The 71118-nt window shown below is 46.0% G+C and overlaps 4 protein-coding genes and 1 long non-coding RNA gene across 8 annotated transcripts; 3 read left to right on the top strand and 2 right to left on the bottom strand.

Moving 5' to 3' along the window:
- Nucleotides 1-910: 910 nt before the first annotated feature.
- LOC130291866 (heat shock 70 kDa protein-like) lies at nt 911-3434 on the bottom strand. Its single transcript, XM_056541276.1, has one exon. The coding sequence runs from the start codon at nt 3093-3095 to the stop codon at nt 1176-1178; it is 1920 nt and encodes a 639-aa protein (XP_056397251.1). The 5' UTR covers nt 3096-3434; the 3' UTR covers nt 911-1175.
- Nucleotides 3435-10988: 7554 nt separating this feature from the next.
- Nucleotides 10989-13613, top strand: LOC130291864 (heat shock 70 kDa protein-like). The gene has a single exon (XM_056541274.1). The coding sequence runs from the start codon at nt 11414-11416 to the stop codon at nt 13355-13357; it is 1944 nt and encodes a 647-aa protein (XP_056397249.1). The 5' UTR covers nt 10989-11413; the 3' UTR covers nt 13358-13613.
- A 17695-nt stretch (nt 13614-31308) lies between these two features.
- Nucleotides 31309-34572, bottom strand: LOC130291868 (uncharacterized). Its single transcript, XR_008848054.1, has 3 exons — nt 34548-34572; nt 31710-31894; nt 31309-31506 (listed from the first exon to the last, which is right to left on the bottom strand). It is a non-coding gene; the product is annotated as an uncharacterized LOC130291868 (long non-coding RNA).
- Nucleotides 34573-34729: 157 nt separating this feature from the next.
- On the top strand, nt 34730-37380 carry LOC130291865 (heat shock 70 kDa protein). The gene is made up of 2 exons (XM_056541275.1): nt 34730-35066; nt 35181-37380. The coding sequence occupies exon 2, from the start codon at nt 35206-35208 to the stop codon at nt 37147-37149; it is 1944 nt and encodes a 647-aa protein (XP_056397250.1). The 5' UTR covers nt 34730-35066; nt 35181-35205; the 3' UTR covers nt 37150-37380.
- A 14447-nt stretch (nt 37381-51827) lies between these two features.
- On the top strand, nt 51828-69840 carry LOC130291862 (uncharacterized). 4 transcript variants are annotated; one of them, XM_056541268.1, is made up of 5 exons: nt 51828-51896; nt 64913-64979; nt 65059-65125; nt 65245-65321; nt 66383-69840. In XM_056541268.1, the coding sequence occupies exon 5, from the start codon at nt 66398-66400 to the stop codon at nt 69638-69640; it is 3243 nt and encodes a 1080-aa protein (XP_056397243.1). In that variant the 5' UTR covers nt 51828-51896; nt 64913-64979; nt 65059-65125; nt 65245-65321; nt 66383-66397; the 3' UTR covers nt 69641-69840. The 4 variants fall into 4 exon arrangements, with proteins under 4 accessions (XP_056397243.1, XP_056397245.1, XP_056397242.1 ...); XM_056541270.1 differs by having other exon boundaries at nt 51855-51983; nt 65248-65321; XM_056541267.1 differs by having other exon boundaries at nt 51855-51983.
- Nucleotides 69841-71118: the final 1278 nt, after the last annotated feature.

The following is a 71118-nucleotide window of genomic DNA, read 5'->3' as shown; positions in this document are numbered from 1 at the left end:
TGCTGTTCTTGGCCTGTTAGTTACTTTAGGCAGCCACCACTGGGGCAGCTAAGGAGCATTTGCAAAGGTGGATTCTGCACCTAATGCAGTGTTTCCCAGCCTGTGTGCCTACAGCTGTTGCAAAACCACAACTGTTGCATGCCCGGACAGCCTTTTGCTGTCCGCGCATGCTTAGAGTAGTAGTCTAATAAATGGGTAAAAGAGTAGGGTGGTCCGGCACTAACAAGACTAAGGCTGTCTGGATATGTATAATGTCGGAGTGCAGTGGTGACAACCAGAGTGAAGTTGATATCTGTGGTGCAATACCTGGGAGAGTTCACAATACACGGTATGTATAGAAGACAGGACTCTGCCTTCAACTGAGCTTTATTGAAGCGTTCCAGTAGTACCGGGAAGGTGCAGTGGTGGAGGCGGGGGACGTTACCGAGACAGACTGTTTCACGCTCTCACAGAGCTTCTTCAAGCCAGTGGCACACCGGCTTGAAGAAGCACTGTGAGCGTGAAACAGTCTGTCTCTGTCACAGCCCCCACCTCCACCACTGCACCTGCCCTATCTATTGGAATGCTTCAATAAACTCTGTTTAATTCTCAGTCCTTTCCTGTCTTATATACGTAGAGCAGTAGTCTTGCAACAGCTGGAAGATCCCCCGAAGGAAAACCCTGATCTAGAGGACACTTTTGGCATATCTGCAGATATCTCTTGAAATGTTGACTTCACTCAATACGTTATGGCATATACCCTAGTTATAGCTGGAAATACCCTTTTAAGATTTAAAAACTTCATGTCTCCTATATTTCTTACAGACACTAAGGAACTGTAACTCCCATACAGTATAATACATGCCATATGTCACCAATCAACACACACTTGCTGTAAAAATATTTAAAAAAATTTATTAAATTGAGACAATAAAAAACAGTGCAACACATTATTTATGGAAATGCTACACAAAACACATGACGTATCCACACTAACCAGCAGTATAGACTAAAACGTCATGTATTCATTGCATTGTATTCCTCAAAAAAGTCTCTAAATACTAACCATGAATATTAGACACTACTGTCAGTGCAAGAGTAAGTCCATGTCCATTGAGTTAGAATGATAGAGACTTAAATCAGTCCATAGAAAACATCTTGGCATCAAGTCTATGTCCATTCTGTTATAAAAGTTCTTAATCCACCTCCTCAATGGTGGGCCCAGAGCTGCCACCTTGTCTGGCCTGTCCACCACAGCTAGCACCGGGCATACCTCCCTGGTACAGCTTGGTGATGATGGGTTGGCACACCTTCTCCAGCTCCTTCTGCTTATGGGTATACTCTTCTTTCTCAGCCAGTTGGTTGTTCTCCAGCCAGGTGATGGTTTCCTTACACTTGTCGGAGATGATCCTCTTGTCTTCATCACTAATCTTCCCCTTCATGTTCTCGTCTTCCACCATACTCTTAATGCTGAAGGCATAGGACTCCAGGGCGTTTTTGGCAGCAACTTTCTCTCTCTGTGCATCATCATCTGCTTTGTACTTTTCGGCATCTTGCACCATCTTCTCGATCTCCTCTTTGCTCAGTCGGCCTTTGTCGTTGGTTATTGTGATCTTGTTCTGTTTGCCTGAGCTCTTGTCCACAGCAGACACATTGAGGATACCATTGGCATCTATATCAAAGGTCACCTCAATTTGGGGAACACCTCGGGGAGCAGGGGGGATTCCATTCAGGTCAAATTTGCCCAACAGATTATTGTCCTTGGTCATGGCTCTCTCACCCTCATACACCTGAATGAGTACACCTGGCTGGTTGTCGGAGTAGGTGGTGAACACTTGGGTCTGTTTGGTGGGGATGGTGGTGTTGCGTTTGATAAGAACAGTCATGACACCTCCAGCTGTCTCCAGACCCAAAGACAAAGGAGCCACATCTAGTAGAAGAAGGTCCTGCACATTCTCAGACTTGTCTCCCATGAGGATGGTGGCCTGGACTGCAGCCCCAAAGGCCACAGCTTCATCTGGATTGATGCTCTTGTTCAGTTCTCGGCCATTGAAGAAGTCCTGCAGCAGCTTCTGCACCTTGGGGATACGTGTGGAGCCCCCCACTAGGACAATTTCATGGATCTGTGACTTGTCTAGCTTGGCATCTCGCAGGGCTTTCTCCACAGGCTCCAGGGTACCACGGAAGAGGTCAGAACACAGCTCCTCAAAGCGGGCTCTAGTGATGGAGGTGTAGAAGTCAATGCCCTCATACAAGGAGTCGATCTCGATGCTTGCCTGGGTGCTGGAGGACAGGGTGCGCTTGGCTCTCTCGCAGGCCGTCCTCAGTCTCCTCAGGGCCCGCTTGTTTTGGGTAATGTCCTTCTTATGTTTGCGTTTGAATTCTTCCACAAAGTGATTAACCATTCTGTTATCAAAGTCCTCTCCACCCAGATGAGTGTCACCCGCTGTGGCCTTTACCTCAAAGATGCCATCATCGATGGTGAGGATGGAGACATCAAAGGTGCCACCTCCCAGGTCGAAGATGAGGACGTTGCGCTCCCCGCGGGATCCCTTGTCCAGGCCATATGCGATGGCGGCTGCTGTAGGCTCATTGATGATCCTCAGCACATTGAGTCCAGCGATGACCCCGGCGTCTTTGGTGGCCTGTCGCTGGGAGTCGTTGAAGTAGGCTGGCACAGTGATGACGGCATTGGTGACGGGATGGCCCAGGTAAGCCTCTGCGATCTCCTTCATCTTCAGCAGCACCATAGAGGAGATCTCCTCAGGGGAGAAAGTCTTCTGTTCTCCTTTATACTCCACCTTCACCTTGGGCTTTCCCCCATCGCTCACCACCTGGAAGGGCCAGTGCTTCATGTCACTCTGCACAACGGGGTCATCAAACTTCCTGCCAATCAGCCTCTTGGCATCAAAGACGGTGTTCTGGGGGTTGAGGGCCACCTGGTTCTTGGCGGCGTCTCCGATCAGTCTCTCGGTGTCGGTGAAGGCCACGTAGCTGGGGGTGGTGCGGTTTCCCTGGTCGTTGGCGATGATCTCCACCTTGCCGTGCTGGAAGACCCCCACACAGGAGTAGGTGGTGCCCAGGTCAATGCCAATGGCCACTCCTTTAGATGCCATCTTCTCTCAGGATAAGTGAGCTGGAAGTGATCGGGAATGAGTGAAGTGATCGGGAATGAGTGCAGTGATCGGGAAGGAGTGCAGTGATCGGCTTCTCAGTGATCGGCTTCTCAGTGATCGGCTCAGCCGTTTGGAGCTTCTCCTGAAGTTGCTCTTTGCAGCTCGTGTGTCAGATAGCGAGTGTTATCAGTGACTGCTCCTCCGCACTGCACGGTCTCTATATATCTGTGTACAGTGCAGACACCTCACCGGCCTCCTAACCAATCACAGCGCCCTCCTCACCACGCTCCCTGCATCGCCTAGCAACATCCCGAACATTCCCGAGTGTTCCCTGCAGAACCAGCCAATCACTGACGAGCATTACATTTAGAGGGCGGGAATATTCGCGAGTGTCCTAGCGAGCCGTCAGATTCCTCCAATCAGCGGCGGCGGCTGTCGGTGACGTCACGGGTGTGAGAGAAATTTCGGGACTATTCCAGGCGGAGCTGTCAGTCAGAGAACTGCTCAGCCAATTAGCGCGGGATAGGGGCGGGGCGTGTGAGAGAGTTCGGGAAGAGTCTAGAAGATGCGGCGCGAGTGTAAGTAATAGAAGGTGATGGAGATCTTCATCCTCCCGTCTCCTCCATTGTGTGTATTATCGCTGCTGGATGATGTTATGTGCACATTATGCGGTATATCCCCTACCTCCTGGGCTGGAGAGTGTATTACAGAAGCTGTGAGACTACACCTGCCAGGAGGAGTTATAGAGGGAGCTGTATTATAGCGTCTGGTTACAGCCCTCCTATAGAGTGTGAATGTATAGATCTGATTGTGACAGGAATAGATGATCCCACTATAATCAGGAGAATGGGGGAGATACCTGTATAAAGTGTATGGGGTCGGGGGCGATGGGATGTGGCAAGCAGTGGTCTACAACCTGCGGACCTCCAGATGTTGCAAAACTACAACTCCCAGCATGCCCGGACAGCCAACGGCTGTCCGGGCATGCTGGGAGTTGTAGTTTTGCAACATCTGGAGGTTCGCAGGTTGAAGACCACAATACCAGATGTCGCTTTGGATTTACCCTTTAAGGACAATTTTATTTTTACATTTTCGTTTTTTCCTCCTCGACTTCTAAAAATCATAACTCTTTCATATTTTCATCCACAGACTAGTATGAGGGCTTGTTTTTTGCGCGACCAGTTGTCCGTTGTAATGACATCACTCATTATATCATAAAATGTACGGCGCAACCAAAAAAAAATACTATTTGTGTGGAGAAATTGATAAGAAAACTGCAATTTTGCAAGTTTTGAAAGGTTTTGTTCTCACGCCGTACACTTTACGGTAAAAATAACGTGTGTTCTTTATTCTGTGGGTCAATACGATTACAATGATCCCATGATTATATACTTTTCTATTATTATACCACTTAAAAAAAAAACACTAACTTTTTAATCAAATTAGTGCGTTTAAAATCCCTCTATTTTGCTGACCTATAGCTCATTTTTCCGTATAAGTGGCGGTATGAGGGCTCATTTTTTGCGCCATGATCTGTATTTTTTTTTTATACCACATTTGCATGTATAAAACTTTTAATACATTTTTTTATAATTTTTTGTTATAATTTTTTTGTTATTTTTTAACGTTCACGCAGTACAGGATAATTATTATATTTACGCACGCGGCGATACCAAATATGTTTATTAAAAAATTGTTTTTACTCTTTTTGGGGGTAAAATGGGGGGAAAAAGGGACAATTTCAATTTTTATTGGGGGAGGGGATTTTTCAAATTTTTTTCACTTTTATTTTTTTACACTTTTTATGTCCCCATAGGGGACTATCTATAGCAATCGTTTGATTACTAATGCTGTTCAGTGCTATGTATAGGACACAGCACTGCTCAGTATTATCGGTGATCTTCTGATCTGGTCTGAACGATCTCAGACCAGAGCAGAAGGCGCTGGGAAACGACCGGAGGCAGGTGAGGGGACCTCCGGCCGCCATAAAATAAGATCGGATCCCCACGGCAGGGCTTCGGGCGATCCGATCATGCATTTTTCTGACCGCAATCCCGCAGATGTCGTTATCTGTATTGACCACGGCATCTGAGGGGTTAATGGCAGACATCCGTGCCATTGCGGATGTCGGCCATTACCAGCTGGTCCCCGGCTGTTATCAGCCGTGACCTGCCGCCCGCGACCCGAGCATCGCTCCAATGCTCGCAGTCCTGTACAGGACGTAAATGTACGTCCTGGTGCGTTAAGTACCACCGCACCAGGACGTGCATTTACGTCCTGCGTCGTTAAAGGGGTACTCCGGTGGAAAACTTTTTTTTTTTTTTTAAATCAACTGGTGCCAGAAAGTTAAATAGATTTGTAAATTACTTAATTAAAAAATCTTAATCCTTCCAGGACTTATTAGCTGCTGAATACTACAGAGGAAATTATTTTCTTTTTGGAACACAGGGCTCTCTGCTGACATCACGAGCACAGTGCTCTCTGCTGACATCTCTGCCCATTTTAGGAACTGTCCAGAGCAGCATATGTTTCCTATGGGGATTTTCTCCCACTCTGGACAGTTCTTAAAATGGACAGAGAGCACTGTGGTCGTGATGTCAGCAGAGAGCTCTGTGTTCCAAAAAGAAAATTATTTCCTCTGTAGTATTCAGCAGCTAATAAGTACTGGAAGGATTAAGATTTTTTTTTTTTTATAGAAGTAATTTACAAATCTGTTTAACTTTCTGCCACCAGGTGATTAAAAAAAAAAAAGTTTTCCACCCGAGTACTCCTTTAATGTAGTGTTTCCCAACCAGGGTGCCACCAGCTGTTGCAAAACTACAACTCCCAGCATGCCCGGACAGCCGTTGGCTGTCCGGGCATGCTGGGAGTTGTAGTTTTGCAACAGTAGTAGGTGTCCTGGTTGGGAAACACTGCTTTAATAGTTATATTGCACATAAACAGTGTGAATGACGCCTTGTTAGCAGAACCCACTGGATTATCTGAGAATAGGAAACTGATCACTTTGTGTATAACATTTTCTGCACTCTCTTGTGTACAGTCCCTGTGGGGTCCCCCCTGCTGACCTGATATCGGTGAAGTAACCATTGAACACTAATAACCGTGTGTCTGTAGGATGCCAGGTCGCGGTGATTATGTGGATGAACCATGTGACTTGCGCCATCTTGCACTTATGGGCGTCAGCCATCATCATAACACTGATCCTGGGGCAGCTTCACAGCAATGTATATGAGGGCATTGTTGTATGTGTGAAACATATTCGTCTAAAGGAGAACTCCGGCCAAAAATAACTTATCCCCTATCCCGGGCATAGGCAACCTTCGGCACTGCAGATGTTTTGGACTACATCTCCCATGATGCTTTGACAAAGAAAGCATCATGGGAGATGTAGTCCAAAACATCTGCAGTGCCGAAGGTTGCCTATGCCTGGGATAGGGGATAAGTAGCTGATTGCGAGGGGTCCAACCGCTGCCCCCCCCCCCCCCCCGCACGATCACTGGGACGGGTCCCTGGCGCTCAGTGAGGAGTGCGTTTAGTCTACCGCTAGACGGCACGCGCTCCATTCGTTTCTGTGGAATGAATGAGTGCCGGGTCCCGTCCACGGGGGGTGGATAGAGGATAAGTAATTTTTCCGCGGAGATCTCCTTTAAATGGGCTCGGTCACTTTGAATTTTTTTTACATGTCACAGAGACATGTGAAAAGTTTTGATTGGTTGGGGTGTCAGTGTTAAGACCAATCAGGAGAACGAAGTGCATGGCAGCGCGATTTACTGCCCAACTGGTAGCAATCTATGGTGCTACCGTGCACTTCTCCCCATTCGTTCTCCTGATTAGTGGGGGTATTTTGAAATGACCGGTGCACTGCTGACATACAGGTGTATACTTACACATATACCACCACTACACGGTAATGATACCCACACAGCTCATCCTCACATGATGCTATACCTCCAGGCTGGCATATAGGTGGGGTCTTTTCCACCACCTATTGTTTCTTCTTCACATTATGTTACCAGCCGACCAATCGTTCATTCTATGTTATTGTGGTGAGCCACGCGGTGTGAAGGTGAGGTGTATGGGGCAGATGGTATTAACCCCTAAATGTTCGTGACGCCAGGGCGTGGTTTTCCCGGTAACCACCTGGAGGTAGCACCGCTAGTCCTAGTTTAGGCAGGGTAATAATAGTCCAAGACCAGGTCAGGGTTAACGGTAGCTTTACTGAGGTAGACAAATGGTAACAGTCTTTACAGCTAGGCAAATATCCCAGAGAGGTGGCCAGTAACACGGAGGGGACCTCGCAGCTTGCTTGGACTTGCAGTGTTTGGACAGACTTCAACTCAGCCCACGCTGACTATAATAGACTTGACTGGAGGTAGTGACAGTAGACAGAGATGACTTGACTTACTGACATGTGGCTTCTGGTTAGGCTTGAGGCCTCCAGATGTGCTGGACACTGGCTCTGAGACGTCTGCATGAGACTTTACCTCGGCAGAGAATGAATCACAAGAGAGAGATTGTAATGGCCGCCCCTCTTATAAAGGGGGGCTGAGCCCAAAGCCGATAGGTCAAGCTGCAGGTCACCTGTTTAGCGGGTGCTCTCTGGGTAAAAAAAACACATCATGTGACTAACTCAAAGGTCTGTTATACATAATATATATTACTATGGGGGAGACACTGCAGGAGGGCCCCTAGGGCAAAGAGGGACTCAACCTGACAGGGCCTAAGTACTGTATGGGACTATATCCCGTACTGGGACATCACAGAATGCATATCAGACATTAGAGCCCGTTGCCTTAATAAGCCCCAGGTTTAGAGGTGCCACACAAGACTAAGGTGATGGTATATGGGCATGGGCATTTTCTTGGCCAATCAGAAGAAATCCCTAAGAAAGCAACGGTCCACAGCCAGAACATGGCAACCTCCCCTGCTAAGCGTCATATAATGAGGCCAATAACAGCCCGCTGACCTCCCAACATGACAGTACCCTTTAACAGTCTGTGGAGTCCACTTTATATGTTTGTATAATGTGGACAGACCCTTCTGCCAGTGTCTACCCAAACAGGGAGACCCCAGCTGTTGCTATACTACAGCTCAGTTAAAGGCTGTCAGGGCATGCTGCTCAGGAAGACAATGCATTATGCAGGTACTAACCCATTTTTAGTGTTTGTTTTTTCTTCTCATTTCAGATCTGTGTATGCAGAGGATTACATGGGGTTCCGTGGACTACGGCGATGAACTGCATTTAAAAAAAAAATAAAATGGCTAACGAGGGCTGTGGGGGAGTGTTTTTTTAAATAAAACTTTTTTGCCAATGTGTCATATTTTTTATTTTATTTACATTTTTAGGCATAGTAGGGGAAGCTGCTTTACTAGGTTGTTTGCCCCCCAAAAGAGCTAGTGCTAACCCCCAATTATTACCCCGCTACCCACCGCCACATGGTTACCGGGAAAAGCCAGTACCAACAGGCCCGAAGCGTCAAATATGGGGCTTCTGGGCCTAGGCCATAACAAGCTGGTGTTATTAAGACTGGGGAGAGCCAGGTCCTCGCTCACCCCGGTAACATCAGGCTGTTGCTGCTTGGTTGGTATCTGGCTAAGAATGAAAATACAGGGAACACAGGTTTTAAATGTATTTATTTTTGGAAAAAAAATGTGTAGTTCCCCCCAACTAAGCAGCAATAGCCTGACGTTACCAAGGTAGGCGAGGACCATTGTTACTTGTCCTCCACAGCTTAAATAATGACAGGCTGTTACCGCCTAGGCTCAGGAGCAACATTTTTGACGCTCTGGGCCTCTTGGTACCCTCTCTTCCCGGTACCCCAGTGGTGATGTGGGCTAACGCTAGGCCCTGGCTTAGTAACGGATTCCGTCTATAAGACAGCTGCCACTACGAAGCCTGAAAATTCATTTAAAAAAAATACAACATATTGGAAAAATTATTTTATTTAAAAAAACACTTGCCCACAGCCCTTATTGGCCATTTTATTAAAAGAAAAAAAATGCAGGCCATTGCCGTAGTCCACGGAATCTGCCGTAGTCCTCTGAAACGGGAAAGAAAAAAAATGGGCTAGTACATGCATAATGCATTTTCTTCTCAAACTGGGAGCCTCTAATTGTTGGAAAACTACAACTCCCAGCAAGCCCTGACCTTTGGCTGTCCTCTGGGAGTTGTAGTTTAGAAACAGCTGGAGTCTCCCTGTCTGGGAAGACACTGCTAGAAGGGTTTGTTCACATTATACCGACATACAAGGTGAACAGAGCCTCATACTTACTACTCTGGCTCCCAGCTGTAGCTCTGCCCCCAAATTACATAATCACTAGGGGGCGGAGCTACACAGACACGGCCAGGACAGGAGCCAGGGAGGTAAGTGGACGTCGTCTTATTTATACACTATATACAGACATCTATAGACGACTGTGTATAGCCACCAAAGGGGTTATAGGAGCAGGGAGTCCTGTCAGTATAGTGATCGGCTCCTGTATAGTATACACGGGTACACTATGCACCCCGGCATACTATAAGACTGGGGGAGGTAAGTCTGTATCTGGGTAGTGGTGGCTCCATATGGATGACGATAGCTGATAGAGGCCTCTGTCCTCTTCCAACTCATGGCCAGGACCTGAGCTCGCTGGTTAGAAGACAGATGTGGATCTTTTTATCAAAGGGGCACCATGTAGGTAGGAATTCAGTGGTTTACCCCCTAGGCATGAGCCGAGGGTCACTTTAAAGAGGTGCTCAGATACCAGTCACTGGGCATACGCATAGGAACAACAGATGTATTATAGTTGGTGTCTTCTAGTGGTTAATACAAGTGTTTCTTATTTCTTTGTAGAATGCAGCATCTAGTAAGTCCCAGGGAGGGGAAAGAAAAGTGGCGTGAAGAGTGGTTTCAGAACAAAACAAAAAGTTGTGTAGGACCCCTTAATCTAAAACTTATACCTTATCCTGCAGAGAGGGGATACGTTTTTCTGTCATTTTAAGTTTGAGACATCTCCTTTATATGATCACATTCCTGATGTCCATGGTCAACAGTGTAAACGCAAATAAAATCTAAACGCCACAATTGTTGCTTTATTATCACATCCTAGAGAAAAAGCAAATAAAAAGTGATCAAAAACTAAATACTATGCAAAAGTGGTGCCGGTAAAAACTACAGTTCACGGCCAAAAAAATTCAAACACTGCGCTGGTCCTTAAAAAAAAAAATAAAAAATCCCATAGAGATACATCAAGGGGTGTCCAGATAAGGTGCTGCCCCCTGTGGTGACCCCAGCAGCAGCAGCCTGGGTCTGTGGAGGGGATTGTGCAGGACCAAGCAGGGAGGGACCAGGGGGGTAAATACCTGGAGTTCGGCACCAATGAGGGGCCCAAGGGGACACAACCCTATTGAGGTTCAGTGTCAGACCCCAAACCACTATCCCTGCACTCACTGCTGTACAGTACTGACCCAATAATGACTATACTGAGGGGACATGCTGAGACTTGTAGTCCACATCCTGTCACAATCAGATCTATACATTCACACTCTATAGGAGGGCTGTAACCAGACGCTATAATACAGCTCCCTCTATAACTCCTCCTGGCAGGTGTAGTCTCACAGCTTCTGTAATACACTCTCCAGCCCAGGAGGTAGGGGATATACCGCATAATGTGCACATAACATCATCCAGCAGCGATAATACACACAATGGAGGAGACGGGAGGATGAAGATCTCCATCACCTTCTATTACTTACACTCGCGCCGCATCTTCTAGACTCTTCCCGAACTCTCTCACACGCCCCGCCCCTATCCCGCGCTAATTGGCTGAGCAGTTCTCTGACTGACAGCTCCGCCTGGAATTGTCCCGAAATTTCTCTCACACCCATGACGTCACTAACAGCCGCCGCCGCTGATTGGAGGAATCTGACGGCTCGCTAGAACACTCGCGAATATTCCCGCCCTCTAGTTGTAATGCTCGTCAGTGATTGGCTGGTTCTGCAGGGAACACTCGGGAATGTTCGGGATGTTGCTAGGCGATGCAGGGAGCGTGGTGAGGAGGGCGCTGTGATTGGTTAGGAGGCCGGTGAGGTGTCTGCACTGTACACAGATATATAGAGACCGTGCAGTGCGGAGGAGCAGTCACTGATAACACTCGCTATCTGACACACGAGCTGCAAAGAGCAACTTCAGGAGAAGCTCCACACGGCTGAGCCGATCACTGAGAAGCCGATCACTGCACTCCTTCCCGATCACTGCACTCATTCCCGATCACTGCACTCATTCCCGATCACTGCACTCATTCCCCGATCACTTCCAGCACACTCATCCTGAGAGAAGATGGCATCTAAAGGAGTGGCCATTGGCATTGACCTGGGCACCACCTACTCCTGTGTGGGGGTCTTCCAGCACGGCAAGGTGGAGATCATCGCCAACGACCAGGGAAACCGCACCACCCCCAGCTACGTGGCCTTCACCGACACCGAGAGACTGATCGGAGACGCCGCCAAGAACCAGGTGGCCCTCAACCCCCAGAACACCGTCTTTGATGCCAAGAGGCTGATTGGCAGGAAGTTTGATGACCCCGTTGTGCAGAGTGACATGAAGCACTGGCCCTTCCAGGTGGTGAGCGATGGGGGAAAGCCCAAGGTGAAGGTGGAGTATAAAGGAGAGCAGAAGACTTTCTCCCCTGAGGAGATCTCCTCTATGGTGCTGCTGAAGATGAAGGAGACCGCAGAGGCTTACCTGGGCCATCCCGTCACCAATGCCGTCATCACTGTGCCAGCCTACTTCAACGACTCCCAGCGACAGGCCACCAAAGACGCCGGGGTCATCGCTGGACTCAACGTGCTGAGGATCATCAATGAGCCTACAGCAGCCGCCATCGCATATGGCCTGGACAAGGGATCCCGCGGGGAGCGCAACGTCCTCATTTTCGACCTGGGAGGTGGCACCTTTGATGTCTCCATCCTCACCATCGATGATGGCATCTTTGAGGTAAAGGCCACAGCGGGTGACACTCATCTGGGTGGAGAGGACTTTGATAACAGAATGGTTAATCACTTTGTGGAAGAATTCAAACGCAAACATAAGAAGGACATTACCCAAAACAAGCGGGCCCTGAGGAGACTGAGGACAGCCTGTGAGAGAGCCAAGCGCACCCTGTCCTCCAGCACCCAGGCAAGCATCGAGATCGACTCCTTGTATGAGGGCATTGACTTCTACACCTCCATCACTAGAGCCCGCTTTGAGGAGCTGTGTTCTGACCTCTTCCGTGGTACCCTGGAGCCTGTGGAGAAAGCCCTGCGAGATGCCAAGCTAGACAAGTCACAGATCCATGAAATTGTCCTAGTGGGGGGCTCCACACGTATCCCCAAGGTGCAGAAGCTGCTGCAGGACTTCTTCAATGGCCGAGAACTGAACAAGAGCATCAATCCAGATGAAGCTGTGGCCTTTGGGGCTGCAGTCCAGGCCGCCATCCTCATGGGAGACAAGTCTGAGAATGTGCAGGACCTTCTTCTACTAGATGTGGCTCCTCTGTCTTTGGGTCTGGAGACAGCTGGAGGTGTCATGACTGTCCTCATCAAACGCAACACCACCATCCCCACCAAACAGACCCAAGTATTCAGCACATACTCCGACAACCAGCCAGGTGTCCTCATTCAGGTGTATGAGGGTGAGAGAGCCATGACCAAGGACAATAATCTGTTGGGCAAATTTGACCTGAATGGAATCCCCCCTGCTCCCCGAGGTGTTCCCCAAATTGAGGTGACCTTTGATATAGACGCCAATGGTATCCTCAATGTGTCTGCTGTGGACAAGAGCTCAGGCAAACAGAACAAGATCACAATAACCAACGACAAAGGCCGACTAAGCAAAGAGGAGATCGAGAAGATGGTGCAAGATGCTGAGAAGTACAAAGCAGATGATGATGCACAGAGAGAGAAAGTTGCTGCCAAAAACGCCCTGGAGTCCTATACCTTCAGCATTAAGAGTATGGTGGAAGACGAGAACATGAAGGGGAAGATTAGTGATGAAGACAAGAGGATCATCTCCGACAAGTGTAAGGAAACCATCGCCTGGCTGGAGAGCAACCAACTGGCTGAGAAAGAGGAGTATACCCATAAGCAGAAGGAGCTGGAGAAGGTGTGCCAACCCATCATCACCAAGCTGTACCAGGGAGGTATGCCAGGGGGAATGCCAGGAGGTATGCCCGGTGCTAGCTGTGGTGCACAGGCCAGACAAGGTGGCAGCTCTGGGCCCACCATTGAGGAGGTGGATTAAGAACTCTTATAAAATGGACATGGACTCAATGTTAAGGTTTTATTACAAACTGGTTTCACTTTCAATGTTCATACCTCAATGCCTGTTATGAATTGTTTACACTAAGAGACTTTCTATAGAGTAATTGTAAATTTTTAGCAGTTTATACACGAAGATGTTTATATCTATACTGCTGGTTACAGTCCTGATATGTCTCATGTTTTTGTAAAAATTTCATAAATGACCTTATTATTTTGCCTTAATAAATGTCTGTTATAACACATTTTGTAGTTGGTGTTTTATGTGTGTATTGGTAACATTTCTCATGTCATAACAATCACAGTTATATAGATCTATTATCGGGTATATGCTATTCAATGAATAGCCTATACCCAATAATAGAGCTATAAAACTGATTCCTTGATTGTATCACAGTTATTTAGTATATATGATATCTTTATAGTGTATGTGTCATTTGGTGGGAAAAAAAAAATTATTTTATGATATGATTTATTTAAAAGCAGTGCCTCTCTGCACATTCTTGGCTGGATTCACACAATTTGGCCAGCATTTTAGCCAAAAGGAGGTTTTGAACAGATACAGGGAAAAGTATACCGTATATACACGAGTATAAGCTGAGTTTTTCAGCACGATTTTTTGTGCTGAAAACACCCCCCTCAGCTTATACTCGAGTGAACTCTCCGCCCTCAGTGGTCTTCAACCTGCGGACCTCCAGATGTTTCAAAACTACAACTCCCAACATGCCCAGACAGCCATCGGCTGTCCGGGCATGCTGGGAGTTTTAGTTTTGAAACATCTGGAGGTCCGCAGGTTGAAGACCACTGCCCGGGCCTTCGTCATCATCTAGACCCCCTCCCCCCCTTTAGTTTTGTACTCACCTCCGCTCGGCGGGATGCTAGGGTGAGCTGGTCCAGGCCATCTGTGCTGCAGGGACCGTCCGGTGGGGAGGAATAGTCGTTCCGGGCTGTCCATCTTCACCCGGGGGGGGGCCTCTTCTCCGCGCTTTGGGCCCGGCCCCGGAATAATGATGTTGCCTTGACGACGACACACAGGGACGAGAAGAGGCCCCCCCAGGGTGAGTACAAAACTTAAGGGGGGGGGAGGGGGTCTGGATGATGACGAAGGCCCAGGCAGTGGTCTTCAACCTGCGGACCTCCAGATGTTTCAAAACTACAACTCCCAGCATGCCCGGACAGCCGATGGCTGGTAGGTGAGTCCTGCTAGGTGAGTTGTAGCAACATCCGGATGGCCACAGTTTACAGTGGTCTCTAAACCTTGGCCCTCCAGATGTTGCAAAACTACAACTCCCAGCATGCCCAGACAGCTGTTTGCTGTGTGGGCATGCTGGGACTTGTAGTTTTGCAATATTTAGAGGGGTTCAGGTTGTAGATAACTAAGTGGTCTCAAACTGTAGCCCTCCAGATGTTGCAAAACTACAACTCTCAGCATGCCCAGACAGCAGTTTGCTGTCTGGGCATGCTGCGAGTTGTAGTTTTGCAACATCTGGAGGGCCACAGTTTTGAGACCACTGGACAGTGATTTACAACTTGAACCCCTCTAAATCTTGCAAAACTACAACTCCCAGCATTCAGAAACAGCATAAGGCTGTCTTGGCATGCTGGGAGTTGTACTTGCGTGCCTCCAGCCATTGCATAACTACATCTCCCAGCATGCCCTTCCGCAATCAGTGCATGCTGGGAGTTGTAGTTTTGCAACAGCTGGAGGCACACTGGTTGGAAAATACTGAGTTAGGTCATAGAACCTAACTCAAGGTTTTCCAGCCAGTGTGCCTCCAGCTGTTGCAAAACTACAACTCCCAGCATGCATGGTCTGTCAGTGCATGCTGGGAGTTGTAGTTTTGACCCCCCTCCCATGTGAATGTACAGGCTACATTCACACTGGCGGCAGATTACAGTGAGTTCCCCGCTACAAATTTGAGCTGCGGGAAATTTTTCGCCGCAGCTCAAACTCCTAGCGGGAGACTCTAAGTGTAATCTGCCGCCACTGTGAATGTAACCTAAAAACACTACACTACACTAACATAAAATAAAGAGTAAAACACTACATATACACACGTACACTGCCCCCCCCACCTCCCTTCTCCAATAAAAATGAAAAACGTATTGTACGGCAGTGTTTCTAAGATGGAGCCTCCAGCTGTTGCAAAACAAAAACTCCCAGCATTTCTGGACAGCAATTGACTGTCCAAGCATGCTGGGAGTTTAGCAACAGCTGGAGGCACCCTGTTTGGGAATCACTGGCATAGAATACCCCTATGTCCACCCCTATGCAAGTCCCTAATTCAGGCCTCAAATGCGCATGGCGCTTTCACTTTGGAGCCCTGTCGTATTTCAAGGCAACATAATAGGGTCACAAATGGGGTATCTCCGTACACGGGAGAAATTGCCTAACAAATTTTGGGGGGCTTTTTCTCCTTTTACCCCTTATGAAAAGGAACAGTTGGGGTCTACACCAGCATGTTAGTGTAAAAAATAATTTTTGCACTAACATGCTGGTGTTGCCCTATACTTTTCATTTTCACAAGAGGTAAAAGGGAAAAACGCCCCCAAAATTTGTAACACAATTTCTCCCGAGTACGGAGATACCCCATATGTGGGCACAAAGTTCTCTGGGGGCGCACAACAAGGCCCAGAAGGGAGAGTACACCATGTACATTTGAGGTGATTTGCACAGGGGTGGCTGATTGTTACAGCGGTTCTGACAAACGCAAAAAAAAAAAAACACACCCACATGTGACCCCATTTTGGAAACTACACCCCTCACGGAATGTAATAAGAGGTGCAGTGAGAATTTACACCCCACAGGTGTCTGACGGATCTTTGGAACAGTGGTCCGTGAAAATGAAAAATTTTGTACAGCCCACTGTTCCAAAGATCTGTCAGACACCAGTGGGGGGTAAATGCTCACTGTACCCCTCATTACATTCTGTGAGGGGTCTAGTTTCCAAAATGGTATGCCATGTGGGGGTTATTTTGCTGTTCTGGCACCATGTTCCGCTATTAACCCTTGCAAAAATGTGAAATTTGGGGGGAAATCCACATTTTAGTGAAAATTATATTTTTTTTTTACATATGCAAAAGTCGTGAAACACCTGTGGGGTATTAAGGCTCACTTTATTCCTTGTTATGTTCCTCAAGGGGTCTAGTTTCCAAAATGGTATGCCATGTGTTTTTTTTTTTTGCTGTTCTGGCACCATAGGGGCTTCCTAAATGCAACATGCCCCCCGAGCAAAATTTGCTCTCAAAAAGCCAAATATGACTCCTTCTCTTCTGAGCATTGTAGTTCGTCCGCAGTGCACTTCAGGTCCACTTATGGGGTACCTCCATACTCAGAAGAGATGGGGTTACAAATTTTGGGGGGTATTTTCTGCTATTAACCCTTTAAAAAATGTGAAATTTGGGGGAAAACCAACATTTGAGTGAATTTTATTTTATTTTTTTTACATATGCAAAAGTCGTGAAACACCTGTGGGGTATTAAGGTTCACTTTATTCCTTGTTATGTTCCTCAAGGGGTCTAGTTTCCAAAATGGTATGCCATGTGTTTTTTATTTGCTGTTCTGGCACCATAGGGGCTTCCTAAATGCGACATGCCCCCCAAAAACCATTTCAGAAAAACGTACTCTCTAAAATCCCCTTGTCGCTCCTTCGCTTCTGAGCCCTCTACTGCGCCCGCCGAACAATTTACATAGACATATGAGTTATGTACTTACTCGAGAGAAATTGGGCTACAAATATAAGTATACATTTTCTCCTTTTACCCCTTGTAAAAATTCAAAAATTGGGTCTACAAGAACATGCGAGTGTAAAAAATGAAGATTTTGAATTTTCTCCTTCATTTTGCTGCTTTTCCTGTGAAACACCTAAAGGGTTAAAACATTTACTGAATGTCATTTTGAAAACTTTGGGGGGTGCAGTTTTTATAATGGGGTCATTTATGGGGTATTTCTAATATGAAGACCCTTCAAATCCACTTCAAACCAGAACTGGTCCCTGAAAAATTGCGAGTTTGAACATTTTGTGAAAAATTGGAAAATTGCTGCTGACCGTTGAAGCCCTCTGGTGTCTTCCAAAAGTAAAAACTCGTCAATTTTATGATGCAAACATAAAGTAGACATAGGGGCATTTACTAATCTTTTACTATGTAGTCTGGTTTTTACCCTGTTTTTTTCTACTTCATTTTTGACTATGTGCGACAAATTTACTAAATTGTTGCACGGCGTTAATAAATTTGGCACACGTAGGCAAAAGTGGGAAATTTACTTAATGTAGTAGAAAAAATAGTCTGTTCCTTTTTCCTGCTGTCTGAATAGGTTTGGCTGCTGGTTTCCTTCTGGATCTTTTGTTTTTGAGGTTTTTTTTAGCTTTTTCACCACATCTAAATAATTCAATAACTACAGTGGTCCCTCAAGTTACAATATTAATTGGTTACAGGAAAACCATTGTAAGTTGAAACCATTGTATGTTGAGACCATAACTCTATGGAAACGTGGTAATTGGTTCTAAAGGCACCAAAATGTCATCCAAAATAGGAAAAAGTGACAAAGAAAAATAAGTAGATAACTGATATAGATAAAGCAAATCCTTACATATAAAAGTAAGAAAGATCTGCTGGGAGCTGTAAATCACTGTCTATGTCAGTGTTTCCCAAGCAGGGAGCCTCCAGCTGTTGCAAAACTATAACTCCCAGCATGCCTGGACAGCCAAAGGCTGTCCGGGCATGCTGGGAGTTGTAGTTTTGCAAAAGATGGGGCCACCCTGCTTGGCAAACACTGGTCTATGTAGAGGACAGGAGCTTCTTCAGGGGTCCTGTACAGTACAGGCAATGTCCCAAACAAGTAATGGAGTCGCCCTCACCTGGTGTCCAAAAGAGCAGCTAACCCTGATACAGGTAAAGTGTACAGAACATGTAATACCAGACACCAGTCAGTGCATACACTTCAGTAATACAGGGGTTTTACCAGTGAATGCCCATTTTGATTGGTTGGTTCTTCCAGCCATTGACACGTTTTACAGATCTGGACTGTCTGTAGCATTGTATGTTGAGTCTGGTTTCAACTTACGATGGTCCAGAAAAGACCATTGTATGTTGAAACTATTGTATGTTGAGGCCATTGTAAGTTGAGGGATCACTGTAAATTGTAGTCATGGCTCAGAAGTGGTAAACGGCGTTTAGTGTGTGTGTGTGTGTTTATTACATTTTTTTAACACAGTTTTTTTCTCCCTAAATGTACTTACACTTTTTTTTTTTTTGGTTACTTCTTCTACAGATCTGTGTATCCTGTGGACTCCTTCGGATTCGGTGGACTACTTCGATGACCAGCGTTTTTCTTTGCTTGATGTTAATAAAATGGTTAACGAGGGCTTGTGGGGGAGTGTTTTTTGTAATAAATTTTTTTTAAAACCTGTTGTGTTTTATTTTTATTTTACTTTACTAGACAGGCTTAGTAGTGGAAGCTGTCTTATAGACTGAGTCCATTACTAAGCCGGGCTTAGCGTTAGCCACAAAAACAGCTAGCGCTAACCCCCAATTATTACCCCGGTACCCAACACCACAGGGGTGCCGGGAAGAGCCGGTACCAACAGGCCCGGAGCGTCAAAAATGGCGCTCCTGGGCCTAGGCGGTAACAGGCTGGCGTTATTTAGGTTGGGGAGGGCCAGTAACAATGGTCCTCGCCCACCCTGGTAACGTCAGGCTGTTACTGTTTGGTTGGTATTTGGTTGAGAATAAAAATAGGGGGACCCTATGCGTTTTTTTAAATATATTTAATTATTTATTTTTAAAAAAAAAAACGCATAGGGACCCCCCTATTTTCATTCTCAGCCAAATACCAACCAAACAGTAACAGCCTGACGTTCCCAGGGTGGGCGAGGACCATTGTTACTGGCCCTCCCCAGCCTAAATAACGCCAGCCTGTTACCGCCTAGGCCCAGGAGCGCCATTTTTGACGCTCCAGGCCTGTTGGTACTGGCTCTTCCCGGCACCCCTGTGGCGTTGGGTGCCGGGGTAATAATAGGGGGTTAGCGCTAGCTGTTTTTGTGGCTAGCGCTAAGCCCAGGTTAGTAATGGACTCTGTCTATAAGACAGCTTCCACTACTAAGCCTGTCTAGTAAAGTAAGAAAAAAACACAACAGGTTTTAAAAAATTTTTATTACAAAAAACACTCCCCCACAAGCCCTCGTTAACCATTTTATTAAAATCAAACAAAGAAAAACGCTGGTCATCGAAGTAGTCCACCGAATCCGAAGGAGTCCACAGGATAAACGGATCTGAAATGAGAAGAAAACAAAAAAAATGGGTTAGTACATTTATTATCACCTGCTCACACATCTCCCGCCCCGCATGACTACAACTGCCAGCATGCCCTTACAGTAAGGACATGCTGGGAGTTGTAGTTGTGTGGTGCAGGAGATGTGTGGGCAAGTGACAAGCTTGTCCCCTGCCCCCAGCTGCAGGACTACAACTCCCAGCATGCCTTTACAGTAAGGTGGGGCGGAGGCCGGGCACAGTGTTTCCCAACCTGGGACTTGTAGTTTTGCAACATCTGGAGGCACCCTGGTTGGGAAACACTGTTTTAGGCCAGTGTTTCCCAACCAGGGTGCCTCCAGATGTTGCAAAACTACAAGCCCCAGCATGCCTGGACAGTCAAAGGCTGTCTAGGCATGCTGGGAGTTGTAGTTTTGCAACATCTGGAGGCAACCTGGCTGGGAAACACTGGCCTAAAACAGTGTTTCCCAACCAGGGTGCCTCCAGATGTTGCAAAACTACAAGCCCCAGCATGCCTGGACAGTCAAAGGCTGTCCAGGCATGCTGGGAGTTGTAGTTTTGCAACATCTGGAGGCAACCTGGCTGGGAAACACTGGCCTAAAACAGTGTTTCCCAACCAGGGTGCCTCCAGATGTTGCAAAACTACAAGCCCCAGCATGCCTGGACAGTCAAAGGTTGTCCAGGCATGCTGGGAGTTGTAGTCTTGCAACATCTGGAGGCACCCTGGTTGGGAAACACTGGCCTAAAACAGTGTTTCCCAACCAGGGTGACTGTTTTAGGCCAGTGTTTCCCAACTGTTTTAGGCCAGTGTTTCCCAACCAGGGTGCCTCCAGCTGTTGCTAAACTACAACTCCCAGCATGCCTGGACAGCCAAAGGCTGTCCAGGCATGCTGGGAGTTGTAGTCTTGCAACAACTGGAGGCACCCTGGTTGGGAAGCCTGTGCAACTTACCGGCTTCCGTAGGATCCAGCGCTGCACGACACTGCTGCGCGACACTGCCGCGCGACAGTGCCGCGCGACGATCTCCGACAGCGATCGTCGCTGGAGCCTCGGAAGGGTAAGTGAACTTCTTCGCCGGTCCCCTTCAGCTGTTTAGTTTTGCAACAGCTGGAGGACTACAGTTTACAGACCACAAACCAGTGGTCTGCAAACTGTGGCCCTCCAGCTGTTGCAAAACTACAACTCCCAGCATGCCTGGACAGCCAATGGCTGTCCAGGCATGCTGGGAGTTGTAGTCTTGCAACATCTGGAGGCACCCTGGTTGGGAAACACTGTTTTAGGCCAGTGTTTCCCAACAAGGGTGCCTCCAGCTGTTGCAAAACTACAACTCCCAGCATGCCCGGACAGCCAAAGGGTGTCCAGGCATGCTGGGAGTTGTAGTCTTGCAACATCTGGAGGCACCCTGGTTGGGAAACACTGTTTTAGGCCAGTGTTTCCCAACAAGGGTGCCTCCAGCTGTTGCAAAACTACAACTCCCAGCATGCCCGGACAGCCAAAGGGTGTCCAGGCATGCTGGGAGTTGTAGTCTTGCAACATCTGGAGGCACCCTGGTTGGGAAACACTGTTTTAGGCCAGTGTTTCCCAACAAGGGTGCCTCCAGCTGTTGCAAAACTACAACTCCCAGCATGCCCGGACAGCCAAAGGGTGTCCAGGCATGCTGGGAGTTGTAGTCTTGCAACATTTGGAGGCACCCTGGTTGGGAAGCTTGCGCAACTTACCGGCTTCCGTAGGATCCAGCGCTGCACGACACTGCCGCGCGACACTGCCGCGCGACGATCTCCGTCAGCGATCATCGCTGGAGCCTCGGAAGGGTAAGTGAACTTCTTCGCCGGTCCCCTTCAGCTGTTTAGTTTTGCAACAGCTGGAGGACTACAGTTTACAGACCACACACCAGTGGTCTGCAAACTGTGGCCCTCCAGCTGTTGCAAAACTACAACTCCCAGCATGCCCTGACAGCCAAAGCCTATGGCTCTCAGGGCAGGAGCCCGGGCTGACATTACAGTGCAGCCGCCCGGGCTCCTCATACGGTCTCCCCGCTACCCCCCTTGTCTCCCGCCCGGGCTCCTCATACGGCCTCCCCGCTACCCCCCCCCCCTCCCCTTGTCTCCCGCCCGCGCCGCTCAGCTCCCGCTGCTACAAGACTACAACTCCCAGCGTGTCCTCACTGTAAGGCCATGCTGGGACTTGTAGTCTTGCAACAGCAGACAGATGGGAGTTGTGTGGCGCTGGCAGGTGAGAGGGGGGATGTGAATCACTGCAGTGTCCCGGTAGCGCAGTGAGGGTAGCGGGGAGAAAGTATGTCGGAGCCCGGGCGGCAGTAGCTTTTCCTGCTCCATGTTGCAGCTGGAGTAAATTTAGTCAATTTTTATGGCCGTTGCGACAGTTTATTGCGCAACTGTCTCAGTTAATAAATTCCTGACCACTGCAAGTCAAAACTGAAAACTTGCGTAAATTAAGCGGGAATTTTTTTTTTGACTTTCTAGCTCTTGCTAGGGAAAGTCGCACAATTTATAGGGTAGGCGCAATTGCGACAATTTTGCGCCAAAAATAGTCAGAAAAAAATGACTAAACCCCTTAGTAAATGCCCCCCATTGTATATGTGAATCCAAGAAAAAATTTTTGGGAATATCCATTTTCCTTACAAGCAGAGAGCTTCAAAGTTTTTTCATCTAATTTTGGGATTTTTCACCAAGAAAGGATGCAAGTTACCACAAAAATTGACCACTATGTTAAAGTAGAATATGTCACGAAAAAACAATCTCAGAATCAGAATGATAACTAAAAGCATCCCAGAGTTATTAATGTTTAAAGTGACAGTGGTCAGATTTGCAAAAAAGGGCTTCGTCCTAGAGGTGAAAATGGGCTCCGTCCTTAACCCCTTAACGACGCAGGACGTATATTTACGTCCTGCGCCTGCTCCCGCGATATGAAGCGGGATCGCGCCGCGATCCCGCATCATATCGCGTCGGTCCCGGCGCTCATCAACCCTTTAGAAGCGGTGGTCAAAGCTGACCGCCGCTGTGAAAGTGACCCGGCTGCTCAGTCGGGCTGTTCGGGACCGCCGCGGTGAAATCGCGGCGTCTTGAACAGCTGACCGGACACCGGGAGGGCCCTTACCTGCCTCCTCGGTGTCCGATCGGCGAATGACTGCTCCGTGCCTGAGATCCAGGCAGGAGCAGTCAAGCGCCGATAACACTGATCACAGGCGTGTTAATACACGCCTGTGATCTGTGTAAAAGATCAGTGTGTGCAGTGTTATAGGTCCCTATGGAATAATAATGATCAGTGTGTGCAGTGTTATAGGTCCCTATGGGACCTATAACACTGCAAAAAAGAGTTAATAAAGGTCATTTAACCCCTTCCCTAATAAAAGTTTGAATCACCCCCCTTTTCCCATAAAAAAAATAAAACAGTGTAAAAAAATAAATAAATAAACATATGTGGTATCGCCGCGTGCGTAAATGTCCGAACTATAAAAATATATCATTAATTAAACCGCACGGTCAATGGCGTACGCGCAAAAAAATTACAAAGTCCAAAAAGCGTATTTTGGTCACTTTTTATACCATTAGAAAATGAATAAAAAGTGATCAAAAAGTCTGATCAAAACAAAAATCATACCGATAAAAACTTCAGATCACGGTGCAAAAAATGAGCCCTCATACCGCCCTGTACGTGGAAAAATAAAAAAGTTATAGGGGTCAGAAGATGACATTTTTAAACTTATAAATTTTCCTGCATGTAGTTATGATTTTTTCCAGAAGTGCGACAAAATCAAACCTATATAAGTAGGGTATCATTTTAACCGTATGGACCTACAGAATAATGATAAGGTGTCATTTTTACCGAAATATGCACTGCGTAGAAACGGAAGCCCCCAAAATTTACAAAATGGCGTTTTTTCTTCGATTTTGTCGCACAATGATTTTTTTTCCGTTTCGCCGTGCATTTTTGGGTAAAATTACTAATGTCACTGCAAAGTAGAATTGGCGACGCAAAAAATAAGCCATAATATGGATTTTTAGGTGGAAAATTGAAAGGGTTATGATTTTTAAAAGGTAACGGAGGAAAAAACGAAAGTGCAAAAACGGAATCCTTAAGGGGTTAAAGGGGTACGCCGGTGAAAACCTTTTTTCTTTTAAATCAACTGGTGGCAGAAAGTTAAGCATATTTGTAAATTACTTCTATTAAAAAATCTTAATCCTTCCAGTACTTATTAACTGCTGAATGCAACAGAGGAAATTCCTTTCTTTTTGGAACACTGATGACATCATGAGCACAGTGCTCTCTGTTGACATCTCTGTCCATTTTAGCAACCATGCATAGCAGATGTATGCTAAGGGCAGCATGGTGGCTCAGTGGTTAGCACTGCTGGGGACTTGGGTTCAAATCCCACTAAGGACAACAATAAATAAAGTGTTATTATTATTATTATAATAACGTCAGCAGAGAGAACTGTGCTCGTGATGTCATCAGAGAGCATTCCAAAACGAAAATAATTTCCTCTGTAGTATTCAGCAGCTAATAAGTACTGGAAGGATTAAGATTTTTTAATAGAAGTAATTTACAAATATGCTTAACTTTCTGCCACCAGTTGATTTAACCTCTTCAGGACATAGGGCGTATGGATACGCCCTGCATCCCGAGTCCTTAAGGACCGAGGGCGTATCCATACGCCCGTGGGAATTCCGGCCCCCACCGCTAGCCGGTTGGGGACCGGAGCCGGATGCCTGCAGGCATCCCGACGTTCAGCAGGCATCCCGGCATATCGCCCAGGGGGGTCATTATGCCCCCCCATGTCCAGCGATCTGCGGCGATTCCGGGTCAATCGGGTCTCCAGTGACCCGGAATTACTGGCTGTTCGGGGCCGTCTCTGACGGCCCCGAACAGCCAGAGCTTGCAGGGGTGAGGTGGCACTGGTGCCACCTCATGATCGCCCTGATTCGTCGGCCGGATTACCGGCCGACCAATCAGGGCGCCTGCTACGGGTGTCACTCCCGCACCCGCTCCGCCCCTCTTCCGGATGACGTGAGCGGGTGCGGGACGTGCACCCCGGGTGCTGGGGACCCCGATCCCCGGCGTCAATGTTGGGATCGGGGCCCCAGGGGCGGCGGCGGGACTGACCTCATGCGGCTGGATCTTTGGAGGTGAGTGACAGCCTCCTGCTGTTGCTTAGCAACAGCTCCCAGCATGCAAAAAGGGCATGCTGGGAGCTGTAGTTATGCAACAGCAGGAGGCAGACCACCACAACTCCCAGCATGCCCTTATGGGCATGCTGGGACTTATGGTTTTGCAACAGCTGGAGGCACATTTTTTCTATGGAAAAGTGTACCTTCAGCTGTTGTATAACTACAACTCCCAGCTTGCACAAACAGCTAAAGTGCATGCTGGGAGTTGCAGTGGTGCATCTGCTGGTATCATAACTACAACTCCCAGCATGCCCGTTGGCTGTCGGTGACTGCTGAGAGTTGTAGTTTTGCAACAGCTGAAGGCACACTGGTTGTGAAACTCAGAGTTTTTTTTTACCTAACTCAGTGTTTCCCGTCCGGTGTGCCTCCAGCTGTTGCAAACTACAACTCTCAGCAGTCACCGTACACCATGCACCGTACATGCTGGGAGTTGTAGTTTTGCAACAGCTGGAGGCACACTGGTTGTGAAACACTGAGTTAGGTCACAAACTCAGTGATACATAACCAGTGTGCCTACAGTTGTTGCAAAACTACAACTCTCAGCAGTCACCGACAGCCAACGGGCATGCTGGGAGTTGTAGTTATGCAACAGCTGGATGTCCCCCCCCCCCAATGTGAACGTACAGGGTACACTCACATGGGCGGAGGATTACAGTAAGTATCTGGCTGCAAGTTTGAGCTGCCGCAAACTTTCTGCTGCAGCTCAAACTGCCAGCGAGAAACTACTGTGAACCCCCGCCCGTGCGACTGTACCCTAAAAACACTACACTACACTACCACAAAAAATAAAATAAAAAGTTAAAAACACTACATATACACATACCCCTATACAACCCCCCTCCACTCCCCAATAAAAATGAAAAACGTCTGGTACGCCACTGTTTCCAGAACAGAGCCTCCAGCTGTTACAAAACAACTCCCAGTATTGTCGGACAGCCGTTGACTGTCCAGGCATGCTGGGAGTTTTGCAACAGCTGGAGGCACCCTGTTTGGGAATCACTGGCGTAGAATACCCCTATGTCCACCCCTATGCAAGTCCCTAATTTAGGCCTCAAATGCGCATGGCGCTCTCACTTTGGAGCCCTGTCGTATTTCAAGGCAACAGTTTAGGATCACATATGGGGTATCGCCGTACTCGGGAGAAATTGTGTTACAAATTTTGGGGGGTATTTTCTGCTTTTACCCTTTTTAAAAATGTAAAATTTTTGGGAAAACAAGCATTTTAGGTAAAACAAATTTTTATTTTTTTACATATGCAAAAGCCGATCTTTGTCTTGTGTCCTTGGGTATGTTGAAGACCTTGGTCTTGATCAAAACACTCAAATAGCGGTAAGTCGGCTACTTTTCAACGCTAGGTTGTTGATTGCAAAAAATTGGAAAGAGGCTAGGCCGCCGACTCTTGCAGAGTATAAAACTAAAATGGAAAGAGTTATATTATGGGATAAGGCAATATATAATAAGAGAGGAAGTAGTGATCTATTTTCTCAAATCTGGTCAGGATTGCTGGAAGAGTAGTACAGTACGAGGGGAAGGAGGGAGAGGATAAGGTATGATAATTATATAAAAGGAAACATTTTATATATGTATATATATATATATATATATATGTATCATTTTTTTTTTTTTTTTCTGGCTTCGGTGGGTGGGGGGGGGGGAGGGGGGTTGGTACAACGGGGATATACAATGACCATAATTGTGATTGTTGCATATTATGTATTTCTGTTGAGTGAAAATAAATAAAAAAAATCAATTATTAAAAAACATATGCAAAAGTCGTGAAACACCTGTGGGGTATAAAGGTTCACTTAACCCCTTGTTACATTCCCCGAGGGGTCTAGTTTCCAAAATGGTATGCCATGTGGTTTTTTTTTTGCTGTCCTGGCACCATAAGGGCTTCCTAAGTGCGGCATGCCCCCAGAGAAAAATTTGCTTTCAAAAAGCCAAATGTGACTCCTTCTCTTCTGAGACCTGTAGTGCACCAGCAGAGCACTTTTCACCCCCATATGGGGTGTTTTCTGAATCAGGAGAAATTGGGCTTCAAATTTTTAGGGCTATTTTCTGCTATTACCCTTTTTAAAAATAATTTTTTTTTTGGGAAAACAAGCATTTTAGGTAAAAATATATATATATTTTTTTACATTTGCAAAAGTCGTGAAACACCTGTGGGGTATTAAGGTTCACTTTATCCCATGTTACATTCCCCGAGGGGTCTAGTTTCCAAAATGGTATGCCATCTGTTTTTTTTTTGCTGTTCTGGCACCATAAGGGCTTCCTAAATGCAACATGCCCCCCAAAAACCATTTCAGAAAAACGTACTCTCCAAAATCCCCTTGTCGCTCCTTCGCTTCTGAGCCCTCTACTGCGCCCGCCGAACACTTTACATAGACATATGAGGTATGTGCTTACTCGAGAGAAATTGGGTTTTAAATACAAGTAAAAATTTTGTCCTTTTACCCCTTGTAAAAATTCAAAAATTGGGTCTACAAGAACATGCGAGTGTAAAAAATGAAGATTGTGAATTTTCTCCTTCACTTTGCTGCTATTCGTGTGAAACACCTAAAGGGTTAAAACACTTACTGAATGTCATTTTGAATACTTTGGGGGGTGCAGTTTTTATAATGGGGTCATTTATGGGGTATTTCTAATATGAAGACCCTTCAAATTCACTTCAAACCTGAACTGGTCCCTGAAAAATACTGAGTTTGAAAATTTTGTGAAAAATCGGAAAATTGCTGCTGACCGTTGAAGCCCTCTGGTGTCTTTCAAAAGTAAAAACTTGTCAATTTTATGATGCAAACATAAAGTAGACATATTGTATATGTGAACCAAAAAAAAATGTATTCGTAATATACATTTTCCTTTCAAGCAGAAAGCTTCAAAGTTAGAAAAATGCAAAATTTTCAAATTTTTCATCAAATTTACGGATTTTTCACCAAGAAAGGATGCAAGTATCGACAAAAATTTACCACTATGTTAAAGTAGAATATGTCACGAAAAAACAATCTCGGAATCAGAATGATAACTAAAAGCATTCCAGAGTTATTAATGTTTAAAGTGACAGTGGTCAGATGTGCAAAAAACGCTCCGGTCCTTAAGGCCAAAATGGGCTCCGTCCTGAAGGGGTTAAAAGAAAAAAGGTTTTCACCGGAGTACCCCTTGAACTGGGGAAAAGAGTTGGGACAGCACCTGAAGGGTTAAAAGGGAGAACGAGGGGGGAGAAATAGGGGACAGCAACTAAAGGGTTTACAGGGGAGAAAGAGAGGGGACAGCACCTGATGGGTTAAGCTATGAGCTGGATCCTCACTGCAGGGGGGAAGAAGCAGTTCACAGACCTCGCTGCCCTCCCTGCACCAGGACACTGCAGGGAGGATGGAGAATGAAGCTTCTGGCAGGTGTCAGATGTGAAGGTTTCTTAAGACAGGAGGTGGCGCTCACTGAAGATACTGGTGCCGGCTTCCATACTGCACTCCAGGCCGCAGATGCTGCAGGCCAGCAGCGTCTCTTGGTTGATAGGTCATGCCCCTAATTACTGACGACTCAATAATGGAAATTATTGACAACGATTTCCATTATTGATTTTAATAGGTAATGGATTAATTATTGCAGCCCTAGTGTGATCTATTAATTTCATTCCTATTATGTTTTTACCGTATTTACATATACCATACGTGCATGCAGGCAGACAACTGCAAATTTCTGGAGTTTCTGTGGTCTGATTTTGGCCGTGATTCGTGTACAGGTGCAGTATTTTTGTCTTTTGTTCTTATCTAAATCTTTGATGTTGTACTGAAATGGTAAAAACTGCAAACCACAAAAATTCACTGTAAATCGCACACAATTTGTGTTGCAACCACTACATGTTCAGGCAGCTTTAATTTGATTGTTCCATGGAGATACCTCAGTCCATATATCCTATTAGGGTACAAAAAAAGAAGGTTGCAGCAGCACTCTTGGTTAAAAAAATTGAGGCTCTTAGTGCACTTTTTGACCAAAACGTGTCCCCCATACTCCTCGTGGAGGCGGCCTCACTTCGGATAGGACCCTAACACACTTATTCTACTCACCTCTGCTGGGCATATGGCCTCTGACTGGGTGACATGCAGGATCCACATCAATTTAAGAAACCTCCTGTGAAAAGGGTGGGGTACACGGCTAAAGAGGGTGCCGCTCCCCCTAAGTTGCATAGTAACAAAACAAAAAAAGAAAAATAGCCAGCACAACTACCTAATACATGGGTGCACGTTGCTGTGGCAAATATAAAGCTTACAAAAAAAGAAGGTTGCAGCAGCACTCTTGGTAAAAAAAAAATGGAGGCTCTTAGTTTGGTTTTTGCTATGCAAGTTAGGGGGGTAGAACCCCCTCTAGCTGTGCACCCTCCCCTGTTTACAGGAGGTTTTTTAAATTGATAGTGGATCCTGTATGTCACCCAGTCAAAGGCCATATGTCCAACAGAGGTGAGCGGATTAAGCATGTTAGGGTTCCATCCGAAGTGAGGCCACCTCCGCCTGGTGGATGGGGGACACGTTTTGATCAAAAAGTGCGCTAAGAGCCTCAATTTTTTTGACCAAGAGTGCTGCTGTAACCTTCTTTTTTGTAAACTTCCTATTAGGGTATATGGACAGCATCTGAATTGTTGATAACTATATCTCCCCTGCACCCAATGACTCCTGCTTCCCTCAGCTATTTGCAGGGAGAGGGTTCCGGGCTGATAACCTTGGCAGCCATATTTGATGTCTTCTATCCAGCTAGCTCAGGTCCTGGCAATGAGCTGATATTGAGTTTTACTTTAAAGAGGACAAGTTGTCTTTTCAAAAACTGTCAGCTGTCATCCTCCATGTGCAGCCACCACTCCACTGATATGGGAGCATTTTATTTTCTCCACCACTGTTCACTAGTTGTCGGTGTCTTAATGGTTCAGCCGTCTAATATGCTAATGAGGCTCAGGATCAGAACTTTCCAAACTTTTCATGTCGGAGACATACTCTTTGCTGTACCGCCAATTGCACGTATCGTGTCATGCATCCTACGAAGCACAACATAATACCAGCATTAGCATTACAAACGTGGCTGATACCCCCCTGTGTGTAATTTCGTCAGTCCTCTTGCACAACCCCTGTGCCCCTTAATTCTCCCTTTAACATAACAGTATGAGTAACTCTTTATTTTTTCAGGGTGTAATAGCTCACAACACGTTTTGGGGTTGCTTCATACCATTCATCAGGAATTGATACACAAATAGTTTATACAAAGAAAAAAAGTTACAGATAAACGTGTCACTGGGAGGTGTCACTAATAACATATTGCAGGAGAGTCAACAATAATATAGCAAAATATACAAACATAACAATAAAATATCATCATACACTATAAAAGGTTTCATACAAAAAGTTAAATCGCTAATGAATGAAAAAATAATTAAAGATCCTAGGCGAAAAAAACTATAATTAAATCCAAATGCTATAAATCATGTTGAAAATTGTTATAGCAAGAATAATTACAGCAGCACTTCCTTATAGTGGTTTATTCCAACTTTATATAAAAATTACCAATGTTTCAGCTGCCTAATTGTAGCCTTTCTCAGTGACCATTCAGTGGTATCTCTATCTATCTAAAGAAATATCAATCCATTAATGTTTACAAATTTTGTGTATAAAGTATATGTGTATCAATTTCAGTATAAATATCATGTGCACATCCCCAAAATTGGTTATTAACGTGCAGGTATGTATCATATAAAAAAAGTACGCTGGAGGTGGGGCAGACGACGTGGACGCAGTGTGCAGAAACTACAATGTGAAAGTCCCATCTCTATCAGGGTACATATACTATGCACCCCTAAAAGAATCACACAGCGTGCATGAGGCACTATTTTGGCCACTGAGGGAGACTAGCAAATTGGGGCAGGTGTTAATAAAACACCCTAAGTGGTAGTGCCACAAAGTCTCCAAACAAGCTATGAAACCATAATTTGAGAACCCACAATCAAACCCTGTCCAGAGGAAAAGTAGCTGAGCTGCCCATAACAACCAATCAGATCGCTTCTTATATTTTTCAGAGGCCTTTTTCAAAAATGAAAGAAGCAATCTGGTTGCTATGGGAAACTCAGCAACTTTTCATCTGGACAGGTTTTGATAAATCTCCCTTATAATGTATATAATTCATGACAATCAGAACAGTAACCAACAGTTTAGGGCTAGACTTGTATCCACAGACAAAAGCTCCTTGAAGATGAACAAACATATATACATATGTCCAAGAAGAAAAAAAGATGCACTCACCACGTCTCGTAGAAGATCATTTCTGTTTATTGCAGTGTAGAAACGGCAAGACCCTTGCAGCCAGTGATAGGAGTAGGTGCAGGATGCTGCAGCGTCCTGCACCTACTCCTACCACTGGCTGCGAGGGTCTTGCCATTTCTACACTGCAATAAACAGAAATTATATTCTACGAGATGTGGTGAGTGCATCTTTTTTCTTCTTGGACATATTCACACTGCGTTATGTGCACTCAGGATAGCACCACCTGGAGTCCAGTAATGAATCGTGCCAGAGGACTGGCCCGAGTACGGTACAAGAGGGGGTTTTGTTACTCTACACCAGCAGTGCGGAGCACAACTATATCTTCCCTCAATCTAAACATATATACATGTTGAGGTTCAGTCCAAGCTCCGTCTCTGAAAGTAAAAGGAGATAAAAAAAAAATAAGAGATTAGAATCTCAAAAACAAGTAAATCACACATAAAGGGACAAGAACATTTCAACTAGATACTCAAGTTGTGTAAAATTGTATATATGTATAAAGAACACGTCAAATGTTTTTTTTTTAAAGACCTTTTCTGTATATAATATCACATATATGTGTAACATAATGGTGTACCTGATGAAGTGGTTGTTATGACCCTGAAATATGTTGTAAGCGATAGCACCCTGAATGAGATGGCTGATCAGGTAATCACACCAGCGGTTGGGGCCGTGTGTCGCTCCACAGAAAAGGCAGGACTGAAGTGCTCTCCACGAGGTTTCCATACTGGAACTCGACCAACGTCTGATCCCAAACAATTGCTAAAGACAATACAGTTCCAGTCCATAACAGTCTAGGTTTCTCGTTCGTGTCACCACCACAAACAAAGCGACAGTGGTTGGTTGTTAATGGCAAACAAATTTGTGTTTTAGGCAGACACAGGGGTCTGTCTAGATGGTGCACAAGGAAATTGTGGGAGCTTGTGTGTGAATCAAACAATCGTCCCTACTGATGGTCAATCTGGGACGTCAGCAGCCTGTTCGCTGTGTGTATGTGCCTCCATGTAACCACTGATCCCAACAACAGTCTAATTTTGTGCCTCCTCTTAAACTCTGTCAACTGGGCAAAACGTCATCGAGTTAGGGTGAATTCACACCATTTTTGCAATACAGTTCCCATATACTTTTTCAATGTGAAAACCGAATGGAACCATATTGAAAACCGTAAGCCAAACGATGCATCCGTTTTGCGTCTTGTACGGTTTTCTATGTTTTTTCCCCCATACCCAAAACCATAGCCTACCACGGTTTTTGGTCCGGGTGAAAAACCGTATTAAACCGTATACTTTTTTTTAACATAAGAGTCAATGGGAACTGTACAGAACCGTATGTGCGTACGGTTCCATCCGGTTTGCACCATACAGTGTTTGACTTTGCACAGTTTTTTTTCTTGGAATTTCAATCAAACAAGTAAAACTTTATTTATAATGGAGTGAAAAGTTAAAAACGTATACGTTTTTTCTTAAAAAATGGATGCAACCGGACATCATTTTTCAAATCGTATACGGGTTAAAATTTGTACACACGTTTTGATACAGTTTAGTCCAGTTTTGAGGAATCTGTTTTTCATCAAAAACCTGATATGGGAACTGTATTGCAAAAACGTGGTGTGAATGCAGCCTTAACAATATCTGACCAGGAGGTGCCCCACTGAAAGAACATACATATTTTAAGCCTTTTTCACCCTTCTGGCCCTTTGTTTCACTATTTGTGGCTGTGTTTTTAGTAGTTTTTGAGTTGTAGCAAAAGCTTCTGTTCGTCAATGGGACATATTTAGGGCCATTTACATCCCACAATATGGCCCAAAAAATAGCTGTATTTTGGCATTTATATATCTTTCACATACAGGAAAATGTCAGCATTAACACTATTATAGCCTGTGGGACCAGAGCTATAGCTGCTGGCAATACACATATGCTAAGCACCAGCAGGTCTGGTCGGGTTGTGAATGGAAGACCTCAGCATAGACTTTATTTTTATGATGTGGGTTCTAATCCCAATTAAGACTTCAAAAGAAGTGATTAGCATTAGAACATCTGTGTGGCAACGGTCAAACCACAAGCTAACTGAATGAAAGAAAGGTCAAAGAACAGATTAAAGGGGTGGTCCAATAAAATACATATTATTACCTATCCACAGGATAGGGGAAAGAGTGGTCCCGGAGGAGGCTGCTCCAGCAGTTTCCAGGAGACAAAACTATGGATGATATCCGTGACGCCTTGAGGATGTGCAGGAAAGTAACAAGTGTCCTATATTTTCTCTGGATATTTGTTTATTCAAATAAAAAAAATGATACAGAATAAAAGAAATAAAAACAAAGTGAGGCTGGGTTCCCATCACGTTTTTCCCCATACGGGAGCGCATACGGCAGGGGAGAGCTAAAAACCTGCGCTCCCGTATCCTGCTGTATGCGGTCCCGTATGTAATTCATTTCAATGAGCCGACCGGAGTGAACCGGTCAGCTCATCTTTCCCCGCATACTGTTTTCTACCGGACCTAGACCTAAAACCGTGGTTGACTATGGTTTTAGGTACGGCAGAAAACCGCATACGGGGAAAATTGAGCCGACTCCGGTTGGATCATTGATATGAATTATATACGAGACCGCATACAGCAGGATACGGGAGCGCAGGTTTTTAGCTCTCTCCTGCCGTCTGCGCTCCCGTATGGGGAAAAATGTGATGTGAACCCAGCCTGAAACTGATATTAATATGTGGGAGCAACGCGTTTCGCCAGCCTGATGAAGCGGGGGTTACCCCGCGAAACTTGTTGTTCCCACATATTAATATCAGTTTCACTTTGTTTTTATTTATTTTATTCTGTATCTTTTTTTCTTTGAATAAACAAGTATCCAGAGAGAAAAAGATAAGATAAAAAAGACAAAAGATAAATAGAGAGCAGAAGATAAGGGGCTGCCAGGAAGCTGTGGTGCTGCCCCCTGTGGTGACCCCAGCAGCAGCAGCCTGGGCCTGTGGAGGAGATTGTGCAGGACCAAGCAGGGAGGGACCAGGGGGGTAAATACCTGGAGTTCGGCACCAATGAGGGGCCCAAGGGGACACAACCCTATTGAGGTTCAGTGTCAGACCCCAAACCACTATCCCTGCACTCACTGCTGTACAGTACTGACCCAATAATGACTATACTGAGGGGACATGCTGAGACTTGTAGTCCACATCCTGTCACAATCAGATCTATACATTCACACTCTATAGGAGGGCTGTAACCAGACGCTATAATACAGCTCCCTCTATAACTCCTCCTGGCAGGTGTAGTCTCACAGCTTCTGTAATACACTCTCCAGCCCAGGAGGTAGGGGATATACCGCATAATGTGCACATAACATCATCCAGCAGCGACAATACACACAATGGAGGAGACGGGAGGATGAAGATCTCCATCACCTTCTATTACTTACACTCGCGCCGCATCTTCTAGACTCTTCCCGAACTCTCTCACACGCCCCGCCCCTATCCCGCGCTAATTGGCTGAGCAGTTCTCTGACTGACAGCTCCGCCTGGAATAGTCCCGAAATTTCTCTCACACCCGTGACGTCACTGACAGCCGCCGCCGCTGATTGGAGGAATCTGACGGCTCGCTAGGACACTCGCGAATATTCCCGCCCTCTAGGTGTAATGCTCGTCAGTGATTGGCTGGTTCTGCAGGGAACACTCGGGAATGTTCGGGATGTTGCTAGGCGATGCAGGGAGCGTGGTGAGGAGGGCGCTGTGATTGGTTAGGAGGCCGGTGAGGTGTCTGCACTGTACACAGATATATAGAGACCGTGCAGTGCGGAGGAGCAGTCACTGATAACACTCGCTATCTGACACACGAGCTACAAAGAGCAACTTCAGGAGAAGCTCCACACGGCTGAGCCGATCACTGAGAAGCCGATCACTGCACTCATTCCCGATCACTGCACTCATTCCCGATCACTGCACTCATTCCCGATCACTGCACTCATTCCCGATCACTGCACTCATTCCCGATCACTGCACTCCTTCCCGATCACTGCACTCATTCCCGATCACTGCACTCATTCCCGATCACTTCCAGCTCACTCATCCTGAGAGAAGATGGCATCTAAAGGAGTGGCCATTGGCATTGACCTGGGCACCACCTACTCCTGTGTGGGGGTCTTCCAGCACGGCAAGGTGGAGATCATCGCTAACGACCAGGGAAACCGCACCACCCCCAGCTACGTGGCCTTCACCGACACCGAGAGACTGATCGGAGACGCCGCCAAGAACCAGGTGGCCCTCAACCCCCAGAACACCGTCTTTGATGCCAAGAGGCTGATTGGCAGGAAGTTTGATGACCCCGTTGTGCAGAGTGACATGAAGCACTGGCCATTCCAGGTGGTGAGCGATGGGGGAAAGCCCAAGGTGAAGGTGGAGTATAAAGGAGAGCAGAAGACTTTCTCCCCTGAGGAGATCTCCTCTATGGTGCTGCTGAAGATGAAGGAGACCGCAGAGGCTTACCTGGGCCATCCCGTCACCAATGCCGTCATCACTGTGCCAGCCTACTTCAACGACTCCCAGCGACAGGCCACCAAAGACGCCGGGGTCATCGCTGGACTCAACGTGCTGAGGATCATCAATGAGCCTACAGCAGCCGCCATCGCATATGGCCTGGACAAGGGATCCCGCGGGGAGCGCAACGTCCTCATCTTCGACCTGGGAGGTGGCACCTTTGATGTCTCCATCCTCACCATCGATGATGGCATCTTTGAGGTAAAGGCCACAGCGGGTGACACTCATCTGGGTGGAGAGGACTTTGATAACAGAATGGTTAACCACTTTGTGGAAGAATTCAAACGCAAACATAAGAAGGACATTACCCAAAACAAGCGGGCCCTGAGGAGACTGAGGACAGCCTGTGAGAGAGCCAAGCGCACCCTGTCCTCCAGCACCCAGGCAAGCATCGAGATCGACTCCTTGTATGAGGGCATTGACTTCTACACCTCCATCACTAGAGCCCGCTTTGAGGAGCTGTGTTCTGACCTCTTCCGTGGTACCCTGGAGCCTGTGGAGAAAGCCCTGCGAGATGCCAAGCTAGACAAGTCACAGATCCATGAAATTGTCCTAGTGGGGGGCTCCACACGTATCCCCAAGGTGCAGAAGCTGCTGCAGGACTTCTTCAATGGCCGAGAACTGAACAAGAGCATCAATCCAGATGAAGCTGTGGCCTTTGGGGCTGCAGTCCAGGCTGCCATCCTCATGGGAGACAAGTCTGAGAATGTGCAGGACCTTCTTCTACTAGATGTGGCTCCTTTGTCTTTGGGTCTGGAGACAGCTGGAGGTGTCATGACTGTTCTTATCAAACGTAACACCACCATCCCCACCAAACAGACCCAAGTATTCAGCACATACTCCGACAACCAGCCAGGTGTCCTCATTCAGGTGTATGAGGGTGAGAGAGCCATGACCAAGGACAATAATCTGTTGGGCAAATTTGACCTGAGTGGAATCCCCCCTGCTCCCCGAGGTGTTCCCCAAATTGAGGTGACCTTTGATATAGATGCCAATGGTATCCTCAATGTGTCTGCTGTGGACAAGAGCTCAGGCAAACAGAACAAGATCACAATAACCAATGACAAAGGCCGACTGAGCAAAGAGGAGATCGAGAAGATGGTGCAAGATGCTGAGAAGTACAAAGCAGATGATGATGCACAGAGAGAGAAAGTTGCTGCCAAAAACGCCCTGGAGTCCTATGCCTTCAGCATTAAGAGTATGGTGGAAGACGAGAACATGAAGGGGAAGGTTAGTGATGAAGACAAGAGGATCATCTCCGACAAGTGTAAGGAAACCATCACCTGGCTGGAGAGCAACCAACTGGCTGAGAAAGAAGAGTATACCCATAAGCAGAAGGAGCTGGAGAAGGTGTGCCAACCCATCATCACCAAGCTGTACCAGGGAGGTATGCCAGGGGGAATGCCAGGAGGTATGCCCGGTGCTAGCTGTGGTGCACAGGCCAGACAAGGTGGCAGCTCTGGGCCCACCATTGAGGAGGTGGATTAAGGACTCTTATAAAATGGACATGGACTCAATGTTATGATGTTTATTACGGACTGGATTCACTTTCAGTGTTCATACCTCAATGCCTAATATTAACTTTTTACATTAAGACTTTCTATAGAGTAATTGTAAATTTTCAGCAATTTATAAATGAAGATGTTTATATCTATACTGCTGGTTACAGTATTGCTACATCTTGTGTTTGAATACATTTAATAAAATACTTGTTACTGTATATATTTATTTTGTGCTTAATAAATGTCTATTGTAACACATTTTGTAGTTGGTGTTTTATTTGTACATCAGTGACATATCACACGTGTGATATAATTGGGAAATGACATTTATATTGTTCTGTTATCAGGTATATTCCATGCATTGAGTGTAAAATCTCTATAGTATACCTGTCACATGGTAAACATTAGGGAAAAAAAGATTCTTATGCAACTTGTTCATAAGCTGCTGACTATGTACACACAGTGAAATAAGTGTCTGCCTGGAAAATCTCCGGTCGGACATTGCACAGACAGCGGCACTAGGACCATAGAAAATGCACAGTCTCCCTAGATAACAATGCATTTCCGAGTAGATCCCACAGAAAGAATAGACAAGTCTATTTTTTCTGCAGACACCAGAATCAGGATTTCTGCAGCAGAAACATTTGCCACAGAAATTTTTCTGTGTGCACAGTGCATCACAATCCCATTGAAGCGAATGGGACTCTGCTGCAGCAGAATTTCCAAGCAGAATTCCGCTTGGATATTCTGCCGTGTGAACATAGCCGAAGGGGGAGATAGGGGCAACAAGACACAAAAATAATTAGTGGTCAGTGTCTCTGCTCTCTTAACCCCTTCAGGACTCAGGACGTTTGAGTACGTCCTGTCAAATCCCGGCCCCCCGCCGCTAGCTGGAGGGAAGCCGGTGCCCGATGCCTGCTGAAATCGTTCAGCAGGCATCGGGGCATATCGCCCAGGGGGGGTCATTATGCCCCCCCATGTCGGCGATGGCCGCAGATCGCTGGACAATTCAGTCCAGCGATCTGCGGCAGATTCCGGGTCAATCGGGTCACCAGTGACCCGGAATTACAGGCTGTTCGGGGCCGTCGCTGACGGCCCCTAACAGTCAGAGCCTGCAGGGGTGAGGTGGCACTGGTGCCACCTCACGATCGCCCTGATTCGTCGGCCGGTTTCCCGGCCGACCAATCAGGGCGCCTGCTGCGGGTGTCACTCCCGCAACCCGCTCAGCCCCTCTTCCGGAGGACGTGAGCGGGTGCGGGACGTGCACCCCAGGTGCTGGGGACCCCGATCCCCGGTGTCAATGTTGGGATCGGGGCCCCAGGAGCGACGGCCGCGGCGACGACGAGGGACTGATGTGATGCGGCTGGATCGTTGGAGGTGAGTGACAGTTAGCAACAGCTCCCAGCATGCCAAAAGGGCATGCTGGGAGCTGTAGTTATGCAACAGCAGGAGGCAGACCACCACAACTCCCAGCATGCCCTTATGGGCATGCTGGGACTTGTAGTTTTGCAACAGCTGGAGGCACATTTTTCTATGGAAAAGTGTACCTTCAGCTGTTGTGTAACTACAACTCCCAGCTTGCACAAACAGCTAAAGTGCATGCTGGGAGTTGTAGTAGTGCATCTGCTGGTTGCATAACTACAACTCCCAGCATGCCCGTTGGCTGTCGGTGACTGCTGGGAGTTGTAGTTTTGCAACAGCTGAAGGCACACTGATTTATGTAGCAAACCAGTGTGTCTCCAGCTGTTGCATAACTACAGTCCCCAGCATCCCCAGCCAAAGTAGTATGCCTCCAGCTGTTGCATAACTACAAGACCCAGCATGCCCTTCCGCTGTCCGTACATGCTGGGGGTTGTAGCTTTTGCAACAGCTGAAGGCACACTGGTTGCAAAACACTGAGTTTGTTACCAAACTCGGTGTTTCACAACCATTGTGCCTCCAGCTGTTGCATAACTACAACTCCCAGCATGCACTGATAGACCGTACATGCTGGGAGTTGTAGTTTTGCAACCGCTGGATGTTTCTTCCCCCCCCACCCCCAATGTGAACGTACAGGGTACACTCACATGGGCGTAGGATTACAGTAAGTATCTGGCTGCAAGTTTGAGCTGCGTCAAATTTTCTGCCGCAGCTCAAACTGCCAGCGAGAAACTACTGTGAACCCCCCGCCAGTGCGACTGTACCCTAAAAACACTACACTAACACACAATAAAAAGTAAAAAACACTACGTATACACATACCCCTATACAACCCCCCTCCCCTCCCCAATAAAAATGAAAAACGTCTGGTACGCCACTGTTTCCAAAACGGAGCCTCCAGCGGTTGCAAAACTACAACTCCCAGCATGCACTGATAGACCATACATGCTGGGAGTTGTAGTTTTGCAACAGCTGGATGTTCCCCCCCCCCCCCAATGTGAACGTACAGGGTACACTCACATGGGCGGAGGATTACAGTAAGTAAACGGCTGCAAGTTTGAGCTGCGGCAAATTTTCTGCCGCAGCTCAAACTGCCAGCGAGAAACTACTGTGAACCCCCACCCGTGCGATTGTACCCTAAAAACACTACACTACACTAACACACAATAAAATAAAAAGTAAAAAACACTACATATACACATACCCCTACACAGCCCCCCTCCCCAATAAAAATGAAAAACGTCTGGTACGCCACTGTTTCCAAAACGGAGCCTCCAGCTGTTGCAAAACAACTACTCCCAGTATTGCCAGATAGCCACTGACTGTCTAGGCATGCTGGGAGTTTTACAACAGCTGGAGGCACCCTGTTTGGGAATCACTGTCGTAGAATACCCCTATGTCCACCCCTATGCAAGTCCCTAATTTAGGCCTCAAATGCGCATGGCGCTCTCACTTTGGAGCCCTTGTCACGATGCCAGCTGGCAGGAGGTGGATCCTCTGTGCCAGAGAGGGATTGGCGTGGACCGTGCTAGTGGACCGGTTCTAAGTCACTACTGGTATTCACCAGAGCCCGCCGCAAAGCGGGATGGTCTTGCTGCGGCGGTAGTGACCAGGTCGTATCCACTAGCAACGGCTCAACCTCTCTGACTGCTGAAGATAGGCGCGGTACAAGGGAGTAGACAGAAGCAAGGTCGGACGTAGCAGAAGGTTGGGGCAGGCAGCAAGGATCGTAGTCAGGGGCAACGGCAGGAGGTCTGGAACACAGGCTAGAACACACAAGGGAACGCTTTCACTAGGCACAAGGGCAACAAGATCCGGCGAGGGAGTGCAGGGGAAGTGAGGTATATATATGGAGTGCACAGGTGAACACACTAATTAGAACCACTGCGCCAATCAGCGGCGCAGTGGCCCTTTAAATCGCAGAGACCCGGCGCGCGCGCGCCCTAGGGAGCGGGGCCGCGCGCGCCGGGACAGGACCGACGGAGAGCGAGTCAGGTACGGGAGCCGGGGTGCGCATCGCGAGCGGGCGCCACCCGCATCGCGAATCGCATCCCGGCTGGAGGCGGTATCGCAGCGCACCCGGTCAGTGGATCTGACCGGGGCGCTGCAGTAACGAGAGTGTAGCGAGCGCTCCGGGGAGGAGCGGGGACCCGGAGCGCTCGGCGTAACAGTACCCCCCCCCCTTGGGTCTCCCCCTCTTCTTTGAGCCTGAGAACCTGAGGACCAGACTTTTATCCAGGATATTGTCCTCAGGTTCCCAGGATCTCTCTTCAGGACCACAGCCCTCCCAGTCAACCAAAAAAAAGGTTTTCCCTCTGACCTTTTTGGAGGCCAGTATCTCCTTCACAGGAAAGACGTCCGAAGAACCGGAGACAGGAGTGGGAGAAATAAGTTTAGGAGAGAAACGGTTGAGGATGAGTGGTTTAAGAAGAGAGACATGAAAGGCATTAGGAATACGAAGAGAAGGAGGAAGAAGAAGTTTGTAAGAGACAGGATTAATCTGGCACAAAACTTTGAAAGGACCAAGATAGCGTGGTCCCAATTTGTAGCTGGGAACACGGAAGCGGACATATTTAGCGAAGAGCCATACCTTGTCTCCGGGAGCAAAAATGGGGGGAGCTCTTCTTTTCTTATCAGCAAACTTCTTCATGCGTGATGAAGCCTGTAAGAGAGAATTTTGGGTCTCTTTCCATATGGTGGAAAGATCACGAGTTATTTCATCCACAGCGGGCAAACCAGAGGGCAAGGGAGTAGGGAGGGGGGGAAGAGGGTGACGGCCGTACACCACGAAAAATGGGGATTTGGAAGAAGATTCAGAGACTCTGAAGTTATACGAGAATTCGGCCCATGGTAGAAGATCTGCCCAGTCATCCTGGCGGGAGGAAACAAAATGCCGTAAATAATCACCCAGGACCTGGTTAATTCTTTCTACTTGCCCATTGGATTGAGGATGATAAGCAGAAGAAAAATTTAATTTAATCTTGAGTTGTTTACAGAGAGCCCTCCAGAATTTTGACACGAATTGGACGCCTCTATCCGAGACGATCTGCGTGGGCAACCCGTGAAGACGAAAAATGTGTACAAAAAATTGTTTTGCCAACTGAGGCGCAGAAGGAAGACCAGGAAGAGGAATAAAATGTGCCATCTTGGAAAATCGATCAACGACCACCCAAACAACAGTGTTGCCACGGGATGGGGGTAAGTCAGTAATAAAGTCCATACCAATCAGAGACCAAGGCTGTTCGGGGACAGGCAGAGGGTGAAGGAGACCAGCAGGCTTCTGGCGAGGAGTCTTGTCCCGGGCACAGACAGTGCAGGCCCGCACAAAATCAACAACATCCGTCTCCAGAGTCGGCCACCAATAGAAACGAGAGATGAGTTGCACGGATTTCTTGATGCCCGCATGGCCTGCGAGATGGGAGGAGTGACCCCATTTGAGGATTCCGAGGCGTTGGCGTGGAGGGACGAAGGTCTTCCCTGGAGGAGTTTGCCTGATGGAGGCTGGAGAAGTGGAGATCAGGCAGTCAGGAGGAATGATGTGTTGCGGAGAGAGCTCTACTTCTGAGGCATCCGAAGAACGAGAGAGAGCATCGGCCCTGATGTTCTTATCGGCAGGGCGAAAGTGAATTTCAAAATTAAACCGGGCAAAGAACAGAGACCACCGGGCCTGGCGAGGATTCAGCCGTTGGGCAGACTGGAGATAGGAGAGATTCTTGTGATCGGTGTAAATAATAACTGGAAATTTAGATCCCTCCAGCAGATGCCTCCATTCCTCAAGTGCTAATTTAATGGCCAGTAGCTCTCGATCCCCGATGGAGTAGTTCCTCTCCGCCAGAGAGAAGGTCCTAGAAAAAAAAACCACAGGTAACAGCATGCCCGGAAGAATTTTTTTGTAGAAGAACCGCTCCAGCTCCTACTGAGGAGGCATCAACCTCCAATAGGAAGGGTTTAGATGGGTCAGGTCTGGAGAGCACGGGAGCAGAAGAAAAGGCCGACTTGAGCCGTTTAAAGGCGTCTTCCGCTTGAGGAGGCCAGGACTTAGGATTGGCATTCTTTTTGGTTAAAGCCACGATAGGAGCCACAATGGTGGAAAAATGTGGAATAAATTGTCTGTAATAATTGGCGAACCCCAAGAAACGTTGGATAGCACGGAGTCCGGAGGGGCGTGGCCAATCTAAGACGGCAGAGAGTTTGTCTGGATCCATTTGTAGTCCCTGGCCAGAGACCAAGTATCCTAGGAAAGGAAGAGATTGACATTCAAACAGACATTTCTCCATTTTGGCATAAAGTTGATTGTCACGAAGTCTCTGAAGAACCATGCGGACATGCTGGCGGTGTTCTTCTAGGTTGGCAGAAAAAATCAGAATATCGTCCAGATACACAACAACACAGGAATATAAGAGATCACGAAAAATTTCATTAACAAAGTCTTGGAAGACGGCAGGGGCGTTGCACAGGCCAAAGGGCATGACCAGATACTCAAAGTGTCCATCACTAGTGTTAAATGCCGTTTTCCATTCATCCCCCTCCCTGAGGCGGATGAGATTATAAGCACCTCTTAAGTCCAGTTTGGTAAAGATGTGGGCACCTTGGAGGCGATCAAAGAGTTCTGAGATAAGAGGTAGAGGGTAGCGGTTCTTTACCGTGATTTTATTAAGACCGCGGTAGTCAATGCAAGGACGTAGGGACACAAAGAAAAATCCAGCTCCGGCAGGAGAGGAGGATTTGCGGATAAACCCCTTTTCTAAATTTTCCTGGATGTACTCAGACATAGCAAGAGTCTCTGGGGCGGACAGAGGATAAATTCTGCCCCGGGGTGGAGTAGTGCCCGGGAGGAGGTCAATAGGACAGTCATAAGGCCTGTGAGGGGGTAGAGTCTCAGCTTGTTTTTTGCAAAACACATCAGCAAAGTCCATATAGGCCTTAGGGAGGCCGGTTACAGGGGGAACCACAGGGTCACGGCAGGGAGTACTGGGAACCGGTTTAAGGCAGTCCTTGAAACAAGAGATACCCCAGCTCTTGATCTCCCCCGTGGACCAATCCAGGGTTGGGGAATGGCGTTGGAGCCACGGTAGTCCAAGGAGAATTTCGGAAGTGCAATTGGGGAGGACCAAGAACTCAATTTTTTCTTGATGAGGTCCGATGCACATTAGAAGGGGCTCCGTGCGGTAACGTATGGTGCAGTCCAATCTTTCATTATTAACACAATTGATGTAGAGGGGCCTGGCGAGACTGGTTACCGGGATGTTGAACCTGTTGATGAGAGAGGCCAAAATAAAGTTTCCTGCAGATCCGGAATCCAAGAAGGCCATAGTAGAGAAGGAGAAGGTAGATGCAGATATCCGCACAGGCACAGTAAGACGTGGAGAAGCAGAGTAGACATCAAGGACTGTCTCACTTTTGTGCGGAGTCTGCGTGCGTCTTTCCAGGCGGGGAGGACGGATAGGACAATCCTTCAGGAAGTGTTCGGTACCGGCACAGTACAGGCAGAGATTCTCCATGCGGCGTCGTGTCCTCTCTTGAGGTGTCAGGCGAGACCGGTCAACTTGCATAGCCTCCACGGCGGGAGGCACAGGAACGGATTGCAGAGGACCAGAGGAGAGAGGAGCCGGGGAGAAAAAACGCCTCGTGCGAACAAAGTCCATATCCTGGCGGAGCTCCTGACGCCTTTCGGAAAAACGCATGTCAATGCGAGTGGCAAGATGAATGAGTTCATGTAGATTAGCAGGAATTTCTCGTGCGGCCAGAACATCTTTAATGTTGCTGGATAGGCCTTTTTTAAAGGTCGCGCAGAGGGCCTCATTATTCCAGGATAGTTCAGAAGCAAGAGTACGGAATTGTATGGCGTACTCGCCAACGGAAGAATTACCCTGGACCAGGTTCAGCAGGGCAGTCTCAGCAGAGGAGGCTCGGGCAGGTTCCTCAAAGACACTACGAATTTCCGAGAAGAAGGAGTGTACAGAGGCAGTGACGGGGTCATTGCGGTCCCAGAGCGGTGTGGCCCATGACAGAGCTTTTCCAGACAGAAGGCTGACTACGAAAGCCACCTTAGACCTTTCAGTAGGAAACTGGTCCGACATCATCTCCAAGTGCAGGGAACATTGTGAAAGAAAGCCACGGCAAAACTTAGAGTCCCCATCAAATTTATCCGGCAAGGATAGTCGTAAGCCTGAGGCGGCCACTCGCTGCGGAGGAGGTGCAGGAGCTGGCGGAGGAGATGATTGCTGAAGCTGTGGTAGTAGCTGCTGTAGCATCACGGTCAGTTGAGACAGATGGTGGCCTTGTTGCGCTATCTGTTGTGACTGCTGGGCGACCACCGTGGTGAGGTCAGCGACATCTGGCAGAGGTACTTCAGCGGGATCCATGGCCGGATCTACTGTCACGATGCCGGCTGGCAGGAGGTGGATCCTCTGTGCCAGAGAGGGATTGGCGTGGACCGTGCTAGTGGACCGGTTCTAAGTCACTACTGGTATTCACCAGAGCCCGCCGCAAAGCGGGATGGTCTTGCTGCGGCGGTAGTGACCAGGTCGTATCCACTAGCAACGGCTCAACCTCTCTGACTGCTGAAGATAGGCGCGGTACAAGGGAGTAGACAGAAGCAAGGTCGGACGTAGCAGAAGGTCGGGGCAGGCAGCAAGGATCGTAGTCAGGGGCAACGGCAGGAGGTCTGGAACACAGGCTAGAACACACAAGGGAACGCTTTCACTAGGCACAAGGGCAACAAGATCCGGCGAGGGAGTGCAGGGGAAGTGAGGTATATATATGGAGTGCACAGGTGAACACACTAATTAGAACCACTGCGCCAATCAGCGGCGCAGTGGCCCTTTAAATCGCAGAGACCCGGCGTGCGCGCGCCCTAGGGAGCGGGGCCGCGCGCGCCGGGACAGGACCGACGGAGAGCGAGTCAGGTACGGGAGCCGGGGTGCGCATCGCGAGCGGGCGCCACCCGCATCGCGAATCGCATCCCGGCTGGAGGCGGTATCGCAGCGCACCCGGTCAGTGGATCTGACCGGGGCGCTGCAGTAACGAGAGTGTAGCGAGCGCTCCGGGGAGGAGCGGGGACCCGGAGCGCTCGGCGTAACAGCCCTGTCGTATTTCAAGGCAACAGTTTAGGGCCACATATGGGGTATCGCCGTACTCGGGAGAAATTGTGTTACAAATTTTGGGGGGTATTTTCTGCTTTAACCCTTTTTAAAAATGTAAAATTTTGGGGAAAAGAGGCATTTTAGGTTAAAAAAAAAATTTTTTTTTACATATGCAAAAGTCGTGAAACACCTGTGGGGTATTAAGGCTCACTTTATTCCTTTTTATGTTCCTCAAGGGGTCTAGTTTCCAAAATGGTATGCCATGTGTTTTTTTTTGTTGTTCTGGCACCATAGGGGCTTCCTAAATGCGGCATGCCCCCAGAGCAAAATTTGCTTTCAAAAAGCCAAATGTGACTCCTTCTCTTCTGAGACCTGTAGTGCGCGAGCAGAGCACTTTTCACCCCCATATGGGGTGTTTTCTGAATCAGGAGAAATTGGGCTTCAAATTTTGGGGGGTATTTTCTGCTTTAACCCTTTGTAAAAATGTAAATTTTTGGGGAAACCAAGCATTTTAGGTAATTTTTTTTTTTTTTTTTTTACATATGCAAAAGTTGTGAAACCCCTGTGGGGTATTAAGGTTCACTTTACCCCTTGTTACGTTCCCCAAGGGGTCTAGTTTCCAAAATGGTATGCCATGTGGGTTTTTTTGCTGTCCTGGCACCATAGGGGCTTCCTAAATGCGGCATGCCCCCAGAGCAAAATTTCCTTCAAAAAAGCCAAATGTGACTCCTTCTCTTCTGAGACCTGTAGTGCGCCAGCAGAGCACTTTTCACCCCCATATGGGGTGTTTTCTAAATCGGGAGAAATTGGGCTTCAAATTTTGGGGGGTATTTTCTGCTATTACCCTTTTTAAAAATGTAAAATTTTTGGAAACCAAGCATTTTAGGGAAAATCTTTTTTTTTTTTTTTACATATGCAAAAGTCGTAAATCACCTGTGGGGTATTAAGGTTTACTTTACCCCTTGTTATGTTCCCCGAGGGGTCTAGTTTCCAAAATGGTATGCCATGTGTTTTTTTTTTTTGCTGTTCTGGCACCATAGGGGCTTCCTAAATGTGACATGCCCCCCAAAAACCATTTGTTGCTCCTTCCCTTCACAGCCCTCTACTGCGCCCGCCGAACAATTAACGTAGACATATGAGGTATGTCCTTACTCGAGAAAAATTGGGTTTCAAATACAAGTAAAAATGTTCTCCTTTTTACCCCTTGCAAAAAATGAAGATTGTGAAATTTCTCCTTCACTTTGCTGCTATTCCTGTGAAACACCTAAAGGGTTAAAACGCTGACTGAATGTCATTGTGAATACTTTGGGGGGTGCAGTTTTTATAATGGGGTCTTTTATGGGGTATTTCTAATATGAAGACCCTTCAAATCCACTTCAAACCTGAACTGGTCCCTGAAAAAAAGCGAGTTTCAAAATTTTGTGAAAAATTGGAAAATTGCTGCTGAACTTTGAAGCCCTCTGGTGTCTTCCAAAAGTAAAAACTCGTCAATTTTATGATGCAAACATAAAGTAGACATATTGTTTATGTGAATAAAAAAAATTATTTTGAATATCCATTTTCCTTACAAGCAGAGAGCTTCAAAGTTAGAAAAATGCAAAATTTTTAAATTTTTCATAAAATTTTAGGATTTTTCACCAAGAAAGGATGCAAGTTACCACAAAATTTTACCACTATGTTAAAGTAGAATATGTCACGAAAAAACAATCTCGGAATCAGAATGATAACTAAAAGCATTCCAGAGTTATTAATGTTTAAAGTGACAGTGGTCAGAATTGCAAAAAATGGCTGAGTCCTTAAGGTGAAAAAGGGCTCAGTCCTTAAGGGGTTAAAGGGGTACTCGCCTTTAAAAACATTTTTTTGTTAAATCAACTGGAGCCAGAAAGTTAAACAGATGTGTAAACTACTTTTTAAAAATCTTAATCCTTCCAGTACTTATCAGCTGCTGTATGTTCCACATGAAGTTCTTTTCTTTTTGAATTTCCTTTCTGATTGACCACAGTGCTTTCTGCTGACACCTCTGTCCATTTTAGAAACTGTTCGGGATGTGCTCCTACGCTGGACAGTTCTTAAAATGGACAGAGGTGTCAGCAGAGAGCACTGTGGTCAGGCAGAAAGGAAATTTAAAAAAAGAAAAAGGAACTTCCTGTAGAACATACAGCAGCTGATAAGTACAGGAATAATTACGTTTTTTAAATAGAAGTAATTTACAAATCTCACAGCAAAGAAGGAAAATGTCTTGGAGCACTCACCTCGGACACCAGGTTCATAGTGCAGGAATGGTTTTGTTCACATTAGGGCTGAAAAGACATCACAGGGAGGTTGGAAGATGATACAGTGGGGGGTGGGTTCAGCCAGTGGGCGACAGTCCGTATTGCGCACTTGCGCTTCATCAGGCCCCCTGGGTGATACGGACCGTCGCCCACCGGCTGAACCCACCCGCCACTGTTACATCTTCCCAACTCCCTGCTATGTATTTTCAGCCCTCATGTGAATAAAACCATTTCTGCACTACGAACCTGGTGTGCGAGGTGAGTGCTCCACGACGTTTTCCTTCTTTGCTGTGATATTATTGTCTATTCTCTGCTGCACTTGAGAAGCACCACACACGAACACAGACTACGGTGAGGCTGCACGCTACCTTTATGCCAACAGGTTAGCCCTCTAAGGGACAGAGAATCGAGACAGTGCCAGGTCATTCATTCTACACAATAGATTTGTAATTTACAAATCTGTTTAACTTTCTGCCTCCAGATGATTTTAAAAATGTTTTCCAGGGGAGTACCCCTTATAAAGGTGTACTCTGCCCCTAGACATCTTATCCCCTATGCAAATGATTGCAGAGGTTCTGCCGCAGGGACCCCCCGTGATCTCTGCTGCAGCACACCAGTCTGTGCTGGATAACTAGCAATGCGGTGCCGGAGGCTGATGACGTCATGGCCACGCCCCCTTGTGACATCACACCCTCCCTCTGAATGCAAGTCTAAGGGAGGGGGCGTAACGGCCGCCATGCCCCCTCCCATAGACTTGCATTGAGGGGGCGTGGCATGATGTCATGAGCCTCTAAACACCCGTCGGGTGCTGCAGGGGGTCCTTTGGATAGATAAGATGTCTAGGGGCGGAGTACCCCTTTAATTCAGACATACATACTCCGCTTTGGTTTTTTTCTGTAATGGTAGTTTATGCGACGGATTATGTATATACACTGCTCAAAAAAATAAAGGGAACACTTAATGGGGTACTCCCCTCCCCTGCTTCCGGAGCTCCGCTCCCCAGCATCGGAAAGTTATTGTTCCGAATGCTATGTGCGGGCTTCCGTGCTCAGGGCTGCCCCTCATGACGTCACGCCCGCCCCCTCAATGAAAGCCTTCCCATAGACTTTTGTTGACATCACCAGGGGCGGCCCAGAACACGGAAGCCCGCACACAGCGTTTGAAACAATAACTTCCGGACGCTAAGGAGCGGAGCTCCGGAAGCAGGGGAGCGGAGTACCCCTTTAAACAACTCAGTGTTAGGCTGGGTTCACACTACGTTTTTGCCATACTGTTTTCAATCCGTTTTTCTAAAGAAAACCGTATGGCAAAAAAACGGATGGAACAGTATGGAAAAAAGTAAACCGTATGCGTTTTTAAACAGTATACTGTTTTTAAAAGTGCATATAGTTCCGTCAGTTTTTATAGAAAAAAAAACCATACGTTTTTGAAAATGTTGTCCATTTTTAATGGGAGGGGTCTTGGGTGGGGACTTTAGGATTCAAATGCGCATGTGCAAAGTAAAAACGTATACGTTTTTCCCGTATGGAACCGTATACATGTGCGTTTCCCATTGAGGTCCATGTTAAAAAAAAAACGTATGCGGTTGCAGTACGGTTTTTAAACCGGAGTAAAAACCGTGGTTGACCACGATTTTGTCTCCGGTTTAAAAACCGTACTGCAACCGCATATGTTTTTTTTAACATGGACGTCAATGGGAAACGCACATGTATACGGTTCCATATGGGAAAAACTTATACGTTTTTACTTTGCACATGCGCATTTGAGTCCTAAAGTCCCCACCCAAGACCCCTCCCATTAAAAATGGACAAAATTTTCAAAAACGTATGGTTTTTTTTTCTATAAAAACTGACGGAACTGTATGCACTTTTAAAAACAGTATACTGTTTAAAAACGCATACGGTTTACTTTTTTCCATACTGTTCCATCCGTTTTTTGCCATACGGTTTTCTTTAGAAAAACGGATTTAAAACAGTCTGGCAAAAACGTAGTGTGAACCCAGCCTTAGGCTGGGTTCACATCACGTTTTTGCCATACTGTTTTCAATCCGTTTTTCTAAAGAAAACCGTATGTGATTTTCTGTATTTTATATACCCCAACAGTTACAAATAGTGACCAGCAAAGCAAATAACGCCTTAATAAGTAGAAGATTACAGGTAAAAGCATATTATTGAACGGTTAAAGCAGAATGCCACCCAAAAGAACCCCCTTCTGGCTTTTTCCAATTTCCGCTATTCTTCTCTGAAGATCTTCTTAAAGGGGTACTATGCTGCTCAGCGTTTGGAACAAACTGTTCCGAAAGCTGGCGCCGGGAGCTTGTGACGTCATAGCCCTGCCCTCTCATGGTGTCACTCCCCGCCCCCTCAATGCAAGTCTATGGAAGGGGGCGTGACATCCATTACGCCCCCTCCCATAGACTTGCATTAAGGGCCGGGCGTGACAGCATGAGGGGACGGGGCTGTGTCCGGTTGTGGACATTCCATTATTCTCTACCTCCCTATCGTTCTTGGGAAGGGTGGCGGTAGGACAAGCATTACTGAGAAGCCCTCACCCTGGCGTCACGAATAGCAAGGGTTAACCAGACACCCTTTAGTCACCGCACAGCTACACCCCATATACCCTACTCCCCCAGGCTATCACATGTGGATAGGTAATACCTTGTATTTCAATACATAACCCCTTTTAGGGTACATTCACACGCACAGGATCTGCTGCATATGTTTGCTGCATATTTTATGCAGCTGATTCTACTACCCATAAAGGACAACTGCAGCGGTATGACACTTATCCCCTATCCACAGGATAGGGGCTAAGTGTTTGATTGCGGGGGGTCCGACCGCTGGGACCCCCCTCGATCTCCCTAACGGGGCACCGCCATTAGTGCTCATGGGGATGTAGCGTCGACCTAGAGGTCGACGGTTAAGTCCCGTCTCCTCCCCATCCCCATACAGTTCTATGGGGGAGACGGGGAGGCACGAACGCTGCCTCCCCGCCTCTCCCATAGAGATGTATGGAGGAGGCGTGCCGGCTGCAACGTCATGCTGCGGCTGGCACGGGACAGCCGCGGCCCCGTACAGGAGATCACAGTGAATATTCATGAGCGGCGCTGACGTCAGTGCCCGTTAGCCCGCAGAAGCCCCGCCTTTGCCAGTTACAGTAGGATATACACAGAGATTAAAACTACAATTGCGGGCGAACGGCGGCACAGATCAGACCAAGGTAGGGCTCGTTTTAATCAGCGTCTCCCGCACCATCCACCAATATCTTTGGATAGTGCGGGAGAAAATATGTGACAGTTTTCCTTTAAGACGCTTATGGATGGCATTTCATTTTTAGTACCATCAAATCCATCTATGACAGTTTTTCCCAACTAGGGTGGCTCCAGCTGTTTTAAAACTACAACTCCCAGCATGCCTGGACAGCCGAAGGCTGTCCAGGCATGCTGGGAGTTGTAGTTTTGCAACAGCTGGCGGTATCCTGGTTGGGAGACACTGATCTATCAGATTCTCTGTGACTCTAATACTAATAAAATAATAATAATAATTAAAAAAAGACACCAAAGTAGTAGGATGTATATTATTCCAGATACAAACAAAACTCTAATACTGTTGTTTCCCACAGGAGCCTGAGCTCAGAGTTCCACAAGTCTCATCTCTGACCACTAGGGGGCGCTGTTCCTCTCACCAGATGCTGGAGAAGCCTTCTCCTCACATTCTCCTGTTGCCAGGGTTCGCTCTATCTCTTTTGACAACTTCACTTCTATAGGTAACATCCGACCAATCACAGCTCGGATCCCTCGTCGCCTAGCAACTCGCAGTTTTTTTTTTCCCCCTCCAGCCAATCATCGAGCGGCACTTTAGATGCTTATGATGTTTGTTCCCGCGGTTTTCCGAGCGCGAGCCAGGTGGAGTCAGGTGAATTAAAAGCGACCAATCAGCGGCCTGAACGAGCGAGAGGTGACGTCTGTAACCGTAATGAACTAACCAATAGGCGCGGAGCACTGGAGCGCGGGAAACTGCCTACTCGGAGCTGCGGTTGGCTGTGTAAGATATATATATATATATATATATATATATATATATATATATATATATATATAAAATATATATAGGCGTCTGACTAGGTGGGATTGGAAATGAGTGAATTTTTTTTTCTCTGTACAAAACATGAAAAACTGTTTATTTGAACATGTATGGTATCTGTGAATATTACAATACATGTTTAGTCATAGGTCCATAGCCTTTTCCCCGAATTTTATATAATATATTAATTATATAATTTTATATTTAATTTAATCTTTTTTTCGTCGACCCCCACTGCCTCCCAACCAGTGTGCCTCCAGCTGTTGCAAAACTACAACTCCCAGCATGCCCAGAACAGCCAAACTTAACCCCTGGTGCGTTCACACTGAGGAATTCACAAGGAATAATTTCGGTCAGGAAATTGTTGCCTTCTGTCATTTTAGGCTCCTTTCACACTATGAAAAGGACCCGTTATATAACACCCGTTATAAAATCGCGGGCGATCGCGGGGCATAATGGCCATTAGAAAAGCCCTAACTTACGTTAGTAAATCCCATTATAGTCTATGGGATTGTTCTTATACACGTTTTAACCTGTTCTCGCCCATCATTCATAACGGATGTTATTTTGGGACGGGAGATAGTAGCGGGAGAAATAGTGCATGCATGATTTTATAACGGGTCCTTTTCATAGTGTGAAAGGAGCCTTATCCATCAAGCGGAATTTCCATGCAGAAATGAAGAGGAATGAAGGAGGAAGCTATTTAACCCCTTAAGGACATAGGGCATATCCATACGCCCCCGTTTCCAAGTTCTTAAGGACCGAGGGCGTATGGATACGCCCTGAGCATTTCCGGCCCCCACCGCTAGCCGGAGGGGAGCCGGAGCCAGATGCCTGCTGAAATCGTTCAGCAGGCATCCCAGCATATCGCCCAGGGGGGTCATTATGTCCCCCCATGTCGGCGATTGCCGCAGATCGCTGGACAATTCAGTCCAGCGATCTGCGGCGGATTCCGGGTCAATCGGGTCTCCAGTGACCCGATGACCCGGAATTACTGGCTGATCGGGGCCGTCAGAGACGGCCCCGAACAGCCAGAGTCTGCAGGAGTGAGGTGGCACTGGTGCCACCTCACGATCGCCCTGATTCGTCGGCCGGATTACCGGCCGACCAATCAGGGCGCCTGCTGCGGGTGTCACTCCCGCAACCCGCTCCGCCCCTCTTCCGGAGGACGTGAGCGGGTGCGGGAAGACGACCCCCGGTGCTGGGGACCCCGATCCCCGGCGTCCCTGTTGGGATCGGGGCCCCAGGAGCGACGGCGGCGGCGAGGGACAGTCCTGCAGTGTGGATCGTTGGAGGTGAGTGACAGCCTCCGGCTGTTGCTTAGCAACAGCTCCCAGCATGCAACAAGGGCATGCTGGGAGCTGTAGTTATGCAACAGGAGGAGGCAGACCACCACAACTCCCAGCATGCCCTTATGGGCATGCTGGGACTTGTAGTTTTGCAACAGCTGGAGGCACATTCTTTCTATGGAAAAGTGTACCTTCAGCTGTTGTGTAACTACAACTCCCAGCTTGCACAATCAGCTAAAGTGCATGCTGGGAGTTGTAGTGGTGCATCTGGTGGTTGCATAACTACAACTCCCAGCATGCCCGTTGGCTGTCGGTGACTGCTGAGAGTTGTAGTTTTGCAACAGCTGAAGGCACACTGAGTTAAGTAGTAAACCAGTGTGTCTCCAGCTGTTGCATAACTACAATCCCCAGCATCCCCAGCCAATGTAGTATGCCTCCGGCTGTTGCATAACTACAAGACCCAGCATGCCCTTCCGCTGTCCGTACATGCTGGGGGTTGTAGCTTTTGCAACAGCTGAAGGCACACTGGTTGCAAAACACTGAATTTGTTACCAAACTCGGTGTTTCACAACCTGTGTGTCTCCAGCTGTTGCAAAACTACAACTCCCAGCATGCACTGATAAACCGTACATGCTGGGAGTTGTAGTTTTGCAACAGCTGGATGTTTCCCCCCCCCCAATGTGAACGTACAGGGTACACTCACATGGGCGGAGGATTACAGTAAGTATCCGGCTGCAAGTTTGAGCTGCAGCAAATTTTCTGTCGCAGCTCAAACTGCCAGTGAGAAACTACTGTGAACCCCCCGCCCATGCGACTGTACCCTAAAAACACTACACTACACTAACACAAAATAAAATAAAAAGTAAAAAACACTACATATACACATACCCCTACACAGCCCCCCTCCCCTCCCCAATAAAAATGAAAAACGTCTGGTACGTCACTGTTTCCAAAACGGAGCCTCCAGCGGTTGCAAAACTACAACTCCCAGCATGCACTGATAGACCGTACATGCTGGGAGTTGTAGTTTTGCAACAGCTGGATGTCGTCCGTCCCCCCCCCCCCCCCCCCCCCCAATGTGAACGTACAGGGTACACTCACATGGGCGGAGGATTACAGTAAGTATCGGGCTGCAAGTTTGAGCTGCGGCAAATTTTCTGCTGCAGCTCAAGCTGCCAGCGAGAAACTACTGTGAACCCCCGCCCGTGTGACTGTACCCTAAATACACTACACTACACTACCACAAAATAAAATAAAAAGTAAAAAACACTACATATACACATACCCCTAAACTGCCCCCCTCCCCAATAAAAATGAAAAACGTCTGGTACGCCACTGTTTCCAGAACGGAGCCTCCAGCTGTTGCAAAACAACTACTCTCAGTATTGCCAGATATCCACTGACTGTCCAGGCATGCTGGGAGTTTTACAACAGCTGGAGGCCCCCTGTTTGGGAATCACTGGCGTAGAATACCCCTATGTCCACCCCTATGCAATCCCTAATTTAGGCCTCAAATGCGCATGGCTCTCTCACTTTGGAGCCCTGTCATATTTCAAGGCAACAGTTTAGGGCCACATATGGGGTATCGCCGTACTCGGGAGAAATTGGGCTTCAAATTTTGTGGGGTATTTTGTGCTATTACCCTTTTTAAAAATGTTAAATTTTTGGGAAAACAAGCATTTTAGGTAAAAACATTTTTTTTTTTACATATACAAAAGTCATGAAACACCTGTGGGGTATAAAGGTTCACTTAACCCCTTGTTACGTTCCCCGAGGGGTCTAGTTTCCAAAATGGTATGCCATGTGTTTTTTTTTTCTGTCCTGGCACCATAGGGGCTTCCTAAATGCGGCATGCCCCCAGAGCAAAATTTGCTTTCAAAAAGCCAAATGTGACTCCTTCTCTTCTGAGACCTGTAGTGCGCCAGCAGAGCACTTTTCACCCCCATATGGGGTGTTTTCTGAATCGGGAGAAATTGGGTTTCAAATTTTGGGGGGTGTTTTCTGCTATTACGCTTTTTAAAAATGTAAAAATTTTGGGAAACCAAGCATTTTAGGTAAAAAAAAATATATTTTTTTTACATATGCAAAAGTCGTGAAACACCTGTGGGGTATTAAGGTTCTTTTTACCCCTTGTTACGTTCCCTGAGGGGTCTAGTTTCCAAAATGGTATGCCATGTGTGTTTTTTTGCTGTTCTGGCACCATAGGGGCTTCCTAAAGGTGACATGCCCCCCAAAAACCATTTGACGCTCCTTCCCTTCTGAGCCCTCTACTGCGCCCGCTGAACAATTAACCTAGACATATGAGGTATGTGCTTACTCGAGAGAAATTGGGTTTCAAATACAAGTAAACATTTTCTCCTTTTTACCCCTTGCAAAAATTCAAAAATTGGGTCTACAAGAACATGCGAGTGTAAAAAATGAAGATTTTGAATTTTCTCCTTCACTTTGCTGCTATTCCTGTGAAACACCTAAAGGGTTAATACACTTACTGAATGTCATTTTGAATACTTTGGGGGGTGTAGTTTTTATAATGGGGTCTTTTATGGGGCATTTCTAATATGAAGGCCCTTCAAATCCACTTCAAACCTGAACTGGTCCATGAAAAATAGCGAGTTTGAAAATTTTGTGAAAAATTTCAAAATTGCTGCTGAACTTTCAAGCTCTCTGGTGTCTTCCAAAAGTAAAAACTCGTCAATTTTATGATGCAAACATAAAGTAGACATATTGTATATGTGAACCCAAAAAAAATTTATTTTAAATATCCATTTTCCTTACAAGCAGAGAGCTTCAAAGTTAGAAAAATGCAAAATTTTCATTTTTTTCATCAAATTTGGTGATTTTTCACCAAGAAAGGATGCAAGTTACCATAAAATTTTACCACTAAGTTAAAGTAGAATATGTCATGAAAAAACAATCTCGGAATCAGAATGATAGGTAAAAGCATTCCAGAGTTATTAATGTTTAAAGTGACAGTGGTCAGAATTGCAAAAAACGCTCCGGTCCTTAAGGTGAAAAAGGGCTCGGTCCTTAAGGTGTTAAAGGAGATATCCAGTGGTGAAAAACTTATCCCCTATCCTAAGGATAGGGGATAAGTTTCAGATCGCGAGGGGTTCGACCGCCTGGGCCCCCTGCGATCTCTCTGTACGGGGCCCCGACTCACTGGCCAGATAGCGCTTGTTGACCCAGCACAAAGCGGCGGCCGACACGCCCCCTCAATACGTTGCTATGGCAGAGCCAGAAATTGCCAAAGGCAGCGCTCCAGCTCTGCCATAGAGTTGTATTGAGGGGCGTGTCAGCCGCCGCTTCGTGCGGTGGTCAACACGCCCCCTTCCCGCGGGCTTCCGGGGTCCCCGTACAGGAGATTGCGGGGGGCCCCAGCGGTCGGACTCCCCGCGAACTGAAACTTATCCCCTATCCTTAGGATAGGGGATAAGTTTTTCACCACTGACTACTCCTTTTCTGAATTCCGCTCGAAAACGATGTCTGGCAGAACATTTTTTTACCATTGACTTCAATTGGATTCTGCTTGCGGATTCCGCTTGAAGAATAAACATGTTCTTTCTTCAAGCAGAAAGGAATTCGGCATCGGAATTCCGCTAGCGAAATTTCCGCAGTGTGAATAGGACAGCAGAAAAAACATTAAAGTCAATGGGCAGAGGAGATGTGCATTAATTTGGAGCGGAAAATTCAAGAGAAATTACTCGAGTAAATTCCTCCTGAATTACTCAGTGTGAACGGGCCCTTAAGGATGGACCCATATTTTACCTTAATGACCAGGCTCTTTTTTTAACCCCTTAACGACAATGGAGGTAAATGTACGTGGTAAATGTACGTCATGGTGCCGTGGTACTTAACCCCTTAAGGACGCAGCCCATTTTCACCTCTAGGACGAAGCCCTTTTTTGCAAATCTGACCACTGTCACTTTAAACATTAATAACTCTGGAATGCTTTTACTTATCATTCTGATTCTGAGATAGTTTTTTCGTGACATATTCTACTTTAACATAGTGGTAAATTTTTGTGGTAACTTGCATCCTTCCTTGGTTAAGAATCCCCAAATTTGATGAAAAAATTTAAAATTTAGCATTTTTCTAACTTTGAAGCTCTCTTGTAAGGAAAATGGATATTCCCCAAAAAATTTTTTGGGGATCACATATACAATATGTCTACTTTATGTTTGCATCATAAAATTGACGAGTTTTTACTTTTGGAAGATACCAGAGGGCTTCGGAGTTCAGCAGCAATTTTCAAATTTTTCACAAAATTTTCAAACTCACTATTTTTCAGGGACCAGTTCAGGTTTGAAGTGTATTTGAAGGGTCTTCATATTATAAATACCCCATAAATGACCCCATTATAAAAACTGCACCCCCCCCCCCCAAAGTATTCAAAATGACATTCAGTAAGTGTTTTAACCCTTTAGGTGTTTCACAGGAAAAGCAGCAAAGTGAAGGAGAAAATTCAAAATCTTCATTTTTTACACTCGCATGTTCTTGTAGACCCAATTTTTGAATTTTTACAAGGGGTAAAAGGAGAAAATGTATACTTGTTTGTGTAACCCAATTTCTCTCGAGTAAGCACATACCTCATATGTCTTTGTAAAGTGTTCGGCGGGCGCAGTAGAGGGCTCAGAAGCGAAGGAGCGACAAGGGGATTTTGGAGAGTACGTTTTTCTGAAATGGTTTTTGGGGGGCATGTCGCATTTAGGAAGCCCCTATGGTGCCAGAACAGCAAAAAAAAAAAAAAACACATGGCATACCATTTTGGAAACTAGACCCCTTAAGGGACATAAGAAGGAATAAAGTGAGCCTTAATACCCCACAGGTGTTTCACAACATTTGCAGATGTAAATAAAAAATAAAAAAATTTCACTAAAATGTGGGTTTCCCCCCCAAATTTCACATTTTTGTAAGGGTTAATAGCAGAAAAGACCCCCCCAAAATTTGTAACCCCATCTCTTCTGAGTATGGAGGTAACCCATAAGTGGACCTGAAGTGCATTACGGGCGAACCACAATGCTCAGAAGAGAAGGCGTCATATTTGGCTTTTTGAGAGCAAATTTTGCTCGGGGGGCATGTCGCATTTAGGAAGCCCCTATGGTGCCAGGACAGCAAAAAAAAAAACCACATGGCATACCATTTTGGAAACTAGACCCCTCAGAGAATGTAATGAGGGGTACAGTGAGCATTTACCCCCCCCCCCCCCCCCCCACTGGTGTCTGACAGATCTTTGGAACAGTCAGATGTGCAAAATTTTTCATTTTCACAGTTCCACAGATCCGTCAGACACCTGTGGGGTGTAAATTCTCACTGCACCCCTTATTGAATTCCGTGAGGGGTGTAGTTTCCAAAATGGGGTCACATGTGGGTGTGTTTTTTTTTGCGTTTGTCAGAACCGCTGTAACAATCAGCCACCTCTGTGCAAATCACCTCAAATGTACATGGTGTACTCTCCCTTCTAGTCCTTGTTGTGTGCCCCCAGAGCACTTTGCGCCCACATATGGGGTATCTCCGTACTCGGGAGAAATTGCGTTACAAATTTTGGGGGGCGTTTTTCCCTTTTACCTCTTATAAAGTATAAGGCAACACCAGCATGATAGTGTAAAAATGTTTATTTTTTTACACTAACATGCTGGTGTAGACCCCAACTGTTCCTTTTCATAAGGGGTAAAAGGAGAAAAAGACCCCCAAAATTTGTTAGGCAATTTCTCCCGAGTTCGGCGATACCCCATATGTGACCCTATACTGTTGCCTTGAAATACAACAGGGCTCCAAAGTGAGAGCGCCATGCGCATTTGAGGCCTGAGTTAGGGACTTGCATAGGGGTGGACATAGGGGTATTCTACGCCAGTAATTCCCAAACAGGGTGCCTCCAGCTGTTGTAAAACTCCCAGCATGCTTGGACAGTCAATTGCTGTCCAGAAATGCTGGGAGTTTTTGTTTTGCAACAGCTGGAGGCTCCATCTTAGAAACACAGCCGTACAATATGTTTTTATTGGGGAAGGGGGGTGGTAGGGGGGGCAGTGTACGTGTGTATATGTAGTGTTTTACACTTTATTTTATGTTAGTGTAGTGTAGTGTTTTTAGGTTACATTCACACTGGAGGCAGATTACACTGAGTCTCCCGCTAGGAGTTTGAGCTGCGGCAGAAAATTTGCCGCAGCTCAAACTTGAAGCGGGAAACTCGCTGTAATCTGCCTCCAGTGTGAATGTAGCCTGTACATTCACATGGGAGGGGGGGTCAAAACTACAACTCCCAGCATGCACTGACAGACCATGCATGCTGGGAGTTGTAGTTTTGCAACAGCTGGAGGCACACTGGTTGGAAAACCTTGAGTTAGGTTCTATGACCTAACTCAGTATTTTCCAACCAATGTGCCTTCAACTGTTGTAAAACTACAACTCCCAGCATGTACTGATTGTGGAAGGGCATGCTGGGAGATGTAGTTATGCAACGGCTGGAGGCACGCAAGTACAACTCCCAGCATGCCAAGACAGCCTTATTCTGTTCCTGAATGTTGGGAGTTGTAGTTTTGCAAGATTTAGAGGGGTTCAGGTTGTAAATCACTGTCCAGTGGTCTCTAAACTGTGGCCCTCCAGATGTTGCAAAACTACAACTCGCAACATGCTCAGACAGCAAACTGCTGTCTGGGCATGCTGAGAGTTGTAGTTTTGCAACATCTGGAGGGCTACAGTTTGAGACCACGGCATTGTGATCTAAAACCTGAACCCGTCTAAATATTGCAAAACTACAAGTCCCAACATGCCCACACACCAAACAGCTGTCTGGGCATGCTGGGAGTTGTAGTTTTTCAACATCTGGAGGGCCACGGTTTAGAGACCACTGTAAACTGTGGCCCTCCGGATGTTGCTAGGCAACAACTCACCTGGCAGGACCCGGATGAATTGCTGCCGCCGCACGTGGGGGTTCTCCGCATGGAAGATCGTGCTTCGGGATCCAGGTAAGGGACCTTCGGCACCGGTCCCTGGACAGTTCCCCCGGTTTGCCCGGACACCGATAGGTGGGCAAAGCGGGGGAACCGGACTTTAACCCCCCCTCCCCCGGTCTGCTATCGGTCGGTCGCTCGGCCGACCAATAGCAGGGATAGGAGGGGTGGTACCCCTGCCACCAAACTCCTATCCCTTCAGGAGGATCGAGGGTGTCTCGGACATGACCCGGAATCACGCAGATCGCAGGTCTGAATTGACCTGCGATTTGCGCCCATCGCGGTCATGGGGGGGTCTCAGGACCCCCCTCGGCGATGTGCTTGGATGCCTGCTGTTAGATAACAGCAGTCATCCCGGCCTGATCACCGCTACCGGTGTTGTGGCGCTCCCGGAACCCTGCAACATACATGTACGTCGCCGCGTGCCAAGTGACACTTTGCGGCGCCGTACATGTACATCGCTCATCGTGAAGGGGTTAATGCACCATGAACTACATTTACGCACCGCCATGACTGCGAGCACTGGACCGGTGCTCGTGTCATGCGCGGCTGGTCCCAGCTGCTATCAGCAGCCAAGGACCCACCGGTAATGGCGGACATCCGCGATCGCACGGATGTTCGCCATTAACCCCTCAGATATTGTGATTAATACAGATCACGGCATCTGCGGCATTTACGGTACTTTAGATGGATGATTGGATCGCCCATAGCGCTGCCGCAGCGATTCCAGCATGGCAGCTGGAGGTCCCCATACCTGGCTCCGATCGTCTCCCGGGGTCTTCTGCCCTGGTCTGAGATCGAGCAGACCAGAGCAGAAGATCACAGATAACACTGATCAGTGCTATGTCCTATACATAGCACTGAACAGTATTAGCAATCAAATGATTGCTATGAATAGTCCCCTATGGGGACTATTAAAGTGTAAAAAAAAGTAAAGTAAAAAGTAAAAAAATTGTAAAAATCCCCTCCCCCAATAAAAAGTAAAACGTAAGTTTTTCCCATTTTACCCCCCAAAAAGCGTAAAAAAAATAATTAATACACATATTTGGTATTGCCGTGTGCGTAAAAGTCTGAGCTATTAAAATATATTGTTAATTATCCCGTATAGTGAACGGCATAAACGTAAAAAAATTAAGAAAAGTCCAAAATTGCTGCTTTTTTGTCACAAGTAAAACCTAAGCAAAAGTGGTACTGATAAAAACTACAGATCATGGCGCAAAAAATGAGTCCTCATACCACCCCATATACAGAAAAATTTGAAAGTTATAGGTGGTCAAAATAGGGCAATTTCAAACATACTACCGTATTTATCGAGGTATACCACGCACTGGCCTATAACATGCACCCTCATTTTACCAAGGATATTTGGGTAAAAAAAGTTTTTTACCCAAATATCCATGGTAAAATGAGGGTGCGTGTGTGCGCGTGTATACCCCGATATACCCCCAGGAAAGGCAGGGGGAGAGAGGCCGTTGCTGCCCGCTTCTCTCCCCCTGCCTTTCCTGGGGTCTAGAGCCCTGCTGCCGGCCCTTCTCTCCCCCTAGCTATCGGTGCCGCTGCCTGTTCTGTCCCCCTGACTATCCCAGCCAGGGGGAGAGAAGGGGCAGCGGCACCCATTGCCGGCGCCGCTGCCCCGTTGCCTCCCCCCATCCCCGGTGGCATAATTACCTGGGTCGGGTCCGCGCTGCTGCAGGCCTCCGGCGTGCGTCCCCTGCGTCGTTGCTATGCGCTGCACGGCGCGGCGCGTGACGTCAGTGCGCCGCGCCGTGCATAGCAACGACGCAGGGGACGCACGTCAGAGGCCTGCAGCAGCGCGGACCCGACCCAGGTAATTATGCCACCGGGGATGTGGGGAGGCAACGGGGCAGCGGCGCCGGCAATGGGTGCCGCTGCCCCTTCTCTCCCCCTGGCACCGATAGTCAGGGGGACAGAACGGGCAGCGGCGCCGATAGCTAGGGGGAGAGAAGGGCTGGCAGCAGGGCTCTAGACCCCAGGAAAGGCAGGGGGAGAGAAGCCGGCAGCGACGGCCTCTCTCCCCCTGCCTTTCCTGGGGGTGTATCGGCGTATAACACGCACATAGACTTTAGGCTAAAAATCTTAGCCTAAAAAGTGTGTGTTATACACCGATAAATACGGTAATTTTGTTAAAATGGTTTGAGATTTTTTTTAAGCGGTACAATTATAGAAAAGCATATAACATGGGTATCATTTTACAGAATAAAGAAAACATGTCATTTTTACCATAAAGTGTACAGCGTGAAAACAGAACCTTCCAAAATTTGCTAAATTGCTGTTTTCTTTTCAATTTTCCCACATAAATAAAATTTGTTTGGTTGCGCCGTACATTTTATGGTAAAATAAGTGATGTAATTCAAAGTACAATTTGTGATGCAAAAAACAAGCCCTCATATGGGTCTGTGGATGGAAATATAAGAGAGTTATGATTTTTAGAAGGCGAGGAGGAAAAAACGAAAATGCTAAAATAAAATTGGTCTGGTCCTTAAGGCCAAAATGGGCCTGGTCCTTAAGTGGTTAAGGGGTTAAAGTGACAGTGCTTATAGGAGAATATGCAGAGGATCAAAAAATCCCATTAAAACAAAAATGGTACTAATAAAAAGTTCAGGTCAAGGAGAAAAAAATTAGCCTCTTACAGCCAAATATTATACAGACAAATAAAAGAGAACAATTTTTAGCATACTTGTTTTCTTACAATTTTTTTTTAAATGAATACAAAACGTAATATAAAACCTTTATGAATTAGGTATTATTGTAATCATCTTGATGTACAGAATAAAGATAACGTGTCAGTGCACTGCCTTGAAACCAAACCCCTTAAAAGTTGTACCGGTAATTTCAAAGTAAAATTGGTCAGGCATAAAACAAGCCCTCATATGGGTCTGTAGGTGGAAAATTTAAAGAGTTATGGCTATTAAAAGTCCGAGAAAAAATGTTAATGAAAAATCACTGTGTCCTTAAAGTCAATGGGATCTGTAGGGTGCCCATTTTGGGGCCCCGTTTTCTGGCCTGAATGGAGCCTCAGTCTCTGATGTGAATGAGGGCTAAGGCTGGGTTCACATATACCAGTCGTCCGGCACAGTTTCTTTCCAGCATGCATCGGAGGGAAACTGATGCTAGAACTGATCCCATTCATTTGAATGGGACAGTTCACAATCATCCAGCGTCTCAATTTTGACGCCGGATGGTTGGACATGCCGGAGGGCACCGGACATGCATGCTGCGTTCCCCTGTCCGTTGCCCAGAAAAAATGGACGCAGCATGCCATACAACTGATGACAAGTTGTCATCAGTTGTAGCATCAGTTGCGTTGAGATTTAGGCTGAGTTCACCTATGCCGGATGCCAGACATAAGTCAACCCAGCCTTATTGACCTTATGATGTATTGTAAAACCAGAAAAATATTTGTGGGGTGAAACTGAAAAAAGGAAAAAAAGAAAAAACATAATAACGTAATTTTGAGGGGCAATCATAATAACACAATTTTGTGGGGTGATAAGACCTCTGAGCCCACTGACATATGCAATTTTGATACTTCAAAGTCAATCGCGGCAACTAAAGTCTTAAAGGTGTACTCAGGGATGTAAAAATTGTGTTTCAGACTGCCAGCACTTAAAAAAAAAATGCTGTTTTGGCCTCCACCGCGATCCTCTTCCTGGTTGCCGGTGGTCAGTGAGTCATACTGCACTCAGTCAATCACTGGCCGCAGTGAAGTTCCGCCTAGACCGGCGATAGGCTGAGCGGCAGTGTGACGTTTTCAGTCCCGGCACCAGGAAGAAGACCAGTGGTCGGAACGGGTTACCTGAGGAACCAGGGGAGAGGCGGCAGGTATCCCTTTATTTTTTTTACTGCCTGCAGTCTAAAATACAATTTTTACATCCCAAAGTACTCCTTTAAAGTAATCCCCCCTTTTATCAGTAATTCTTATCTAATAATTATTTTTGTATATTATTATTATATCTGTGCTTTATTCCATCCTTCCACCATTTTAGAGTGTATTATAACTAGAGAGATTTTTTTTTGCACTATACCTTTGTCTTTTCTTACATTTCTGTTACATTATAGGTACAGAGAAACAAAAATTATGTGCCAGATCTATTGCCTAACCCCTTAAGGACCAGGCCCATTTTGACCTTAAAGGGGTACTCCGGTGGAAAACTTTATTTTTTTTAAATCAACTGGTACCAGAAAGTTAAACAGATTTGTAAATTACTTCGATTTAAAAATCTTAATCCTTCCAGTACTTATTACCGGCTGTATACTACAGAGGAAATTCTTTTCTTTTTGGATTTCATTTCTGTCACGAGCACAGTGCTCTCTGCTGACATCTCTGTCCAATTTAGGAACTGTCCAGAGCAGCATATGTTTGGAGTCAAATAGTGACTTTGGTCAGCTCATTTTTGCACTGTATCTGGGTTTGTTGCCGGGTTGAAAACAGCGGCATACCGCAAACCCAACATCTCTTCCCAAGCCTTCCCCCCTTCCCCGCCCTTTGTTTAATGCATCGCATAAGGGTCCAACATGTAATAAATGTGGTGCATTTTTTACACAAATTGTGCCAGAATTGATGCATTTTCTATAGTAAATCTGCCGGATAGTGCTAAAATATCTCTCTAATAACATGACCTTTATCCCGCAGTCATCCCATTGTCCATACAGCTGAGAGTCTAGCTATATTGTCCTGGTGACCAGCCAAGTGACATCAGGTATGCTACCCGATGAGAGCAGGGATGCCAGATAATAAAATTAATGACCAACAAATATTTTTTTTGTTTCTCTTTTCAGTGCATAGGAGTCTATGCAGCACATGTCTGTCTGAGGTTGGAAAATTCTCAACTTTTCCATTTTCAAGGTATTACATTTGTATTACAAAAACAGTAGCCATTTTCTAGTTCTCACTATAGAATTAACATATCTGTTTGGCTTAGGCTGAGTTTACATGTGTGTTACTAATTTTCTGTTCTGCCATAGAAGCTGGAAGATAAAAATTACGGAGTGCTGGATCTTTTGTGCAGTGTACACCATCAACACCGACGGACTCCATTGATGTATGATGTCTTTTGGGCTCCATTATGGTGTCTGTATATTCTTCTTCTCAAATTTGATGAATTTGCACATGTGAACGTAGACTTGGCATGTTAAATATGCTTTTCTGACATGGTGCTTTTCATGGCTGCTACACAGACAACCTCATATTTAGATGTGACGGACTTACCACACTTCATCGACTACATGAACAATAATCCTCTGAACCTAAAATTTACATCATGTTTTAACTAAGTGGACATTATGTTTCTGGTTGTTATGTTTCAGTGGTGGGACCCCCGCGATCATACAGGGCACACCACCCCACAGACAAAGCATCACAGTAACAATGGCCGCTACAGAGCACCACACCTATGTGAACACCTACCATGTGCTCCCTGCCAGAGGACTGGGAGAATGTTAGGAGGAAACCCTTATGCAGTCTCCTGCTAATCAAAAATGCCTGGGCAGAATGGGTGGAGTGGAGAGCTGGCCATGGAAGAAGAAAGATACTGCATATCGGTTTCCTCTTAACATTCTCCCAGCCCTCTGGCAGGGAGCACATGATAGTTGTTCACACTGGTGTGGTGCACTGTGAAGATCATTGTTACTGTGATGCTTTGTCTGTGGGGTGGCCTGGAACCAGGGGCTTGGTCGGGCAGCAGTGGGGCTGCCTGGCCACTGGGTCATTCCCCTTGTGGGCATGGTGTCGTGGGGGGGCGGTGGTCGCCGCCCGGCACTACGCCAATGTTAGGTTGGGGACCCACTCTAAATAGGTGACCTTGACGTGGCGAGTGGGTTTGCACTTTTTGATCAAAATGTATACTTACAACCTGTTAGTTTTTTAATTTATGCTGAGAAGCAAGTAGATCAAAATACAAATTGTAGATGTGCGGCTGTGTTTCTTTTTCTCTTTGTGTTTTACTCAACGATAACACTTCACATAACCAAACTAGGCAATGTGTATCCTTTTTTACATAGAATGAGTTTTCATAGTAATTTTACTCTCTCTCTCGCTCTCTCTATGTATATATATATAGTCATCGCTGTTAGTCATGTAAACAATTGCTCTTTGTTTTTACAGAAACCAATATAACCAATGTCTGGATATTCAAAAGGGAGGCCTACAGCTAGTTATGTCACTGAACCAGCAGTGCAAAAGTTGAAGAAAGCAAGCAAAGTAAAGAAAGGAGAGAGACATGGAAATGAGTATGACAGTCAACATGGCTGTCAAGCTTCCACTTGTCATTTACAAAATATTAAGATATCAGGTGTTTTTTCCTTGTGTCAAAGTAGCTACTACTATAACACATCTGTTGCATCATGGTTTAAAGGTGGTCAGCATGACCCAACAATTGGAAAACCTGCTGATGTAAATGACTATAAAATGCTCAGTGAGATAGATGTGGAATACATATGTTTGGATAATGATGCTGTGTCCACATCCCAAAATGAGTTGGATTGCAATATTAGGAAAGAAGGGGCATCAATCTTGGAAAATCTAAAATCTACGAAGTGCAACAGCAAAGGCAAAAATCCCCAAAAATTCATATCTAGTGACTTGACAGAAGAAGGTACTTTATCTAAGAACTCCAAACTATCTTTCTGTCCAACAGTACCCTCTCTGATGACCGAATTAGAAAATTCAAGAATCTGTGATGACACTTCTGCAAAAGTAGATTTTATAAAGAACTCTAAGCATGGTGACAGTGTACAGTTACATTTAGTAGAAGCCATATTACCACCATCTAATAAGACAGAACAAGTATTAGATGTGGCACAGACACTTAGCAATTTGGAAAGCCTTCAGAAAAATGCTGGGGAAAAGTTAATTCAGTCTAAACAAAATAATTTACGGAAAAATAAGTCAAGCTCTATTGGGTATCCAAAGGAGACAAAAATAGAAACACTTAACAAAAATTTTGAGGTACAGAGAAAGTCTAGTTCTTCAAACAGTCCCAGGACTGTACCACTGTACAACCAGTCAGAGCGTGACCCAGAAGAAAATATAATAAATAAGTTACCCAACAAAGTGTACTGTTGTGCACTTTGTTGGTCAGACTATGTTTATGGAAAAAAACTTCAGCACTCGTGCAGACATTCAGTAGACGCTACAATACCTGTAGCACAAGGTCATAGGTCCGTGGCTAGTCTTGAAAATGATGGCGATAAAAACTCAGTTCAGTCTAAGAAAAACAAGTTTGCAAGTAATGAGGTAGGAAGTTGTTGTGTACATCCAGAACAGACAGCTACACTTATCAGGGAATCCATTGATACAGAACCTCCCAAAAAGAATTGCCGATGTATATCCAAGGTCAGATATAACATAAATAATGACTGTCAAACTGCCACATACATTGACGAAGTAATACAAAATACCCAACAACAAGAACAAAATACACTAAACCCTAAATATAAATTTAGTGCAATTGGTGATAAATGTCTAAATGAATCAGAAGAAGCTAAAAATGTTCATGGTAACATAATATCCAAAATGTGCAATAGCATGTTTTCTGAAGTACTGATTGAGCGTTCATCAACCTCAGGTATTGAGGAAATCCAAAAGCAATCCTCCGCATTCTTAGATATTAACACTGAACCATACAGCCAGGGTGACCAAGAATATCAGCTCAACTGGACAGATCAGCTTTCTGATCTAATAACACACTTTCCATTAGGCTTGCAAGGCTTTAATGCATGTAGGACTTTAGAAAATAAAGAAGCTGTATCACATATGATAAATAAACCAACTGAAAATACAACACAATGCACACCAGCATGCAGACCCGAAGCTACTTATGAGACCATAAAAACAATGGCATCCCCAAAATTGGATGTGAATACATTTAATATTTGTAATAAAAAAATAAGTAAGAAAGGCTGTTCAACTTATGAGGACACTTCACTTCACCTAAAAAGGAAAGAACATAGTCTTCTAACACAGTTGGACAAACACTTGCTTATAAAGAAATATAAAAAGGATACAAATATATCTCCAAAAAAGACTGTTGCCTCTACCACAAGAGATTCATGTCTAGATTTACAGCCAAAGACAGAATCTTCAGGATGCTTTAGAGATGGTGGCTTTTCATTGAAAAGTGACAATGTTGGAAGCTCTCTATCTGAAAATTATTTTAAAGTTCAGATGTCAAAAGAAGTGCAGTCCAAGCACTCTAAAAATAAACGTCATCTACCTGATGATATGACAAGGCCAAAAATTTGTAATAGACTTGAAGTTCTTGAGGCCAGATCTACGGGTGTATGTCCAGCAAAATTGAACACTTTTGTTTTAAATCAAACGTCAAACGAAGGGCAGGCCAAGCACCCCAAAAATAAACATCACTTACCTAATGATATAACGAGGCCAAAAAAGCAAAAGAAACTAGAAGTTAATGAGGCCAGATCCACAGGTGTATGTCAAGCAAAATCTAACTCTTCTCTCGCATTGGAAAATTTGAAACAGATTATTTCATCTAAAAAAGCTTTAAATAAATGTTCATCTTTAATGGCAGATGAATCAGAGAAAAAAATAAGCCCAGAATATAATATTTTAGAAGGTCACATGCAAAAAGGAAAGAAAAGTAACCAAAATGCAAAGAAGTCCATCAAAAAGTCATGCATGACCTGTGATGGAAAAAAAATGTTCCTAGATCTGCAAACTAATACAGGTTGCCAACTGAGAACATTGTATGCTGAGCAAGAATCCACCAAATATAACAAAGCTATTGAAAATACAACTAGCATGGTAAAACAGGACAGTAAAGACTTTACTTTGATACCAGCAGTCCAAACATTACCAGAGGAAACACATCAAGAGAAAAAGAGAAGAGGGAGACAAACTCAAAGTAAAAAGAAATCCATTCCTGTTGACAATAGGAAAGCATGTTCCACATCAAGAAGGAAGTCGCATGTTCTGCATCAAAAAGAAAGCGGACAGCATGTCCCATCTGAGAAAAACAAAGCTACAGTCGACTCTTCACTGTCAGTATTGAAAAATTCAACATACAGGAAAGGCACTGAACAGAACACAAAATCTATGGATGTTTTACACAATTGTCTAGAGAAGGTGCCAACATCTGATGCAGAGGTAAAGACTGTGGATGCTTCATGTTGTGTAGGACTCCCAAAGCAATCAACCCTGAAAGATAAGACATGTACCAAAGAGTGTGTTCTGCAACTTTACAGGTTGGCTGTTCCATTGGAAAAGCAGTTCTTGGTAGGTAATATGAGAGAAACTTGCAAACAAAGCAAAGTGCAAGGTAAAGCTGACGCTGAAAAAAAGCTAAATAACTACAAGAAACTGCAGGAGCTTCAGCACATCTGTCACAATGTAAAAGAATAGGAAACAATTAGACTAAGGAAACAGCAATATGAACAGGTTACTTTAACATTGATGGAATATTCTTAGATTGGTAAGGGGCTTGACTCCCAGGATCCTCACCAATGACCTGATTAAAGGGGCCTAGGTTTTTTTGTTTTGGTTTTGAGGCACAGTTCCATACAATTTGTCTGGCACAGGCAGACTCCAAGAAGCGCAATTGATGAACTAATTAATAGGCCATGGCATTCCCGAGTGCGCATTTGAAATGCGCACTCGAGAATGCCATGGCCTATTAATTAGTTCATCAATTGCGCTTCATGGAGTCTGCCTGCAACGATCTGATATCATAAGGAGAGATCATCAATATTGGGAATAAGGTGGTTATCCAAGATTAGAAAAACAGTAGATTTCTTTAAAAAAAACTGCACCACACTTGTCCTCAGGTTGTGCATAGTATTGCAGCTCAGTTCTATAAAACTGAATGGAGCCAAGTTGTAATACCACACACAACCTGGGGACAGGTGTGGGGCTGTTTTTGGAAGAATTTAGCTCTGTTTTTCTATACCTGGATAACCCCTATGGCCACTGAATATATTGTGGCAAAATATATTAAACCTTGTTTTTAAGTATTAAAAGTTTTCTATTGAAAGCTTTGTGTCGTGTGTTACATTTTTATGTTTTATTGCATTTTTAGCCTTTTTTTAAAGCAAAGCTTTGTCAGGATGTGTAGGGATGTGGTTAGATAACAGTCTGCTGTTATAGTATATAGGGTTGTTCCTGGGAGGCATTTTAAAAGAAAAAAAATAGAGTTAGGTTGCTTGAAAAAAAATAAAATAAACAAAGCATTCTCGCCTGCCTCGATCCCCCACCAATGCTGTTCTGACAGGGCCCTCTCTCTGCTGCTTTAAGGGGTACTCCAGCCCTAATACATCTTATCCTCTAGCCGTTGGGAACCCCCTGCAATCTGTCATTCCGCACCCACCTTTGTGAGCTCTCCACAGCGCTGGAGGCTCCGAGTGTGAAGCGTGACGACCACGGGGCCTGAGTATCGTGACATCATGACTCCGCCCCCCGTGTGATGTCACATCCCACCCCAATGCAAGTCTATAGGAGGGGGCGTAAATTAAATACTACTTTAAAATTTGGCTTGTCTCTAGAATTTTTTTTGGGCAGTGAAGGAAAAGACAATACATTCAGTGACCTTCTAGTTACTGTGCTCCACTTTTTAAAAATGGGAAAAGCATTGTGAAGAAAAAGCTTTATCCTTATTAATGTTTCTATAAATAAAAATAAAAAAATGTGATCTCAAAGAATTTATTTCCTGAAGTGTATCTCTAAAATGTAGGGTTCTGTTGGGCAGCACAGTGTGTGCAGTGAGGATTTGAACAATTGCAAACTAGAGATGAAACCTGCAGAGGAGAATACTGATCAATCAATGCTATATACAAGTCATATAATAGCCAGAAATATTGCTACTACACACATGACAACCTGAAAAG

This window comes from Hyla sarda, chromosome 9, assembly GCF_029499605.1.
Source record: "Hyla sarda isolate aHylSar1 chromosome 9, aHylSar1.hap1, whole genome shotgun sequence".
Taxonomy (NCBI): domain Eukaryota; kingdom Metazoa; phylum Chordata; class Amphibia; order Anura; family Hylidae; genus Hyla; species Hyla sarda.
The sequence above is the reverse complement of the archived record's forward strand: the minus strand, read 5'-3'. Positions and strand labels throughout refer to the sequence as shown.

Bases quoted from the DNA above. Each gene is read 5' to 3' on its own strand.
- LOC130291866 (XM_056541276.1), bottom strand. From the start codon at position 3,095: ATGGCATCTAAAGGAGTGGCCATTGGCATTGACCTGGGCACCACCTAC.
- LOC130291864 (XM_056541274.1), top strand. From the start codon at position 11,414: ATGGCATCTAAAGGAGTGGCCATTGGCATTGACCTGGGCACCACCTAC.
- LOC130291865 (XM_056541275.1), top strand. From the start codon at position 35,206: ATGGCATCTAAAGGAGTGGCCATTGGCATTGACCTGGGCACCACCTAC.
- LOC130291862 (XM_056541268.1), top strand. From the start codon at position 66,398: ATGTCTGGATATTCAAAAGGGAGGCCTACAGCTAGTTATGTCACTGAA.